General features: G+C 41.2%; 2 protein-coding genes across 6 annotated transcripts in view; both read right to left on the bottom strand.

The window, feature by feature from the left end:
• Positions 1-5,886: 5,886 nt before the first annotated feature.
• Positions 5,887-43,711, bottom strand: CCAR1 (cell division cycle and apoptosis regulator 1). Of its 5 annotated transcripts, none has more exons than XM_015413972.1 (25): positions 43,658-43,711; positions 42,191-42,308; positions 34,469-34,641; positions 33,155-33,199; positions 32,109-32,141; positions 30,103-30,296; positions 29,674-29,788; positions 29,393-29,585; positions 27,342-27,471; positions 26,947-27,108; positions 25,728-25,953; positions 24,480-24,593; positions 23,404-23,570; positions 22,506-22,716; positions 21,587-21,670; positions 18,023-18,208; positions 15,202-15,393; positions 14,258-14,491; positions 13,664-13,775; positions 13,197-13,279; positions 11,147-11,293; positions 9,880-10,000; positions 9,285-9,470; positions 7,213-7,418; positions 5,887-6,207 (listed from the first exon to the last, which is right to left on the bottom strand). In XM_015413972.1, the coding sequence occupies exons 2-25, from the start codon at positions 42,261-42,263 to the stop codon at positions 6,145-6,147; spliced, it is 3,450 nt and encodes a 1,149-aa protein (XP_015269458.1). In that variant the 5' UTR covers positions 42,264-42,308; positions 43,658-43,711; the 3' UTR covers positions 5,887-6,144. The 5 variants fall into 5 exon arrangements, with proteins under 5 accessions (XP_015269458.1, XP_015269473.1, XP_015269490.1 ...); XM_015413987.1 differs by having other exon boundaries at positions 5,887-6,204; XM_015414004.1 differs by having other exon boundaries at positions 32,109-32,135.
• Positions 43,712-55,896: 12,185 nt separating this feature from the next.
• The window catches only part of TET1 (tet methylcytosine dioxygenase 1), a 78,583-nt gene continuing 74,028 nt past the window's right edge, over positions 55,897-60,451 (bottom strand). The window contains exons 10-11 of the mRNA XM_015413884.1: positions 58,610-58,949; positions 55,897-57,026 (exon numbers count right to left, since the gene is read on the bottom strand). Of these exons, the coding sequence (XP_015269370.1) occupies positions 55,897-57,026; positions 58,610-58,949 (1,470 nt within the window). The remainder of the gene's footprint in view (positions 57,027-58,609; positions 58,950-60,451) is intronic.

Here is a 60,451-nt window from a genome sequence, read left to right as displayed (position 1 = left end):
CTGGGGAGGACAGGGACCCCTCAGTGGGGTACAGTGTCTATCCTCTGAAGCATCCATTTTCTCCAGGGGAACTGATCCCTGTAGTCTGGAGATGATGTTATTCCAGGGGATCCCCAGGTCCCACCTGGAGGCTGGCATCCCTAGTTGGGTGCCAGGACAGGACTGGAAGTGGTGCTTTTTCCAAAACGGGCAGGGCCTGAGAATTGCCTGCAAAGGTGCATGGGCATTTTTGAACCACCTCTGAATGTCTCTTGCCTTGAAAACCCTACGGGGGTCACCATAAATCACCTGTGACTTGACAGCAAAAAGAAGGAATAGAGTTTGACAAACGCATGCCCTCTGAGTCTAACTCTGTTCCCCAGATACCTTTTAGACTGTGAGGGGGACCATTGCTACAGGAGTTTCTGAACTAATCTCCTCTCTCCCAAGAATAAACTGTAAGGGGTTGGTGGACAGGTAACAGGGTAAGCTGGAAAACCAGTTGTGCATCCATTCGCTCAATGAAGGTCACATGATCCACATATGTGCTCCACCTCTGTAATTTCTGAACTAATCTCCTCTCTCCCAAGAATAAACTGTAAGGGGTTGGTGGACAGGTAACAGGGTAAGCTGGAAAACCAGTTGTGCATCCATTCGCTCAATGAAGGTCACATGATCCACATATGTGCTCCACCTCTGTAATCCCCCCTCCTATCTACTGTAGTTTTAAACCTGGAGATTACAGTGAAACTGGGTTTTCTAGCAGCCAAGTACTGAAGATTCATGTCTCTAATTCCATGGTGGCTCTACCACACAGACTCAAAAAATCTGCAAGGAGGGGCAACCCATGGTTGTGGTGTTTTTGCAAATCTGGGATCAACCTTCAGGTTTACAGAAAAATATAAACTGCTATGTATAAATAGGGGGCTTACCCCCCCAGTGACTTTGGATGTAAAAGACCCTCATCCCTATATTCACAAGAGAAAAAGTAGGGAATCAGGTAAAGGGGAAGGAAGGTATACGGAAGGGAGGACTAGGGGAGTTCACTTTATAATGCCTGTGTCAAAACGTTAAGACAAAAGTAAAATATTGCTTATTGGAGAATATAGTTTCATAAACATGTCACTGTCCTGTGGAAAATATGAACCTCAGGCTTAAATGTATCAGACCTTATCTTAGCAGAATAGAAACACTGGCTCATTGTTTAAATTTTTAGTCAAGGCATGTAAGTAAATGACCCCTTTATCTTCTTCCTCCTACAAAGGACACTTAACACTTCAAGCCCCGTTATCAAAAGAAAGCAAAATTCTACAAATACCTCATCCGATTTCTGAGAACATAGGTTTTCTTTTTGCATTTAGGGCCGCATATCAAAGCTCCCGAGAGAGATAAAGGGAAAGGCTGGGAAGAGGAGAGTCATTTCAAAATATTCCGTTCTCCCACCTAGACTTTGTTTATTTGGGCAATATGGGGGTGTAAGGTAGGGAAACCATTTGGAAACCCCACCCTTCAGATGCTGTGGTTGTTTTCCCTGGAGCCTTGGGCAGATGGATCCCCCCCACCCCCGTGCGAATTTGCTTCGCTTATTCAGACAAGATACTGGGAGTTCTGTGGTAAAAGTGTACAGCTTCTAAAAGAACATAATCTCCACTATCTCATCAGGCCTGGCCAGAACAGCAGGTCTCAATGTTCTGTGCCAACTGGTGGTCCCTTTGTGTGGCTCTCCTTATCCATACGGGAGTCAGCCGGTTTATTATCAGGCATAGTGATGGCTCAAAGGCCTTAAAACAAGGTAGGGGTGGAGAAAACAGTGTTTTCTATAATGATTTGACTTGAATTCCTTTCAGTATATGTAGACTTTTGGCAATGCTAAAATAATTTATGACTTCAAGGTGCGTTTTTAAAAATTGGCCTACCACTTGCCCATTTTTCAACAGGGACACAAACTAATCTTAGTTTAATCTTGAAAAGAAACCTAGACAACTTTATGACTTAAATCATCCCTTTGTGAGATGGCAGTTATTACACAGTGTAGAGCTGATGTTGCTTCCTCAATCCTGCGAGAGAGAGAGAGAATCAGCAGGAGACTTTAAGTCACTCTAGCTTTCCTCCTGCAAACTTTGCAATATCATACAGACAGCAAATATATTTATTCATTTTATTTATTTATTTGATTTATACCCTGCCCTCCCTGCCAAAGGCAGGCTCGGCCCGTTCAGATGCATATGACACCAGTTACTTGTACCAAAGCACTTGAGAACTACTGCTTTGTATAAACACAATCTATCTGCGGTGTCAGACTCGAGAGTGAATGTATGCACATAAGGGAATGATTTTAGCAACCTCTTTTTCTATTTTGTTGATTTAAAAATACAATACCCATTTCACATACATTCTCTCATATAAACCAGCTGGAGCACCAGAGAAAGGGAAGAACAAAAAGTCTAAAAGGTGCAGCAATCTGAAGGCAGCTACATAAACAGTGCCCTGACCAGGACAGCCCTGACTCACCTGATCTGATCAGATCTTGGAAGCTAAGCAGGGTCGGCCCTGGTCAGTACTTGGATGGGAGACCCCCAAGGAAATCGAGGGTCACAAGGCAGAGGCAGGCAACGGCCAAGCCCACCCTCTGGAACATTTCTTGTCTTGAAAACCTCACAGGGTTGCCATACGTCATCTCTGACTGGACAGCAAAAACGAGAGAGACCCTACTCAAGAGGGCAGCTGCCACATTACTACAGGGCCAAGCATGGATTTATAGTTTCGTGAAGTATGCTACAGTGTAAAGGCCCAGTGCAGCATTGTTCACATGCCTCTGCAAGGTAGAACATTTTCCCTTAGAGGTGAACTTGTGCACTGCCCCTGCTGAAAAGCAGGCTTTGGTTGGGATACTTAGGATGTCCATTGTACATACACCTCAATTTCACGGACTAATGGACACGCTTACGTGAATCTGCACTCAGACTTTTGTGAAATGTTTCCCACCCCGGTGTGATCCTCTAAAATATGCAAGACTACCTGTAAAAGGGACCTTGGCCACTTCTGGAGTAGTTTAAACAATTATTGTGCTGTAAGTAAAAAATAAATTTCTTTCATCCTGTTAACCCAGTTTTCTGGGAAAGCAGTTTACACTGCCAGCCCTTAGCAAAAGAAGGAGGAGATTGGATTTATACCCCACCCTTCACTTGGAGTCTCAGAGCGGCTTACAAACTCCTTTCCCTTCCCCTCCCCACAACAGACACCCTGTGAGGTAGGCGGTCTGAGAGAGCTCTTTCCACAGCTGTCCTTGGGATAACAGCTCTGACAGAACTATGGCTTGCCCAAGGTCATCCAGCAGCTGCAAGTGGAGGAGTGGGGAATCAAACCTAGTTCTCCCAGATTAGAGTCCACACACTTAACCACTACACCAAACTGGCTCTCAAAACTTAATCTAGCTGTGTTTCACATATGAAGAGCTATGGTGTGGCAATGTTGTAGAATGAATACAAGATAACGAAACATGAGTAATTCAATTGTACGCTGCACTTCAAAAGCAAAATCCTGCCAAAAGGACCTCCATAGCTATCTTATGTAGAGTCAGCCCGATTCATCAGAGAACCTGCAATCATTTGTAGAGCTCCTGTACATCCTAACAAGCCTCAGAGGGGACAAATACAATTGATGCAGCATTTTGCATAGTTTTTCTCTAAACGAGAGGTTAGGAATAACCAGTTGATCATAAAGACCAGCTGTTAGAATTGATTTCATAACCTAGGAGCATCAACACTGGTTTATGAGATAATTCTAATAAGCCATCAAAGTTTGTGTGAGAGCTTTTTTCTTTCAGCACACAGGTCAGACTTACCCATCTCTTTTAAAAACTGTCCATTACATTTCCATTGTGTGAGAAAACTTTTTTAACTCTAGATGATAAATGAGATGCCACCATCACTACATATTGACCCCATTTCATATGAAATTACTTCCGTCTCTTGAATTAGTTCATGGTAGTTGCTCAACCAGGCGTTCTCCCATTGTCTGCACTCTACCCTAGACCAACCACCTACACGACTGATGAGTTGCTTGAACATAAACTTTCTTTGTTTACTTTAGGAATGACCAAATGTTTAAAGGGACTTTCGCTGGAGACAGACAGTACAGCAACAGGCTAATAGTCAACATTTAACTATCCTGATAACCAGATTAATCAAGCTATCTGGAATGTACAATGTCAGAGTTAGGACATACAGCTACAGGCCACCGTAGCTTTGATTTTCCTTGAACTGAACTATTTGTCCTTGGTGTTTTCTTTTCCTGAGACAAGACTCTGATTCTGCACTGATTCTGACAGTTTCAGCATCATCCACACATTTAAGTTCACCTCTTACTTCAGCAATTACAGGGTCACAGTTAAGTTCACACAGACTACCTAAACCCCGAAACAGCTCTGCACAGCTTTCCCCATCGCCCGTTAAACTGCATGCAATGGAAGCTAACCAGCAGGAGAAACGTAAGACTCTGTCTCGGGGAGTTTCAGAAGGGAAGCAAAGCAATTAAGAGGACCTGCAGCTGGTATGCATTCCGGTGTTTGGCACAAACATTATCAGGCTTTTATTGAGGTCAGCCACAAAGGCTTCAGCTATAGTTCTGCAGAAGAAAGTGAGGCAATGAATACAGTAATTCTGTACAGCTGAAGGGATGACAGACAAAGAGCAGTCAGGAATCCCATTCAGATCCCTTTCCCTGCTGTCTGCTAATAGCTTATGCTGAAGAACACTCACAGCAGATCATGAAACTCCAAGGATCAAACTGCTGTAAGATCTCTTCATCATCTCTTGTACTACTATTTTCCATTTTGTGAATATTTTAGTCTGTGTGTTTGTGCAGTAAGCCCTGGCCACTCAATGCAGATGTCAGCTTTTTCAGGGACCTAATCACAATTCTGTTCAGTTCACATTGTTTTCACCTTCCAATAGTTTAAAGGGAGAAGGAAGAGCCCAAGAGATTCCATTTTCAGTGTGCAGCTGAAGTCCTGACATGCTGCTGAGGAAAAGAACTCTGGGAAGCAACAAACATAAAATATTAGAATTTGGATGATGCAAAGGACTAGTGGATGAGTTCTAGCTGAATGTCCATCTCCTGACCTCATTGAAAAACATTGTTTAAGAGGACAGAAGATAAGATTTCCATTTCTGGTGTCTGATAGCTCATTTCCGCATGCAATTCATCACCTGATCATCAAGTGATAATACACCTGTGTGAAACCAGCCAGATGTGGACGATGCTCACAAACCTACACCTACTGCCAAAGGCAGGTATGTCCTTTTTAAAAAAATCCATACATTTTAATAATGGGTAGAATCTCTCATTTTGTGGCCCTTGATAAAGCTGACAATTTAATGAAAGCCAATATAAAACGAACAGCAATTTCTCCAAATAAAGCATTATACTGACATCTACTGGGCTGGCATGTAAAATACATTGCAATACACCACTTTTAAAGAAAAAAACACAAGTGAATAGATTAATGAAGGGACAGAACATTTCAAGGAGTACAAAATACTAAAAGTCTTGTTTTTCATATAAATCTCCACCTACCAGTATTTAAGTTCCGTAATTTTTTTTTCTCTTAAAAACTGAATTACTGTGCATCAAAACAGTAATAAGAGCAGCTTGGGACAGAAAAAAATTTAAGAGGGAAAAATGGGGACAAGATATTTGAGGTTTTCTTTAGAAATCTTTACTTGCAAAATTAAGCCGCATGCAATGATTTATATCCAAATTTAAAAAGACTACTTAGACTGAAATAAAAACCTAAGAATGACATTTCTATAAATAATGAAAAATTGGTTCTACTAATTTGAAAGGAAAAAATTGGTAATTAAATACTTGCTACTTCCTGTTAAGTTGATGAACTTTATTAGCGTTCAAACTATAACAAAGTTTACCCTAAAACATTTTGCAATGCAAAATTAATTTTCACTCAAGGAGTGTCTAACAAACCGATAGCTATGAATTACAAGCAATCCTTGGAAGCAGGCTCGCACATTTATAAAACTTTATACATCCTTGCTTGGACTAAGGTATTTATACTACTAAAATTAAACATGCATCACTTTCATATACTCCAGTTTCATGATTTATATTACATTATGTAACACCCATATTTTTACTAGAGCAAGTTCGTCATACACTTGCTCCATTCTCTTTGGATTTCTGATCTTTATCTTCACTCTTCACAATATCCTGCTGGAAAGAGGAACAAGACAACAAGGTAAAGGTTGCAACAGCTGCTGATCTGTAGGAGTCTCAAAATTGGGACTGCTGATCTGGGGAAGCCCCCCCCCCCATCATGCTGCTTTATTCATGTGGGGACAGCAGGGACTCTTTTTTCCACCTGATTGTGTGGGACACCAGTGACTGGTTTTCCAGGACCTTCGCCTCTCCCCCAGTAGTGGCTGCTACACTGTGACACCAGAAGATTACTATATTTTGGGTACCACTAAAGCTGAACATGTGAATTCACACATGAACCTATTTTCAACAGTCATCCTGTTTCCAGCTTGCTAAATCAAACAGCAGTTATTCCATTAGAGGTCATGGACTCGGAGCCAAACTCACTTGACCTATATATACCCTGGATGTATACTGACACTTTAACTGGGGCTGGTGAGTTAACAGAAGAGCCCTACGTTTAGAGTATTCAATGATTGGGCAGAATAAACTATACTGCCCCCTTTTGTCTCAACTTGAGCACTTCTGAGCAAACTATCTTTGTTCTGCTTTATTTGTACATCACAATTCTGTTTTGACTTCCCCACCCATCATACACACACACACTCAGGGTGGCTCATCAGTACAAAGTCCAAGAACCCTTGCTCTGATGTTCTAATAACTTGACTATTCAAGAATCCCAGTCAGACAAGTACCCTACTTGCTTATAGTAATAAAAAAACACAAGCACAAATACATTCCTAAGGATATTTGGTAAAGCTTTTAGTGAACCCTGTGTGAAAGAAAGGCCTGAAGTTAAGCTCAGTCATAGCAGTTTCCCCTGATCAGTTAGTTTTTATATCATCTAATTTGTTTCAGGGGCAAAGGGAGCTCACCCTGTCCTTATGTCAACGGCAAGGGTTTTACCACATCTTCATGATTAAAGATTGCAGCTTTAAGTGTGAAGTACCCTCCTCCCTTTATCATCCAACAATTTCTTTTAGAACTGGTTTCACAGGTCAAGAGTTACATCTTTCTAACCTTTTTAAGAACGGTGTGTATTTCATCCATAACTGTAGCCAAATTTTTGATTGTCTTATTCAGTTGCCCCTCAAACTGCAAATTCATATCTTCCGATGCCTTCAGATTCTGTTGTAGCTGGCCAATGTCCTTTTTGACTTCTTTAAGTTCTGAAGACAAGCCTTTATTCACACTCTCCAAATTCAATATAGTCTTTTCGTCGTCATCTAAAAACCCCCAACAAATTTAAAGTCACTACATATCTTTCACTTTGGATCTTTCTATACTCTTTCTCAAGTATCAGAACACACACACTGTTGAAAGGGTGGGCATCTTTGGTGCTGCATCCACAGCTGACTCATGAGTTACAGAACAGAGCTAGTACCCTTTTCATTAAGTTCTGCAATGCAAGACTAGAAATTTCAGCAAGTTCAGACAGGTTTCAAAAGGTGATGTGTGTGTATACAGGTCTGCTTTAAGAACATAAGAACATAAGAGACGCCAATGTTGGATCAGGCCAAAGGCCCATCCAGTCCAACACTCTGTGTCACACAGTGGCCAGAAATACCAGGTGCCATCAGGAGGTCCACCAGTGGGGCCAGGACATTAGAAGCCCTCCCACTGTTGACCCCCCCCCCAACACCAAGAAGACAGAGCATCACTTGCCCCAGAGCCCCTATCTATACCTTGTGGCTAATAGCCACTGATGGACCTCTGCTCCATATGCTTATCTAATTCCCTTTTGAATATATTTAATGCTTTGTGGCATTAAATATATGGGGGTCCCTTGGGGTCTGTTCTGCCTTCCATGCCATCTAGCATGTACATGAAACTGCTGGGTGAGACCATCAGGAAATCTGGAGTAAGGTGAAACCAATATGCAGATAATACCCAGTGCTATTTCTCCTTTTTGTCTGGATCAGGCAACATAGTGGACCTCCTTAACAGGTACATGGAATGCACATGCACTTGGATGAGCACTGCTAAACTGAAGGTTTTGCAAGAGAAGGCTGAGATGTTGGGTTAAGTGACTGATCAGCCCAAAGCTGTTGCATTTCCCCCTTCCAGATGAGACTGCACTCCCAATTACCTTGATGCTGCTGTGGCAGCTTTTTGTTTTAAATACATTCCAAGTGAGAAATCACAGGGTTCCCCTCCCTTCCTCCTTTCACCTCTTCATTATTGCAATGCTCATTCGTCCTATGTTGTAAGCAAGCTATGCATTGCTATGGCTACCCAAAATCTTTAAAAGATGACATTGAGCTGCTGGTTGTCATTTTGGGTTACCGTAGTAGCACAAGTAGATGTCACGGTGTTTGCGTCTCTTCTTTCTGCACTGAGCATGCCCACAAAGAACAATGCCCTTGGGCAGTCATTAGGTGTCCACCTGATGCCTAATCTTTGGCAAAGGGCCTCCGTTGTGAGGCCGTATGGCACAATGGGAGAAAGGAGGATAAAGCAACCCAAAATGGCATCCGAAGTACTGCAGTTCTGCTGCTTCAACCCAAAATGGCATCCGAAGTACTGCAGGAGTTCTGCTGCTATTCTGGTGGCCTTTCCAATGTATCCCATGAATATCCCCCAAAGCCCCTTTTAAGCTGGAATCAATTTATGGTGGGAATCAATACACTGCTTTCTCAATTTATCAATGCCAATTTTTAAAAGCTGCTTTCCAGGACATTTTGCACTTTACTTAAAGTTAACTCGCACTTATTTTGCAAGAATGAAACTGTGTGCAAATGGCTCTGCCCCCAAGGACCCTTCAGATATTGCCCTGAGGCAATATGGATGCTGTCATGCGTAGCTGCTGTTTGTGTTTTTGGGGTTGTGTTTTTGGGGAGAGATGCTGAAGCATTTCCTTTTTGCTTCATTCCAGCGGTAGGAAGAGTAGATGCAGAGACACTCATACATCCACCATTGCTGTCCAAAGACTCCCCAAAAGATCACCCCCAGTAGATACCAGAACTATTGGGCACCTGAAATGCAGGATCTCATTGTCTGATAAACTAGAACGATTGTTCTTAAAACTCACAGGGAAACAGAAGCCCATAACCACAGAGGTTATACTCCCAATCTGTATCAAACCATCCCACCTGTCTTTTCTTCTAGTGACTGAAGTTTCTGTTCCATCTCAGCCCGTGCTTTTTCACTCTTCTCCAGTTTCTGTAAGAGACTTCCTACATCCACCATAGCTCCATTGTACACAATGAGCCCGATGTTTTCTTCTGGTCCTTTGGATTCTTGTTTTATAGCAGGGGATGGTAGCAGCAGACGGTTTCCTACAGTAGGATAAACAGCACAGAATAAGAGAACCCTGCCAGAACACACTACCCCTCTGTAGAGGAAGCATCTGATCCTTCCACATTTTTCTCAAGAATTCCACTGATTTTTCATATTCAAATATGTCCAGTCTCCACCAACATATAAGGAAAGTATGTTGTGTAACATCCCCAAGGAATTTTATATAGTCTATGGTGTTTACCACTTTAGCAATGCATAAAATATTCCGTTTGTGTTCAGCTGTCTCTGAAGTGCATGATATACCCTGACTGTGAGAAGTGAGGAGTGCTTCCGGAATTAGATGCTGTTCATTGGCAGCAGATGCACATTTTCCCTGCCCCCCACCCTCTTTACAAAGTCCCCGCAATCTTCATCAAGTGCCTTTCGCAACTAACAACATTATGTTACCCAGCATGTCTTCCTGTGGAGTTTCCACCTCTTCTGGATTTTCTTCATCTTTAGAAGTATCTGTTAGTTTTCTATAAAAGCAAGATTCACGGAGGACTACCTTATTTAGCAGCTTCTTCACCTGAAACAATGAAAGAGATCAGGTACCATCAGCACTCTGAGCAACACAAAGGATTCTCTGGTGCTGGTTGCTTTTAAAGGTGACTAGGCTGCATCTTGAGAAGGCCTGCCTGAGACAGCAACCGTTTAATGGAAAACCAGATAATCCATCAGTAATAAAAACAGCAATACATTTTATATTATGAAAATAAAGTGTGTTAAGACACTAAAATGCAGAAAGTATCTTCTGATTGAAAACTTTTTACACAATAACAAAGCACACGGTGCAAAATCTGGCTACATATATTGTAGAAAATATTCAGAATGTGAAACCTACTAGAATACATACAAAAATCCTACAAATCCAAAAATACAATTACATACAAAACTGTTTCCAACAATCAGTGTTATTCCACTATGTAAACAATGAACACATATTCCCATTCAGTACTAATAGACTTGAAACAGTCAAGTGCTATGTGCTAAGTCTTAAACACCACACTCTTTAAAGGGAAATCCCCTTATCAATTCTACTGATAAGCTTAAAGCAAGTAAGTCCAATAACTTGGATCTTTCACATTTCATTCTTTAAAGGGAACTCCCGTTCATGATTCAACAGATAGTTGGTTTTCTTGTCCTTTTTGAATAATACATTTTCAGGAATCACTCATCTCTTCAAGTCATGCAAACTTTTTTCCTAAGCCGTCCCTGATGAGAGCACGATCTTACGGCAGACAAAGATACATCTTGGCAAATCAATGGAATGCAAATCTTCAAAGTGTCATGCAAACATGCATATCTTTCACATAGGGATACAGTGTTCTTTTTACAGCATTAAGTGTGACTGTACTTGGCAATTTTTAAATCTACAAGCACAAAGGGTTTGATAATTTACCTATATTTTTACCACGTCCTATCTTTTTCGCTCTCTTACCTAAACACAAACATATAAATGACTCTAGAAAGTTATCCTCAGCCAGCTAAAGGATATACATAAAAAGCCATAAAATTTCTCATCATCATATCACAGACAGAAGATTAAGGGGTGTTACACTTCAGTTGCATACAGTTAAATCTGGGACTGTACTGTGTCGAACATCCAAGCGTAAACGAAAAAACCAGCCTTCCCCACAAAGCTCACCACTACACAACTGCTTCAGATACACACCTGAGCACGGGAGAGATGCAGTCCAAGTGTGTACAGAATTTCTTCCAAGTCCTTTTCTAGGAGGTACCCACAGTGGCATTGATCAAAATAAACGAAAGCCATCAGAAGATCTCTGTTAACAGTTATCATCTGAGTTTTATCTTTTTCCTACAAGAGAACACATTTCATGCCCAGTTAAGACAGTTTTCAATACTGGCAATCACTATACCAAAGAATGAAATAACTGGCCCTGATGTAGAGCGGCCAACCTCCCCCCCCCCCATAGGGGGATGAGTCTCCTGCTGCCAGGCTCCACCTCTCCACCAGCCAGCTGGCTGGTGGGAGGAAATCACGCCCCCCCCCCCAAAGGAAGGAACGCTCGACATTTCAACAACATGCGTATGTGACCCGGAGGTGACGTAGGCACGTCAGGGATGACATTCTGGTCTTTTGGGCAAAAATTCTATGGTAAAGCTAATTCTACCATAGAGTTTTGCCCAAAAACCAAAGTGCCCCCCCATGTGCCTACATCACTTCCGAAATACGCATGCACACTGCTGAAATGCCAGGCATTCCTCCCTACTCCTGGTAAGCACCCCCCCCCCATCCCCTTGCCGCCTACTTGGAGGGACCTGGCCACCCACAGCCAAGTCTAGGTCTCTACATATCCAGGGGGATCTCCAGATATGCAGAAAAATAGGACTTAGTTCATCTTGAAGAACAAACCCTTAGAACAACCTAAAGGCTGAAAATGCTCCAGAAAGGACATAATGTGGGGAGAGCAACTGAGTATTAAAGGAAAATTATTCAAATATGTGTCCATAGGTCATTACACAAATTAACCAAACACGGGGAAAAAACATAATAAAGGGCTTGAGGACAACTGAAAATGCTCCATGAGGCATGGAAAGTTATAAGCGGCTGAGTATCAGTTAAATGAAAGGAGGATGGATGACCCTGGTTCACGCCCCGGTAGCCTTAGAAAACTTTGAAACAGATTTCCCCTCAACTGATTAAAAGAACTGCACACACGAAACACCTTAACAGAATTAAAGCACTTTCAAGGCAAATCTTTTATCACCACCATCCCCAACTTTGAAGGCAAGGCTTCCTTTTCCCGCTCTGTAACTCAATTCAAGGGAAGAAGTGGTAAGAAAATTTAATCCCTTTGAAGCTAAATGGGCAGGTCCAACAATTCATCAATGGAAGGCTCCTTAATTCCCCTCCCCCAGTAGACCCTGGGCATAAGAATGTAAGAGCAGCCCTGATGGATTAGTCTTGTCGCATACAGTGGCCAGCCAGTTCATCTGAAGGTCCAATAATGGGGCAAAGAGGCTGAGGCCTTCCCCTGATGTTGCCTTCTGGCACTGGTATTCAGAGGTTTACTGCCTCTGAATGTGGAGGTTTCCTTTAGTCACCCTGACTAGTAGCTGCTGACAGACCTAATCCCCTTTTAAAGCCTGTGGCCACCACTACATCCCCTGGCAGCAAATTGCACATTTCACACCACTTGTTGAGTAAAGACGTATTTCCTTTTGTCTGTCCTCAATCTATCGCCCATCAACTTCATCAGATGCCCTCAAGTTCTAATATTTTGGCAGAGGGGCAATTTCCCCCCTTCTCAATTCAGCCCCCTCCACCCACTTGGCTATTGCCCAGTGTAGGCCCTAAAAGCCTGGGGATCAACTTTCCCGGGGCTGAAGAAACTACTGTGGAAAGGGGAAGTGGGGAACTGTCAGTCCTTCAGTGAGCAGATCACTGGATCCAACCCACTGAAATCAAATTGTCATAAGAGCAAGCAAACTCAGTCTGAGGACATCACATCAAAATCTATTCAGCGTTTTCCAGATATGTAAGTGGTGTACCAAGGTCATAGTTTCATTCAAATACTTTATCTTACGACTGCTGTCAGCTTGATAACTCCTTATAGTGTCTTTTAGATACCACCACAGAGAAGATGTTACAGGCACAGAACGCAGGGCTCAAGTTAAGCTTTTCTGTATAGTCTGAAGAAGGCATATTTGGTAGGATGGCCTTCCAGCATCATCACTAACTGATAAGCACTAAGTACCTTATCCTTGGAAGCCCTCTCTTTGCAGTGCCGGTTTCCCTCTCTTCTGTCATCTCGCCGGCTCATTTCCTCATCATCCCTATCTATGGAAACAAAAGTTACTTCCAACATATTCATAGCACATTACAGCTTCATTACAATTTTACCTTTTAATGAAGAAATTCATTCCTCAGTGAGATTTAAGGGCTTCCATTTTTCAACTTAAAAAGAAAAGGCAAAACAAAACTCAAGCAGGTGTGTGGGGGGGATTAGTTCTCTCGTAGACCACTTTGGTACCACAATGTTTAGCAATATTGAAAATATAACAGGTTGGGTTTTCACACTGGATACACAAGGCATATCAAACACTTTTGTGAAACATCTCAATCTAACTGCCATAAAAGCATAACAGGAATTGAATGTCAGCAGTTCTGCAGACAGAACAAAGATTCACATTATTTTAATTAACATAATCATCCCCAGTATACCATCATCTTCATCTTCAGCATCTTCAGCTTCCATTGGATCATATTCATCCTGGTTATTATCATCTTCCAGTTCATCTTCATCTTTGGAATCATCTTTCCTCTTATCTTCTCTCTGTAATTAATTCTCAGACGTTAGCACAATCCAGAGATCAGCAGCATTTATTTAAAAAGACTCAGAAAACCATTATTAAGCTCAAGGTAGTTCTTTGGTAACTGGGTTCTAAAAGGTCTCAGAACAAACCAGGCACCCCAAGCTCAACACTGATTCCTACTTGTAGAAAGTGACAAAAGGGACCAACTTATGTTGCTTAGGTCTCCAAAGGTCAACATACAGGTCCGGCTTCAAACACAGGAATTAGCAGCCAAGAAAAAATACATATTCCAGTTGGGCCAAACAGTACATTTTTGTCAAACTGATTTTAAAGACTTAAAATCTCGAAAAGGGGGAAAAAACCAACTACTCCATACAATTACTATGAAAAGATATGACTACATTAATATAAAAAGAATGAAGTTTAGAAAAAATAGTGCTCCCTGCCCCGTAGCTGCTCTTAATCTAGAGAGATCAAGATTGTTGGTAAATTAGCCACTGACCTTCCTGTCGTCTCGCTCATCCTTTTTATCTTTCTCATCTCCAGATTTTCTTCTTTTAGGCTTTGGCTCATCATTTTCATCCTCTCTCTCTTCCTTTTTCTCTTTCTTCTCATCCTTTTTGTTCTTTTTATCTTTTTTATCTTCTTTATCCGGAAGAGACAATAGTGATTTGTAGATTCGGACACCAAAATCCCTTTGAAGCATTTCATTGAAGAGTTCTGCAAACAATGAAACCTGTGCAAGGAACATCAAGGAAGTCAGTAGCCCTGAGATCTCTAATTTGCAATATATCTTGCAATCTTTGTTCTGCTCAAAAGCACAATTGGGCAGACCACTATTAACCTAATTTTACAGGTAGCAGAATTTGCTCCAGGACATTGAGTGACTCAGTGGCAAAGCTCAATTCTCTTACCATGCAGATCCTATTTGGAAATCACAATCATATGAAAAGACTTGGTGGAAAAGGGAGCAGGTGACAGGCCTAAAGACCCAGGGCACCGTACAGCATAGAACAGAGTCATAATGTTAACTTACTGTAATAAGTAATTGAACTATTGTTGCCTCATCACAAAATGAAGATATGAAATACTTAAAAGAACCAAAAGCAACAATGAGAGCCATCTTACATAAAATAAGTATAAGAAAAATAAAATGTTCCCTTTTTAAAAAGGATTTGCAACCGCTAATATTCATGCAAAAGATAGTTCTGCAAAAAACTAACAAAACCTATTAAGAAACATAACTATTAAGCCAAATTCTTGATTAAGAAGCTCCTACTATCATTATCACTTTCATTTAGCCACCCTTAAAGACAGGTAAGTTTAACAATTCATGACTGAACACCTTTTGCCTTAAGCTTACTAACATCAAGTGAGGCAGAGGAAAACAAATCAGTAAAGTGGACTTCAAAAATGTTCATGGAGGAAGCTATGCCAAGAGATTACCTCGAAGGAGTGCTCTTTGTTATCCTCCAATCTGTAATCCAGAAGAACGCTAAGGGACATAATACTGCAGTCGAACTTTCCACTTTTCGCCGCCCAGTTAGGATGCACAATGATTGCAGGCTCATCAGGCAAGACATATCGTCTCTCTCGCCGCTGGCGTTCCACTTCCTCTAAACGTTTCCTTTCTTCTTCCTAAACAGTCCAGAAGTCAATTTTAAATTTTAAATGGAGTACTGAAGGATGATAGGGAAATGGCTGAGAAGCTAAATGCATTTTTTGCCTCTGTCTTCACTGTGGAAGATGAGAAGTGCTTGCCCACTCCAGAACCGCTGATTTCGGGAGGGGTGTTGAAAGACCTGAGTCAGATTGAGGTGATGAGAGAAGAGGTCCTAAAACTGATAGACAACTTAAAAACTGATAAATCACCAGGCCCAGATGGCATACATTCGAGAGTTCTGAAAGAACTCAAATGTGAACTTGTGGATCTCCTTACAAAAATATGTAATCCTTCCTTAAAATCTGCCTCCATTCCTGAGGATTGGAAGGTAGCTAATGTCACTCCCATCTTTAAAAAGGGTTCCAGAGGAGATCCGGGAAATTACAGGCCAGTCAGTCTGACGTCGATACCGGGTAAATTGGTGGAAACCATTATTAAGGAAAGAATTAGTAGGCACATAGATGAACAAAACCTATTGAGGCAGACTCAACATGGGTTCTGTAAGGGAAGATCTTGTCTCACTAACCTGTTAATGTTCTTTGAGGGGGTGAACAAACATGTGGACAAGGGGGATCCAATAGATATTATTTACCTTGACTTCCAGAAAGCTTTTGATAAAGTTCCTCATCAAAGGCTCCTAAGCAAGCTCAAAAATCATGGGATAAAAGGACAAGTCCTTTTATGGATCAAAAACTGGCTAATTCATAGAAAACAGAGAGTGAGTATAAATGGGCAGTTCTCTCAGTGGAGGGGGGTAAGCAGTGGGGTACCACAGGGATCAGTACTTGGTCCACTGCTTTTTAACTTGTTCATTAATGATTTGGAGTTGGGAGTAAGCAGTGAAGTGGCTAAATTTGCGGATGATACAAAGTTGTTCAGGGTGGTGAAAACCAGTGAGGATTGTGAAAACTTTGTTGGTCTTAAAGGTGCCACTGGATTCATACTTTGTTTTGTTAACCACAGTTAGTCTTAAATACGGTTCTGCATTCTGTACAAACATGGACATCGTAGCTTACTCCTGGCTAGGGACATATGAACACCTGCCAGTTTGGCTCATGCTCTGTTCACTGATCACAAGCAGGGACGATTTTTCGAGGACTGGTTCAGTAAGTCATCAATCTGTTTGCCGGTATTCAACATGTTGCTTCACTGTATTTATTCCTAGCCATGCATTGCGACTGAGGGGTGACATGATTGAGGTTTATAAGATTATGCATGGGAAAGAGCAGGTAGAGAAAGAGGTACTTTTCTCCCTTTCTCACAATACAAGAACTCGTGGGCACTCCATGAAATTGCTGAGCGGTCGGGTTAGAACAGATAAAAGGAAGTACTTCTTCACCCAAAGAGTGATTAACACTTGGAATTCACTGCCACAGGAAGTGGTGGCGGCTATAAGCATGGACAGCTTCAAAAGGGAATTAGATAGGCATATGGAGCAGAGGTCCATCAGTGGCTATTAGCCACAAGGTATAGATAGGGACTCTGGGGCAAGTGATGCTCTGTCTTCTTGGTGCTTGGGGGGGGGGGGTCAACAGTGGGAGGGCTTCTAATGTCCTGGCCCCACTGGTGGACCTCCTGATGGCACCTGGTATTTTTGGCCACTGTGTGAGAGAGTGTTGGGCTGGATGGGCCTTTGGCCTGATCCAACATTGGCATCTCTTATGTTCTTATTAAAGCAAGAACTTCAAATCCTTGCTGCTTGAAAATGCACAGGAAGATGATGCTCAGGTCCCAGCCCAGGTGTTTACCCTTCACTGCCCATGCTCCCTTACCTTATGCAGATGATATCATGTATGCAATGCAGCGTAGGACTTGTGCCCTGGTTCAGATCTCCACTCAGCCATAAAGCTTGCTGGCAAGAGGCTGTGGGCAAGTCACTCTCCCTTAGCTTAACCTACTCTGTTTACCAGGTCAATACAAATTGAGGTTGGGTGGGATTTGTGCTACTCTGAGCTTTTGGGAGAAGGGATGACAAAACATCATAAGGTAAAATTATGCACATTGTTTATCATATGTGTGTTGCAGGGGAAGGCAGCACTGCTCCTTCATGATGTGTAGACCTGGTAAATGTCTGAATCGAGGGCAAGTTAAACGGCTGATAAATCTGTTTAAACACAAGTGCTCCCTCCATAATTAAGCAGTGGCAATGCTCTCTACCAGAGGAGAGGAGCACAAAAGCAGCACTGCACATACTACAAGCTTGTCTTTTAGGTAAATACATCAAAGGGTGCTGATGTTGCCAGAACTGAAGTCCCAGAAGCAGTACAGAAACTCGTGTGGTTAGGACAACTGGTTCCATCACCCTTGCGGAGGACCAGGCAAGACGTGAGTGAAAAGGAAACACTGCAGTTAACCCACCCTGATGTTACTTTCATCCAGTGGAGTGAAACAGTGGAGTGAAAGCACACCTAATACCACTGTGAATATGTGTGAGTTGATAGCGTATGACCATTTTTAAAACTAAATTTAGATAAAGGCTTAATCAAAGTTCACACCCCTCAGATAATGAACATTTCCTCTCCTGCACCTCTGTGAAGTTCAGCTTAACTACAGATTGATATTTATACAATGTTTCGTAGCCAAATAAATTTGCTAGACGCCCACCTCTTTATCGTCTTCAGATTTCCTCTCTTCTTCCTCTTCCTCCTCTTTTTCAGACTTCTCCAGCTCTTTCTGTTCTTCTTTTTGCTCCTCCACTTTCAGCTGCTTTGTTAGCCGGGCTATCAGCTGGGATTTAAGACCCTTCGAACTAAGATTTCGACTTTCTAATTCCTTGCGTAGGTCATTAACCTAGTCGATAAAAGTAGTATACAGTGGCTATCCAATGAATTATTTTTTATATATAACTCAACAAAATTCTGAACTATATTGTTCACACACACCCTTGTCCACTACTGAATCAAGGGTAGACAAAGTCTTTAAAAGTGCACAATACATTTTCACCCAATAGTCGAATTTAAATCACGGACTGTCAAGCAAGTTGGATAAAAATCGATGATTGGAAAAAACAGTCCTGTTGAAGGTCCTATTGAATGCTTAGGGCTGCAAGGGAAGGAGGGCACCACAGAAGAGTTTTTGCTTATATTGCTTCCCGCTATTTAGTGTTAAATAAATTTTTTTAAAAAATGTTAATGTTTATAAGAGGCCAATATTTAAGATACATTACAGTCCAAAGGTTATTACATCATGACATATGGATTAGTTTTTAATTATGTAGCATGAGGCTGTATATTCATGAAATGTTTAAATTTTTTGGTAAATGAATTCCATTAATCCATTCACAATGTCATGCTCTCCCAGAGTTTCCATAAGATTATTTGGCACAATTTTTCTATCTACAAAATATCACAAATGCTTGGTTTTGCAGTTCTCAAAACTGTGAATTTGTGTCTGCCGAGATAACATGCCTCTCCTTCATGGCAAAAATACTTTAAAATAAAAATACAGAGTTGAGGAAAAGGCCTTAATCCCATTGTTCCTCTGCAAATTTTAGTTCAATAAAACTATTTACATTGTTAGTATTAAGTTAATGTTTAGTTTTCTCCTTCCAATAAAGTACAGCAGAAAGGTTGTCCTAAATATGAATGATTAACCTATTAAACTGGAGACAGTTTACCCTGCAATAATTTCATAATTACCTATCTATGTATTTCTAATGGTACACAATAGACCCAATATAACATGGAATCATAGAGTTGGAAGAGACCTCCAGGGTCATGTAGTTGGAAGAGTTGGAAGAGACCTCCAGGGTCATTTCCTACACACTGCAGGAAAATCACAAATACCTCCCCCTACACACACCCAGTGACCCCTGTTCCATGCCCAGAAGACGACAACCCCCCCCTCCCCAAGATCCCTGGCCAAACTGGCCTGGAGAAAAATTGCTTCCTCTCCCCAAAGTGGCGATCGGCATTTTCCTGGGTGTGTAAGAAAGGGCCACGAGAACTAAGAACTGATGCAACCCTTCCTGCCCTCCCTCTCATGATCTGCCAAAGTTCACAGAATCAGCATTGCTGTCAGATGGCCATCTAGCCTCTCTTTGAAATCCTCCCAAGAAGGAGAGCCCACCACCTCCTGAGGAAGCCTGTTCCACTGAGGAACCACTCTAACTTCAGGAAGTTCTTCCTAATGTTTAGCCAAAAACTCTTCTGATTCAATTTCAGCCTGTTGGTTCTGGTCCGACCTCCTGGGGCAACAGAAAACAACTCCATACCATCTTCTATATGACAACCCTTCAAGTACTAGAAGATGGTTATCATATCACCTCTCAGTCATCTCCTCTCCAGGCTAAACATACCCAGCTCCTTCAACCTTTCCTCATACGAGTTGGTCTCCACAGACCCCTCACTATGTTTGTTGGCCTTCTCTGGACACATTCCAGCTTGTCTATATCCTTCTTGAATTGTGGTGCCCAAAACTGAACACGATACTCTAGGTGAGGTCTAACCAGAGCAGAGTAAAGCCCCACCATCACTTTCGTGTGATCTGGACAGTATACTTCTGTTGATGCAGTCCAAAATCGCATTTGCCTTTTTAGCTACCGCGTACCCCTAGATCCTTTTCGCACATACTACTGCCAAGACAAGTCTCCCCCACCCTTTGATTTTTTCCCCTACCTAAATGTAGAACTTTACATTTATTCCCATTGAAATTCATTTTATTTGTTTCATCCCAGTTTCCCAGCCTGTCAAGATCATCCTGTATCCTGAAGTTGGGGTCCACAGTTGAGTTCTACCTGAGTCTGTGTTATATTGAGATCAATATCAGCTAAGCAGTCTTCTTTGTATCGACAGACAAGGGCCAGGGGTGTGCTAGGCTGAAAGTGCCCTGCCCTATCCAGTTGCTGAAGGTGCTCGCCTGGAGCCCCTTCCTGTCCCCGCTTGGTGTGCTTTGGAGCCGAGTCTGGCTTGGGAAGTGTTGGGCTGGAGTCTGTCAGGCGTGGGGCTGAGTCCAGCCCAGCCCAGCCTCCGAAGCTGGTCAGATGCACTCGCAATAGCAGTAAGGAAAAAGGGCCCAGCGGGCAGCAGCTGCGCCTCTGTGGAGCCCTGGCAGCTGCCGCAGGTAGGAATTGCTGCTGTCGGCTGGAGAGTGAAGGGGGAAGTGAGCAAGGGGAAGATCGAGCGACAATGAGCTCTCCACCGGGTTCGACTGAAGTGATCGCTGCTGGTCAGGAGGAAGCTGCTTCCAGTTCCCGGATTCCCCACCTCGGTCTCCTCTCTGCACAGGAATGCTGGGAGAGTTCTGCGGCTGAGCCATGGGGGAGCAGACTGCAGAAGAAAGCAGTTTGCTCACGGGTCTGGGTGTGCAAGAAATGTTTTTTTTGGTATTTTTCAGTTTCGGGCATAACAGATCCGGAAAGTATCAGTAAATATCGAATTTCTCCAGTCCAATACTGATATAGTATTGGGACTGGGGGAATATTCAATATTCCTGAACATATTCAGGTATACTATACCCGCCGGGGAGGGAAGGGAGGCATGTTAAAATGTCTTCCTTCCCTCCCCAAGCGCCCCCCCCCCGCTACTTCCACTGGCCGGTTTCACTCCCCGCCAGGCTTAGGCCATTTAAACCTAACAGCTGACAGGCGGATAGGAGTGAAACTGACCAGTGGAAGCCTCCTCTCCTCCCTCGGCCTTCCCTTCCCCAAGGCAGGGCAGATGGGGAAGGGAAGGCAGAGAGCCAGGGCATTTTTAAATGCATTTCTTTCCCTTGGGTACTTTTTGGGTATTCATTCAGCTTAGTTACTGTCGAATGCACACCCCTACTCACGACTGCTCAGCTGGATATAATGTGGCTCAGCAGGATCGTTTACAATGGGGTCCGAGCTCTGACCGTGTTATAAACGATCCCACATTATATTGAGCTGCATTGTATTGGATCTATAGTGAACAACCAAATCAGTAACTTTTTGATATAACTGTAAAACTAATCTGAAAAATTACTGTAAGAATGAAACCTTCATCTGGTTGTAAATATTAAAATTATACCAGCAAGATGTAAAAAAAAAATGATTTAAATCCACCCTGCTGCCACTGATTTCTCTTATGAAAACACAGTGCAATACTATGTGGTTTAAAATTAAATAGTATGACAAAAATTAGCATCGCCTTATTTGATTACATCCTTAAGGCTGTTATATAAACTTAACACTCTTTAAATAGTGGTTACCTTCATCGCTTTTGGATCAAGTTTAGACCAGTGAGTAGGAGTAGAAATTTCTTTTGCTTCCCCATCATCTTTTTCTTCTTCATCCTGAAGAATGAAATAAAGACACTGTCCTTTAGAAACCTTAAAAAGTAGAATTTTTTCTCTCTCTTAAATTCTGCTGCTGATCTGGGCAAGGTCACAACTGTTTCATCAGACAGTCTTCTCCTAAAGTTGCCATTTCAATAAAGCCACAAGCATACATTCTACTGCTTTATAATGGATCACAGTGCCTCTCTCATCAGCCAATAATAGTCATTTCTGTGAAACACAAAAGGGTGATAAACAACAACACAAAGGACATCAGGGACACACAGACACTGCTGGTCACCTCTAACCAGGCAGTGTGTGATCTTCCCCAATTTTTCAAACCACCCAACACACTCCTCATTTTGTTAAGACCTTTTACATGTATCAAGATGCCAATCAGCCACATAACCTAAAAAAACTAGGTTATTTTAATGGCTTCTCTATTTCCAAATCACCATTAAAAAAGAAAAGGCTAACACATACGGGAGAACACTTACAAAGTTTTGTCAAACGGCAAAAATGCTGAAGACAACCTTTCAAACTGAATCTCACTCAACAGCTGGTCCCAGATTCCAGCAACTAGTTCTAAAATAAGATGCACGATGAAGGGTGCATCGAGTGCACAGTTTAATTCCGCTTGTAGCATCAGCACACACTTTTACGTTAGTACACTAGCTGCAACCAGATAATAATAAAAAGGAGTCTACACTGCTGAGAGCTGGTTTACCAGGCATTGTTACCAGTTATGTTCCTCCTTATGTATGTTTGTTGTGTAGCGTGTGGTGTGCGTTTTGTGCCTGTGTTCCTGCGCCTGTGAGAAGCAGAAATAGAAAAAGGGATTAGCGTTCAGTGCCTGTTCTCCATCAGCCTCCTTGCGTTCACCCTGAAGCTTCTCGACCAGCTGCTGCTTGTATCCTCGGGAGAGGGTTTCCCACTCTGAGCGGGTGGGAAGGCAATGCCAAACATCCGGGAAAAATAAAACCACTGTCTCCACATGAGCTGGAACCGTACGCCCCTTGTGGGTCTCCTCAGGGCGATGGTAGCGAATCTCTGCAAAACGGTACCTGTTGCAAGGGAAGAAGCATGTTGGAAAAAAAATTCTACAATACATTTTTTTTATAGAGCCTAGATCACTGTAGCACATCAAGTAAAGAAACTTTGCTGCGACAACCTGAATTTCTTCTAAAGAAAAAAATGAAAGCCATATGTTCTCTTTCAGAAACTTATGCCACTTATTACAAGATCAGTAAGGAACGAACAAAATGCTAACTGCGGAAGGCAGTGCATCATGCCCTTTGCTGACTGCTTTGGGGGAAAAAGGGGGAAATCTTAATTTTTAGAATTTACTGCATAGCAGTGCTTCATTTTGCAAACTGTCATTAAATATATTAAATATTAAATCCACCAAGAGAAAATATGGCTGTCCAAAACATCTATTTATAAAACAAGAATAATGAAATGAAGTTCTCTTGACGATCTTCTCCAGCTATGCGTGAAATGAAAAATATTTTAACATACAAGCATTGCAAAACGTACATAAAAGCATGGTTTTAAAGTCCGTTGTTCTTCAAACCTTTGGCACCAAATCACATTTGCGTTGCCCACTAGGGTTATCACTCTGAGAAGTTTAACTCTATGACTACTGACGGGCTGATAAAGAAAGGAAGAGGTTGGTTTGCCGGACGGCACTTTGAATGAGGGTTTTAAACATGCTTCAGTTTCTTCAGAATATTTTTGAGAATGATACTTACCACTGTGTGCAAACACTCAAGTCAATCCCTGTAAGGGCTCTGCAACAACGGATAGCCGTTTTAATCAGCACGGATGGGTCCTTCTCCGGGTCAGGTCCATCCAGGGAGGGAGACCAGTGTCCTCCTATAGCCATGGCTTCGTCTTTACCTTTCATACCCACTAAAAACTAGACAAGAAAAGGCCGCTTAACATTTCCCTGCTGGGGGAAAAGGTTATCTGAATTGCAGAAACATTGCCCAGAGCATTGAAATCATACACACCACACTCCCCACCCCCACCCCATTTACAAGGAGATAAACCATGACAAGCAGTTAGCCTGAAATCTGTTAAGTGAAAGTCTTGCTCAAGAAAGAGTTCAGCTTGATTTGTCCACAGCACATTCAGTAATGGAATAGGTTTAAACATCATCACTCATTCTATTTTTGCAAGACTTCCATTAAAGCTTTGTAACTATAATACGGTAGTATATATAACAGAAATGTAGAAACTGTTAGCAAATGATGAAATTACCCCATATGGTAGAAATATTAAATTATTTTCAAGGTTCCATGTAAATTTAAACACACCTAGAGATACCATGGTAGTTTATCTAATAACATACTTCCAATTTCAACTGACTTAATTCTATTAGTTTGTGAAACAATGGATGCACTCACTTCACTGTTTTCTCAATGTGATGCTTTTTGCTCCCAGGCCATAGAAAATGCCTATAAGCTGGAAACCTAGAACTTGCTACTTCTCTCTCTTTAAATGAGTGCAAGTCGCTTCTGAAGATCTGTGCAGCTAACTGCCCTGCCACAACTGCTTTGGGGGACATTTGCTGAGTGGAAAGGAAGAACTGATGATAGACTCGTGCGTGCACGCGCACACACACATTGCATCTGCTCATGCAGTGGCATCTTCTTGGAAACACCAGATGTTGCAGGAAATGCTGGAACTAATCAGGTGTGGCTCAGTAATCTGGATGGAAGACCACTGATAGCTCAAAACTCTGATAAAAATGCTAATACAGGGATCCTACGCTAGACTTTATAGCAAGGTGTTTTTGATTTTAGCTAGAATCATTTATTTTTACCTTTATAAGTCTAGCGGGATGTTGAAACCCATCCCGAACCTCTTGAGGATCTTCGGCAAGGGCACATGATTTGTGATATAGATCTTCCATACTAGGACTCGCCATGAGCATCACCTATTAATGTAGCAAGAAACAACTGTAAAGTTAATTCCAGGTGGGTAGCCAAGTCTGCCGCAGCAAAATAAAAGATGATTCCAATGGCACCTTAAAGTCTAACACAATTTATTCCAGCATAAGAATCTGAATCAGAGTATTTGATGAACTGAGCTCTGACCAACAAAAATGCTGGAATAAATGTTGTTAGTCTGTAAGGTGCTGCTGGACTCCCATTTATTGCATTGTGATGTGGATAAACCAATTATACGAGGTTGACCTCTCTCAGACACTGAGTTGGGTCCAAAGAACCACAAACAGAACTCTACTGGTACAAAAGGCTTTTCTCTCCTTCCAGGCTGCCCCCCCTCCCCCAATGCTGCTGAGGACCAGGGGACTCTCAAGAACAGCATGGGATGCTGCAGCTCAATTGGGAAATCATCAGCCCCACCTTTGCATTACTGAAAGTGCCTTTTACTCTGACAAGGGCTCCTCTGGATGCAACACACTATGAACTTAGTTTGTACTCCTGAGTTCAGCTGGACCATTCCAGTGTATAAAGCTGACTATTCCTGTCTACAAAGGGATACAGATCTTTTGAAGGGTTGCATCTCAATACCTCTCTTCTTGGCTAACTGCTAATAGCCTCTTGCATATCCAAAGCACAAAATAAACTTTATGTCCAAGTAGAAAGATCAGTTACAGTGCTATTCAGCCTGCATATGGATGCTGAACAGCCTTACAACAATGTCGGACACATGTTATGTGAAGAATAACCACCAAGAGTCCCACAGAGCAGTGTTTGCAGTCCCTGGGAATTATGTTAGATAGCGGAGTACATTCAAAGGCAAAATTACAGTTTCTTACCATTTGAAAACAAATTGTTAGTATCCCAGGTGTCCATGACTACACTCGTGACTTCATCCAAACTCTATTTCCTACCACTCACTTTTAAACTTCAGTTGTTGCTATTTAAGCTGTACCCATCTAGAAAGTGATCTGAATTTGGATCTGGCTTAATTCCTTGAGCACACATAAAGATCCTGGTCAAGGTGTGGGCAGAAAGTAGATGTAATCAAAAGAACACTTCTGGGATATTACTCTTGTCTTTCAAGGCTTCTACGCAAGAGATGGTATGGAGGGTATCTTACATACCTTGGCACTGTAAAGATGATCAGCATCTGGGGGATCCAGAACAGCAGAGTTTTTATCCAAAGGATCTACCTCTCTATGCATTACATAGAAATTGCAGTAGTTGCCCAGCTGAAATGGCCTCGACATTGGAAAAGCATCCACCCATGTAAACTGAGCATCAAAGAAGTCACTGGGAATGTACAAGTTCTGATAACGCCGTCTCAGTTCCATCATATCACAACTAAGGCTTTAAACAATAAGAACATATATTTTATAAAGGTAAAGAGAGCTGGGAGTTAAAAAGTTTGGCCTTAGCAGTATTTTACAAATATTTTTGTGTCACGATGAACAGAAAACAGAAGAACTGAATTTGTATCACATATAAATATGTATGAGCACCAGAAGTCTCTAAAGCTGCCAATTTGTCATCATGCAACTATTCTGTAGAAATGCCAAACAACAACAAACCAGTCATTGTTTCAATTAGACACACACCCCTGAGTTATTTCAGGATCAGTTATTTCTCCAAAAGTTCTTGCAGTTAGCAATTACCACAGTGAACGTCAATCATGAGCGATGAATATGACCGGCAAAAGTTGCCACCCCTCCTTTCCCAACAACATTCAAACCACAATATTATGGGCTTCTGATACCTCAAGCATATCTTGTGTTAAAGGAGTCAGAACCAAACTTTATAACCTATATAAAAGAAGGCTTCCTTTTCACAGGAATCTGTATTCTCTACACACTTACGGGCATAAGGGCTCTCCAAACATACTTAAAAAATGAAAGTCAAGATTTTCAAGTTGCTGACTTCTGCTCCCAAACTTCACACTTGTCATAAAATAGCAGCATATATATGGGTTTGCCAGTGCTCTATTGTCACAGAGCCCCCTCAATATTTTGCCTTACAAGGCTTATCCTATCCAAATATACCTGCATAACATTTATGAATACAAAGGTGATAGGGATTCTACAGCCATAATTTAACACACACATGTGAATCACCTCCTTAATATGTGTAGCTACACAACATGGATTGCATTGTTAAAAGAATTTATAGGGAAGGAAAGCCAATTTCCACTCAGACAGTGTGTTCATAATATGCATCAAAAAAGGCAAGTGACTCAGTATAAAGTTTTGCTTTCGACTGGATTTGTCCCATATGCACTTATTTTATGGCTGTAAATTTCCTTCCATGAATTAATACAAAAACTTATTTGACACTCAAGTAACATACCAGTCTAATGAAAACTTGGAAAACTGGACCGTGTAACGGGGAACAACACGCCGTGGTCTTCGAGGGGATCTTTCCCTCTCTCGTCGAGGTGATCTCTCTCTAGAGCGTTTTCGCTGGGGTGATCTTTCTCGTGACCTACGTCTTTCACGCTCTCTTTCACGACTTAACCGTATATGAAATATAAATGTCTCATTATAGCCTCTGCAGCGTTATGAACATAGAGCTGACAAGCCTATTACTCTAGAACCAACAGCAGTATGTGCCCATTAATATAGAATTACCATTTTGTTACAGTGCTTTAAAAATGGACAGTATTTAAATTCAAACTTCAAATGTTTAACTTGCATTCTTTCTAGTATGCACAGAAAAAATGGAGTGGAATTATTATATCACACCTTCTGTCATCTTTTCTGTTAGCCATGGGATCTCCCCTCTCATTTCGCCCAGAAAATCTGGGTGGTGGATCTAGTCTTCGTGCCGGTGGAGGCTGTGAAACTATTCGGACAGGGGGCTGTAGTAAACCAGCTAGAAAAAGAAATCCCACATACTTTAAAGCTTTTTCCACAGCATTAATCCAACAATAAAATAACATTACTATATAATCAAGGTTTTTTAAAAAATGTTTTCAACAACGCAACATGTTCCCAAAACAATTTCTCAATATTTATGTAATAATGATTGTGGCAACAGTCTGATGACCAACCGACAACAGTGGGCATAAGCAACAGAGTATCAAACCCAGTTACATACACTAATTTCTCTCTTCAGGTTGTATAGGTAAACATTTGAGTTCTAGTAACATTTAACTTCAAGTCTCATCACAGTGACATCATATTATTGCAACTGTTAAGAGATATGGTCATTTTTAAAAACTTTAATAGCCACAAATAGCTTCTGTGTTCAAACTACACCTCTTAAAGCTATATTCATCAGGAAATTTCTACTAGGAAGTTTTTCTTCTTTCATTAAATCTCCAGCAATATACCAGCTGTCATTTTGTCAAAATACTGCTGTTTACCTTACAGCCAATCATAAAGCAAGGAAGTTACTCCTTGCCCACCATATATCTTACTGTTTGATAGGAAACAGTGGGGCTGGTCATGAAATAATCCAGCCTGTTACATCTACTGCTGCCAATACACAAATTTTCTCCTCATGTTCCATCACATTCATATGATTAAAAGTCTTTTACACCACCTTTCTCTTGAAGCAGAACTCAAGGCAATCTCTCAAAGTCACAGCCAATCATAAAGCAAGGAAGTTACTCTTTGACCACAAGCACACAAACACACACATGTACTATTAAGACCCTCTGAATCCATTTGTAGTTCTTGTGGAGCAAAGGGAAAGAAACCTCTGTCAGTATCAAGCATCAGAAACAAAACCTGGGCAACAGTACTGGGAGAGATCTGCCAGACCAAATAAGAAACCCTGTAAAGGAGAGCAACAGCAGAAGCAGCTGCTGAGGGAAGACCCTGCAGGCAACGTGACTAATATTGTCTTTAAAAGACTGCTTCCTTAATTCAGAGTGTTAGAATGAGATCCAGTTTGAGGTCAATTTCATGGCAGCCAAAATGACATTACTGCATAGAACACGGAAAAGAATTCAAGGACCCCATGTTGTTGAAACTGTTTTCACACCACTCCAGACACTGTAGCTGTTCAATTTGCCAGTGAACAGCCTCAAAGGAGTTACTGAGATTGGTACCTTCCTAAAAGCTACAACCAGGGTTTTCCAAGTAATGTCTTTTCCAAATGAAGCAGTCCTCTTTGGGAGCAATCCCTCCCACAAGAGCAGGGGAGGGGCTATCCCTCAGTGTGCAGAAGGTCCCTACTTAAATCCCTGGCATTTCCAGTTGAAAGGACCAGGCAGGAGGTGACATGAAAGACCTCTACTTGAGACCCTGGAGAGTGGCTGCCAGTCTGAGTAGACAGTACTGACTCGGATGGGCCAACAGTCTCATTCACTATAAGGCAGCTTCATGTGTGTGTGCGCTCACGGCATGGAAATTGCCTACAAGTATGAGACTATGACTTCAAATGAAAACTAAGTAAAAAGAAAGAGCCCAACAGTCTACCACTAAGAAACCATGGAAACCACGCAACACTAGGTACTGCCAAAATATCTATATCTAGTCTGAAAACATACTATCAGTGACAGTAAACCAAATCCAGATGTTATGTCATTTAATTTTTTAGGAAGGCCATATCTGCAAACAGTTCTCAGAAGAAAACAGTGGTCCATGAGAGAAACTTCTTTCCTAAACCCCTTTTTAGTAGTCCCAGAGTGTAGTTCTGTATTCTCTCTCTCTTTATAGTGACAATCCAAAGTAGAGGCAACGCAGCCTTCAGCCACTTCATGCATTTTATGCAAGTTTGGATACTTCAACAAGACTTAAGACGTTAACAGAAGACAACACAGGTTATGGTTTGAGGGAATGAATACCTTTCTGCTGTGGCTGTTGCAACAAAGGCTGCGGCTGTGTCTGAAGCAAAGGCGTTATAGAAGCCGCAGATATTTGTGCCTGCAGCAGCGACTGAGGCTGCGGCTGTGCCTGAACGCTGAATGCTGTCTGCTGCGCAATGGGCTGAAGCACAGGCGGAGGGGTCTTGAGTAAAGGCTGGGTTTGAGTCTGGTTCTAGTGAGGAAACAAGGGAATATTGCCTTGTGAATGAGCTTTATGCTAAAAGGCGCCAACGAGAGGCAGAGAAAACAGTTGCATGTACCTGATTTGGCAGCGTCTGAATCCTCTGTGCATTCCATTTGAAAGGCATATTGGGATTATATGTGGCTTCTACCAACACTCTGTCTCCCGCCTGAGGAGTCTTCCCTTTAACAGCGCTGCAAAAAATTTTTGAATGGTCACACTATTAGAAGATGTTGTGCTACTGGGCCCATCAGCTTCGTAAAATGGGAACAGGACTACTTTCCAGTTTTTGACAAACAACTCCCTCCCCCACAATTACCACCTAGTCTACAATAGAGGGGTATTACTGGCTTACCTTACAAACTTCTTGTAAGGATCAAGAACATGAAGCACTTTAAAAAAAAGGACTATGGAATTATCATTTTGGGTTCTGTCAAGGATGAAATGGCCCCCAGCGCGTGCGTGCAGCACTATTCCAAATCATCTACAGGCAGCCGAATCGACTTACCTGAGTTGAAAGAAAACATCTTCATCCACGAAGCCGAATGTGTCGTGCAGCTTGGTAACCACCCCCGTAAAGACACGCTGCTTCTGGGGCTGGGTCTGCTGCTGACTTGACCGTGGTGCCGGGTAAGAGACTGTTATCTGTGCTGCTGGCTGAGGGGTAGACAGGCTAAGGCTTGTTGGCAGTGCCACAGCTGGCTGCACGCAAAACGGGGAAAAACAGGACACTGCGTGAGAACTTCGCATTGCTCTTAAAAAGTATGAGGAGAAAAGAAAAGTTTTGAGCAAAAGAGCCACACACAAAAATGACAAGTAATTTTAGGATAGGCGGGAGGGACGGACTCAAACTTAGATTTTCATAGTAAGCCATAATTGCATGAACGGCTTCATCAATCCACTTGAAATTCCATCTGCATGTAAGCAGCAGGCATTTCTTCCAAATCCTCTCAGAACTGCTGGTTTGTTTATATTTTTATAAACAAATATGGAAGAGCTGTACACGAGTGTATTTTTTAAAGATATCTATACCCCACCTTTCTCCATAGAGTGGCTTATAACGCTGCCTCCATTTTACCTTCACAAGAATCATCCTGTGAGGTAAGTTAAGCTGAGAGAGTATAACTGGGCCAAAGTCAGCCAGGGCGTTTCCATGGCACCAGTGGGGATTCAAACCCGGATCTCTCAGATCCTAGTCCAGCACCCTAACCACTATAAACCACACTGGCTCTCAGTAACAGTTGCAGGCACACATCACAGCGCAGAGAGTTTAGGACCAGCACACATTCTAAAATGGCAGCTAAAGGGATTTTTTGAAGTTCTTTAAGTCAAAACATTTTCAGTTTTCATATGTTTCTTGTCTTTAGTATGCTGGATGTTAGTGTGAATTACATTCATGGTCTACTTTGCCCATATTTTTTAATTACCTGGATTCCCCCCCCTCACTAGAAGCACTGCATATGGAGTTATGTAAAAAATTGGATTGAATCTTGCAAAATGCTTGTGGAATGCACAGAGGTGAATATTTCCCTGCCTATTCCCAGCAGCCCCCAAACAGCTAATACTGAGATCAAGGGAGAATCATGGTCACGTTGGGACTACAGCAAGGAGGGAGAATTTGACTAGTTCCCCCACTTCCTTCTTGGCCAAATTAGATGTTTGCTTCACAGTACATCCTTTGTCAGCAGAAAAGAGAGGTGGGACAACTTTGCTTTATTCCTGTTTACTGAAGACCCTTATGCCCAAAAGCATATTGACCACAAAATACTCTCAGCTCCCAGAATGTTCACAGTACTTCGTCCACCTCCAGTATATTCATTGGATCCAACCCAACATTTCCTTTCAGAAAGACTAAAGTCAAAAACACACCTTGGAGTTTTCAAACTTAAAAAGCAGGTTGCTTGGGGGAAAGTATCTTTTGTTAATTATTGTTCTTATAAACACAAAGGAATTACTTTTTGTACTATGAAAAAACATAGTCTATCAATCCCGGAATCCCAAGCATATATACTTAGAAATAAGTTCCACTGATTTCAGTAGCATTTGTTTTCAAGTAGACATGCTTAGAATTGGCCTATAAATAAACTAAGAAATATTATGTAATAGAAACATTCTTTCTGAAGCTCAGTTGGAAGGAATGATGATTCTTTAGGAGAAAACTTTTCCTTCTGGAGAAAAATAGCTATGGGTTTATGTGAAAGCAACATTAACAACAAATGTACATAGATTCAGGTGGGTAGCCATGTTGGTCTGAAGCAGCAGAACAAAGTTTGAGTCCAGCGGCACCTTTAAGACAAACACAGTTTTATTCAAGGTACACACAAAAACTTATAATACCTTGAATAAAACTCTGTAAATCTTAAAGGTGCCACTGGACTCAGACTTTGTTCAACAAATGTACATTATACAGGCAACTAAACAGAAAAGTTATTACGTTTTAAGAGTTTTAAATAAAGGCAAAACTGCAAAAATGAGAGCTACAGACTGACAGAGTTCACTTATAGACCAACTAACCTGGGTTAAAAGGGTTTGCTGAGGTTGCTGCAACTTAAAGAAAAAAAGATCATGAATTAGTTGTTTATACACTGTACAATCCTGTTCTCTTCAACTGCAATTCAGCATTTATACATGTGAGAGAACGTATGGCAAAATGTACTCATAATTGTTTATGTTTGTATTCTAGAATTCTGCAGGTCCACACCAATGCCTGCTTCTGCAAATCATCTAAAGATTGTCATTTTATTTATCTGGGCTATGACATCCACTGTAAGTAAAGGGACTTTAAATGCCAAAAACTGTTCACAGCACCAATTCTATCTTAAAAAAATAATCCCCAAATTCCAAATGCAGAAAGACTCAGATCTAGCATGAAAATCTGGAGAAGCAGACTCTAACCTATTTAAAAAACAAAACAAAACCAGAAATGTTACTCTTCTCTGTACCTCTTCTCTCCTGTGTGGATCTTCACCCCAGAAAAAATTGTAACATAGGAGTTTTTGAATTAAAAATCATTTGCCGGGGACAAGAAAAGATCAGTCACAATGTGCCAGGAACAACAACTCTCAAGGGTCAGGGAAGGAATCACAGATTAAGAGTCCATTCCAATATGTTCATTCAGTCTGATGAAACTGATACATGCTTTGATAAACACATAATATTGTTGCAGTATAATGGTGGCACTGGATTTCACAGTGGGCTAACAAAATGGCTACAAAGCCAGTTCAAAATCTGTAGACATATGGAGACTATAACAGGGAAAGACATTCTTCAGTTTCCACATTCAGAGAGTTCACCAAAAACTAAAAAACTAAATTAATTTCAAAACAAAAGCTGCTATATGTCTAAAATAAATGACTTGGTTTGGATGAGAAACCTGGATAGTCAAGAGAATTACTGATTAGGATAGTGACGAGTTAAAAAGTTCAAACAAACCTGCTAAATTAATTTCAAAACAAAAGCTGCTATATGGCTAAAATAAATGACTTGGTTTGGATGAGAAACCTGGATAGTCAAGAGAATTACTGATTAGGATAGTGACGAGTTAAAAAGTTCAAACAAACCTGCTGTTGTACACTATAGAGGGTCTGCTGAGGTTGTGAATACTGCTGAAAAACATACAAAAGCAGGAAGAAATTATTACTCAAAAAGAAATAAATTCCTAATTTTTCCACATAAATAAAATACAACTGAATGATTCCAGTATTTTAGACAAACCCTAGTTATATATCTAATTCTGAACTTGTCTTAAGTGCAGATGGGGAAAAAAATCAATACTGCAGGGCCAGATAATGAAAGACGTTTCTACATACTTGGGGAAACTTCAGTTTTGTAGACAAATCCCAAAAGATAAAGAGAGGGACTGCCCCCTCCAAAATGGAACACCTATGTGCTTACTTGAGTACATATCACAACTTCAAAGTACGTACTATCCAAGATCTGTCAAGATCATAGTTGGCATTGTGGAAAGTCCTAGCAGTGCCAAACACATAGGCATTTTTTAAAAATTAGAAAGTAGTAGCCCAGGAGAGGATTGTATTTCTTGTTCCCCATAAGTCCCTCTCTTACATATACATACTTCCCAATATTTTACCATTGGAACAAAATACTACTGAGCTCATTCAAAATATTCTGCAATACTCACAAGAAGTATTTCTACTTACAAAAAGAATCATCAGCCTGAGCCCCAACTATATGAACCCAGGTCACACATACTAGGAATACTCTGTAAACCCTATTGAACTAAACAGAAGCTATACAACAGCACCGACTCCCGGGGAACTATGCCATGACGTACAACAGCACAATAGCTAACAGTACAATAGCTAACAGCAGTTGTACAGAACACATGTATGGCAACACCACATTGAATACTATAATTCATTACTGCAGCCTGGTATGACCACATTTATATAATCACTGTTTTAAAGGAAACCCTATTTTGAAAGCCCTCTCTTCTAAAAAACACTAGTGTGTGAAATATAGCACAGCTTTTGTTTTAACTGGATTTTATCACATTAAGATCTATTTCATTGCTTTTCAATCACTTTGTGTTGCTCTGGGTTCTCATGATAAAAAATGTAGCTGACAAAGATGATAAATAAATAGAATTTGTTTCCAATAAAAAAATATAAATACCCCTGTAAAGGTATATTACAAAACTAAGAAAGCAGGATAATTAGCCAAATAACATCAGGATTTCCAGGAAAAAAGAAACGCTAGGTGAGAGGGGCTGTACAGAAACTACAATGCATTTCTTATGGATGCAATAGTGAAGATTACTTGATCAAGATAAAACCTGTTAGCAGCTTAATTTATCTGATCCTGAGCGTGCCTTGCAATGTCATCAGTGACTACATGCAGTTAGTTCCCTTTACCTGCTGTAATGCAGCTGCTGCAGCTGCAGCTTGCTGTTGCAAAGCAGCTGTCTGAGTGAGCTGGTAATTCGTCGGAGTCTGAGTAGTGAGGCCTGCCGCTGCCAATGCTGTTTGCTGGGTATATATAGTAGGAGATGCCCCAAGTAAGGACGGTTGCTGAACACCAAGAGCAGCTGAAATTATAAGAGCCGAACATTAGGACCTCTTAAACTGAGGCCAGTTCGTAACAGAACATTGATCTCAACAGCCAGTTCAAGTTGATGGAAACAAGAACACTTTCTTAAACCAACATGTAACATAGGTAGCTTCCTGCAGTCTAAGAGCTGCTGTTAGAATATGGATGGTTTCATGTTTATGCAAGCAATACTTTGGTTCTCATTTAGCACAAGGGGCTGAATGCACACAGCTGAAAAAATAGGTCTGATGAGGGGAGGGTTGAAGCTCCGTAGCAGAGCACATGCTCTGCATGCAGAAGGTCCTGGATTCAACATCTAGAGACCAGTTAAAGGATCTCAGGAAGAAAATGTTGGCGAAGACCTTTTCCTCTTTGGGACTCTGCCACTCATAGCAGGCAAAACTATGTCCATGAACCACCTTTCTGGGGTTTGGTTCAATTCGTGGCTGAACCACAAACCCATATGAACTGGGAGGTTGGTTTGAGAACTGACATGGTTCATATCGATTTGTGAGCCACTTAAAGTTTAACCCCCTGCTTTCTACTCTCCATAGCTTTTCACGGGGAGCAGAAAGCAGGGGTTTCCAAACAGCTGAGCCAGGGATGGACACGAACCACATCAGCTTAAGAATGGGCACAAACTGCTCAGCTGTTTTCTGTGAAGAGCCATGAACTGCACCAAAATTCGTGAAAGTTCACTGCGGTTCTTCAGTTCACAAACATCGCTTTGTGAACCATGAAACAGCCAAAATTTATGACAAGCTTTTGTTCATCAGCCGGTTTATAGCCATCCCTAGTCAAAACTGAGCTAAATGAACCAATGGTCTGACTTATAAGGAAGCTTCATATACTCACAAAAGTAAGAAATATTTGTAAAAGTTGAATTTTATTTATTATGATGTAACCCACCCTACATTTATTATGATGTAACCCACTTATAAGGAAGCTTCACATACTCGCAAAAGTAACAAATATTTGTAAAAGTTGAATTGTAACTATTTATTATGATGTAACCTGCACCCTGATGTGCAGGGAGGGGCAGGACAGAAATCGAAAGCATGCATAAATAAATACATAAATAAATTGTTATGCAAATCACTAAGCACACAAATCACTAAGCACACTAAGCAAATCACAGCACACTTCTTCACAAAGTATTTTGTTTCCTGTCTCTCCTTCACAGGATTTTAGGCCCTTTCTAGAAAACGTGAACCATGAGTTTGGTCTACAAACCAGTTTGGTGTAATGGTTAAGTGTGCGGACTCTAAACTGGGAGAACCGGGTTTGATTCCCCACTCCTCCACTTGCACCTGGCTGGATGACCTTGGGCAAGCCGTAGTTCTGATAAGAGCTGTCTTGAAAAAGAGCAGTTTCTGTCAAGAGCTCTCTCAGCCCCACCTACCTCACAGGGTGTCTGTTGTGGGGAGGGGAAGGGAAAGGAGTTTGTAAGCCGCTCTGAGACACCTTTGGGTAGTGAAGGGTGGGGTATAAATCCAATGTCTTCTTCTTCTTCTTCTTCTTCTACACACACACAGACTAATTTCAATATCTCACGTGCTTGTTTGTGGTATATCACTGGTTAAAGCCCAATATGCCTGGCCTCTTTAGCTTAAGAAAAAGCATAAGACCCTTTGAGAATTTTTGGTAGCATCCCAAACTGTTCTGAGATTGGTTTTACTGAGTTTCCAATCCATGCTCTAATCCTTTTATAATTTTATTGTTACTGCTGCTTAATTTGTCCTAATTACCACTGAGCTGCATGCACTGACGTTTCCAGTTTAACTCAACTCTCCTTGTCTAAGGGGAGCTCCACCAGCTTGGAATGGGAAATTCATACCTAAATGGCCCAAAGTATCTCAGGCATTGTTTTCAATAGGGAGCACAGAAACCCAAACTTGAAAATCCCCATTCTTTTCACACAATCTGTAGCCAGACGTCTTGTGCAGAGAGAACCTAAAGGTTCTGGGATGGGGAATATACAGAACAGGCAGACCCTAAATACAGATTACACCATTCCATTGTATTAGATATCCAAGCGCTTAGCGCTAAGTATGAGACATGTCTTTGCCAACACTAACCAGAACGTCACAAAGTAGGAGATGGCTCAGTGAACAGTTAGGTAGAATACTGCTTGTATACGTTATACATTCCATTTTACATGATGCAGCTGAAGATTCAGGGAAAGGGCCTACCACTCTCTGGCTATAGTCCCAATTCCATATAGTAATTTACTAATACCAATAAATAGCCACATTACTTCAGCAGAGCAGGGACTGCTCTTAAGGACCAGACTGCAGTAGCAGTGATCACTTATTAGAAGAAAAAGTATCTCAGCCATAACTGTTACAGTTTTCATGAACATGTACTTTCGAGGAGACTGGAAACCACAATTTTGGAGAGAGACTGAAAGTGCTCCCCTCCTGGCTGACATCATTCCTGAGCTCTCTCTTTCATCGCCAGTTTTAACAGGCAGCAAAAGCTTGCATTGAAGAATCAGGTCTTAAAAGGTGAGAAAATTTTAATCTCAAGGTGGGTGGAATAGGGAGACTATGAAGGAACACCACTACCTCCCTCACATCCACAGAGACCCCAGAAATGCGTGGAGGTGGACTGGAGGGGAGCATAAGGTGGGAAAGATCATGAAGGAAGAAGAGACCACTAAATGTGAGTGAAGGAGAGCTGACGGAAGTGTATAAAGTAAACACATTTGGATGTTCTTGCTAGTCTCCCATATTGCATCCTGGGACGCGAGGGCAGGAAATCTGATTATAGCAAGCTGCCTTCATCAGCTGCCTCTGAACTGCAGGAATGTGGAGAACACAGAGGGTAGACTGAAGCTCCTTCTCTTAGTCCTGGGGCTGCGGCTCAGTGGCAGCGCATCTGGTTGGAATGCAGAAGGTCCCAGGTTCAAGCCCTGTCCCCTCAAGCTAACAGGTGATGTCAGACCCTTCTGCCTGAGACCCTGGAGCACCGTTGCCAGACAGAATTGATCATAGTGGCCCTGGTGGATCAATGGCCTGAATCAGTGTAAGGCAGCTTCATGTGTTCACACAGACTCAATGTGATACTTGAATTTAGGTAATTAGGGACTTTATTTCTAAAACAAAGGATGCTTCTGCCCAGGAGTCCTCTCTTCAGTCTTCAACAGGTTAGCCAGTCTCACTCTTCACAGATTTTTATCCTATCCTTCCTCCAAGGAGTTCAGGATGGCATACATAGTTCCCTGCTTCCCAGCACATATCCCTCTCCACAACTGAATGGTGGCAGGAGCTTAGAAACCAGGACTTCATTGGTTAACTATTAGGGGCAGTATCAGGAAATGGCTCCTAAGCTACAGTGGGTTTGATGTACTTGGCCACGGCCAGTATTAACAAACTGGCAAAAATTCTCCTGTGGCATTTAAAAATACACAAGAAAAATAAACTGAACATGAAGCCTGATCATTTCCTTGCTATACTGCCTTGCCATGTTACGTAGGGATGAGCTTTCTGGTACTTTTGGCCTATCTCAGCCCTACAAGTTGTGTGTCACCGATCCACTGGACTAGGGAAGAGACACTCTGGCTCCACTTCTCTCTTGTGGCTTGAAGTCTCCTCTCAAGCCCTCCAACGAGCACACAGAGGAGCGTATTTCCTCCCAGATGGGCAACACTGTTTGCTTGCACCACTCACATCTGCTCCCATGGAAGGCTGACCAGGCCTCTCCCATTATAACCCTCCACACTCTTTTTGGTCATCCTCTAGGGACCTTTTGCAGGTGCCCGGCCCCAGGATGGCTCAGTTAGCTGTCACCAGGGGAAGGGCCTCCTCAGTTGTGGCCCCTACCCTGTGGAATGCATTCTCAGATGACACCCATGCCCTGCCAGACTTGTTTAGTTTCTGCAGGGCATACAAGGCCTAATTATTTAGGTTGGCAGTAATCACATGTTTGGGAAGTTTTTGATAGTTCAATATTTTAATGTTAATATTTTATATTTTTATATTGTTGGTTTTAATGTTTTAAGTCTCTGAAAGACCCTTTGGGTGAGCAGTGACTTAAAAAAAAACACTAATAAATAAATGAATAGTTCTTCCTGGAGATCAAGTTGTGGCTCTTCAACTACCCAGTCCTGGACTCTGACAATGAGTGCAGTGAGAGCATGCTTATGCCTATATCCTCTCAGTCAGTGTTGCAGAGTTGGAGAAAAATGCTCCTCTCATAACATAAAACTCAGAAGTACAAAGAAACAGCAGGGAAGTTACATAAAATCCACATTCAAAATTGTGTTCTAAAAAACTTTTTAAAAAACCCTCTACTGAGACCTAGTTGCCGTGTGGCACGGGGGGTGAGATGTTGGTGACGCTCAGCACCTCTTGGCACAGTTCTATGCAGAAAATAAATATGGTACTAAAAATGTTGCTCTTGCCACTCTCACAGATAGCCCCCTCCAAATATTAATTGAACAAGACATGTTACGCAAGGCAATGAGTATCACAATTGAAACAAGCGGAGCCCATAGAAGTACCTAAAATGAAGCTCATGCATGGTGTATTGGTGTTGTGTTTTCCTTTTTACAGGAGTGGGTGGGAACAGGAGTGCCAGTGATGAAAGGTGGAGACTCCTCCTGTCAGCTGTAGAATGAGAAACCCCCTTCCCTCTTGCTTTCTGAGGCCTTCCTTGAGGACGTGATGTTAGTGTGTGTGTCTGTGTGTTAGTGTCTTGCCAGGTTTGGCTCACTGCCTTGCTACTGGCTTGCCAGGTTTGTTTGGGTTCTCTGGTTTGACATTGGTTGCACTTACAATGGTGTCCCTTTCTTAAACTAGTTTGGCTTGGATTCTCTAGTATGACATTGATTGTGTTCAACCTGCCATATTGACCCATGGTTCTGCTGTTGTTTTCTGACATAATGTTGGTCCTATTGGGCTTGTTGGTTTTAATTCCATTTGGAGGCTTTTGGCAAGTGGTTTTTCTTGTGTTTGGCTACTGGCTTCTTTGCCCTGAAGAAAGCATTTTTTCCCCTCACAGTAAACAATGGAGACAAGTATGATGGTTGGCGACACCTTGTTCAGGAGCATGTAGCACTGGATCCTTTGATCCAATTCACTTTTATTTAATTCACTTGAAACTGGGGGGGGGGTGTCTTTAGTGGATAGAAAGGACTAGGTTCCCTACAATTTTGATGTCATTTTCTTGAAAAACAGCCATTCCAGCACCCTGGAAATACTCCCCCCATAGGGAACCATGAATCTGAAATTTTTTCAAATTCTGAACAAAATTCCAAAAGAGTACTAGCAGGGACCAAAAGAATCCAAAATGCTGTTATGGAAACTGAAACTCAAAAATACCACTTTTAAAAAGAGTACATCCTATTATTATGACCATTTTCCAATTTAGATAATGTGCCCTTTCTCCTTTCAGCACTCAAGTTTTTATGTAGCCAGGATAAAAAAAGTTAATAAAACAGACAAACAATTATCCTACACATATACTTAACATGGCTATTTTACATCAAAATGACAAAATATTAGCCAGGCCCAATCTAATGTTTCATTAACACTAATAGCCACAAAAAGCACATTCTCTGTCATCTGGAAAAATCCCTTAGAAGTCTTCATTTTAGAAGAAATGATCCAGCAGGAAACAACAAAGACATTTTGCAGAACAATGCAGAACTGGTTACTTTCATGTTTAAAAAGAGGAGCTGGCATTAAAAACTAACTCAAAACAACATTGAAAAGCTGGTTTCAAAGCCAAACAGGAATGTGCAGATATAATATGTCATATGGTATAGTGAACTCCTTGATGCTAAAACTTCTCACTGGAATGCCAGATTTCTATAATCATATTACAGGGAAGCATAATTATCTGCTGCAAGAAATGTCAGATTTTTGTCTGGGGAGAGGGGGTGGTGGTTTGCATTGCAGTCCAAAGCAGAGCTATGTCCTTCCATCTTCACTGACGTCAATTGGCTCAGAACGGTGGAGGGATGTAAAATTTCTGGAAATTTTCAAGCCAATTAAACAATCTTTTTCTCCCCAGAAAAGCTAAATATATAAAGTTCTTTTACTGATTTATCAAAATAAAATGTAACATATATAACTTAGTATAGAAAATTGCACACTTTGGCATATTTATGGAATTAAAAATTACAAGTGTCTTTGTTTTCTCAAAAAAAATGGGGGGGGGGAAGTATACCAAATACTTGAGAAAACTGCAAACTGCTGCAGCTGCATCCTATGAAGCATAGCACATGTACCTTAATTTTTCCCATCTGGGAGGTAGGAAAAAATTAAAACAGAAGACAGAAAACAAATTCTGCAGTTAATCAAAGTAAGTGTATTATTTGGACAGAAACAACTCATAAGTAGAACTACCAGTATTATCTGGGTATTACATTAAACATCCTAACCAATGTTCCCTCTAAGCTGTGGAGTCTTGTGAGCTAACATTCTAGTCTGTGAGCTACTAGCATTAAAGTTGTGAGCGAGCGATTTGGCTGCTGCATAAATTAGTTTGCTCTGGAGCCATCCTTCTTGAGCAAAGACAAAAATGTGTGAGCCAGAGGCTAAAAAACTGTGAGCTAGCTGACACTAACTCAGCTTAGAGGGAACAGTGATCCTAACCTGGAAAACACTGACCTCTTTAAAAATGTATTATCATTAAACACAGTATAGCATATAATTGTTGCCAAAACTATTTACATTTAAGCAAAAAACCTTTAAAAACACTGTACATGTCTACAGTGTACTTACGAATTGCCTAATGCTGTAGATTGTATTATATAATTTTTATACATTTTATGTTTTGAATAAAGCCATGTCTTTTGTTTCACTCTTTTCAAAAGGAATAAAAAAATCATAGGAGTTTTTCACTGTTTGCAAAAATTACCCTGAATTTTTCCAGGTTTTGCCCAAACCTTCACATCTCTAGAAGGGTGTAACTCTGCATAGGACTACATAGTTATTTGAATGATTATTAAAAATATACCTAGTGTTAGTAATACAGCTGAAAGCAAATACTCCTTAAAGCTCATCTTGTTGTCAACTGAAACCCACCCACCCCACTGAATTGTAGTAAATATGGTAAAGAAACAATGAACTTTTTTTTTTAGGTTTAGAAACAGCATGGAGGCCTCAACATCATCACCTTAAAGGAGCACAAGAAGTTCATGTTTCTACACAAAAACATACACAAAAAATAATGAAATTAAGAATTACACCCCTGTGAAACTGAACTAACAGTGCACACCAGGCTAAATCCATATACAACCTGTGCCAGTATGTCAATGCACTGTGTTATCAAAAACATGTTTCTGGTCTCTTTGAGCATAGAAATGCAAAGCTACACAGCACATTAATTGTGCTTTAATTTTATTCCATTAAGTGTTTTAAAGAATTTTAACACTGCGTTCTTGTTTTTGCTGTAGCCATCTGTCCCTTTTGTGTATCTTAATTGTAATGGCCTTTGGCCTTATGCAATAAACACCATGCTTTGCTTATGACAATCATATGAAACCTTACAGTACAACAGTAAATATGGACTGGTTAAGAAGAAATGGAAAAGCTGACCTGGCTGAGATACCGCAGTGGCTGTAAACTGGGTAGCCCAAGGGGGATTCTTCTGCCCTCCGAACTGAGCCATGGTAAGTGAGAATCTTTTGGCTCTTTATTCTTCTAAAATTGCGATCTATTAAAATAGACAGTTTCATGAATATGCAGTCCTTTCTGGGAGTATTAATCCAGTTAGATAGACTAGTTTTCCCACATACAACATGTGTAACTAATGGAACTCACTGCTATAAATCCTGTATTCCAACCAGGAAAGCTTAAAGTGTTTGAGAGATACATAATTCTAATCTTCAATTAGATCTCAAAGAAGGCAGCACAGGCACATAAGACAGCTGGGCAAAGTAGTCAGAACTCTTGCCTGTGACAACACTGTAACACACTTCTGGCCAACACTCCTATTCTAGCACACCATCTTCATAAAGTTTCCACTTGTGAACTCTTTTCAAAGTGAGGATATACCTTATCCAGTCCCTTTATCTATAGTGAGACCAGTGTTTCCTTCATATAAGTGAAACTGTTTTTACTAAGTTTAGAATGGTGCAGAAATTAAATATAGGTATACTAATTGTGAGAAGCATGGAACCTTCTGCCAAGCAATTGTGCCATAAAAAGAATGTCGAATGTCGAATCCAGCAGAAAGGGCACACCCTGAATAAACTATAAGCCTCAGATATACAGTAACAAAATACGTTGTGCATTCAGATGCAACAAACTAGCACATGAGGATTCCGCCCGCATCTTTTAAAAGATTGCAGAAAGGTAAAAGACTGAAGAAAGGAGATGTTAAAAAAAAAAATCCCTTTAAAGGGAAGGTTCCAAGAAGCCAGGATTTAGAGCGTCAAATGATCCTGCAATCCTATAGACAAGCGCCACTGAATGCAGCCCAACTTCTTCCCGAGGGAACATGCACACATGCTGCAAAACAACAGAGGCGAAGAAAATTCCACGCACTTTGTTTGTAGAATAGAAGCTCGACAAGGAAACACAGGCCTCAGAAGAAGGCGCAAGAGAGCTGGGGGTAGGGGGAATACACAGAGCGAAGCAAGCAGGGGAATCATCTCTCTCCCCTCCCCGCCCCCTTAGACACAGGAGGCGCGGAGGAAAAGACGAGGGGGAAAGAGGCTAAGGGCCAAATCTAGGCCTCCTTTGGGGCTAAGCTACCAGCAGCCTTGTACTTTTGCCCTTTTGGGCCATGTGGGGCCCGGCCTGGCTCCAGGCAATGAGCAGCGCGGCCTTTTCTCCTCCCCCCCCCCCCCCCCCCCCATATGCGGGGCCGAGGCCTGCCTCCCGCCCAGGAGAGCCCGTCCCTCTTCGCCTACCCAAGGGGGCGCTAAGGAACTCTCAAGCGTCTCTCTTCCCTAACTGCCAACCCGGACTGGTACCGGTACACGCGCGTGTCTCGCCTCGCTTTCCCTCCCGCCCCGTCCGTTGACCCTTCACCTGAACCGAGCCGAATAAGGGACTCACAGGGGCCATTTCAAACTCCTCCAGGCAGCACCCCCCCCCCAACATCACGAACTCACACCCCGAGCCACAGCGCATGCGCCAAAAGAACCCCCCCTGCGCAAACCGGAGCTAGAATAGGTTCGCAGCAGACCTCGCGCATATTGATGACGTTTAGACACGCGGTTATTTCCCCCACTTCCCCGTCTCCTCCTTGCGCCTAGCACACGTGCTCCGGGAGGATGGGATCACAGTCTCCAAAACAATGGAGGCGGTGGTAGTGCGCGTGCGCTGAGGAAGCGTTGCGCTTTCTCAAAGCTCGGGAAGACAGTGAAGAATAGAGAAGCCAGAAAAGGGGGCGGGGAAAAGGAAAATGTTGTTAGATTCGTGGGACGACGTGCGTGTTGCCGCCATCTTGCTCGGAGGCTGATGAGGCTAGTGCCATTTTACTTTAGGGCACCAGTGATTGCACGCAGGGCAGGTGTCCGACTAGAAGGCCATGAAGCTGAAGCTGCCAAAGCTCGCCAAGAAGGGTCTCCCTTAGAGAAACAGTGACGAGTTGGCTGCGGACACCGCAACACTCATTTTTAGAGACTCATCAAGATGGGTAGCCCTCTGTAGCTGTAGAAAAGAGTCCAGTAGCACCTTAAAGACTAACAAATTTGTGGTAGGGTGTGTAATGTACTGTTTTTACTCTGGCTGTCTTTTAAATTAGGTATTTTTTAATATTTTTATTACGTTTTATTTTATAAGCAATGCCTTGAGCCGGTTCTCTGGCAAGGTGGCATTGGCATTTCCTAAATAGATAATAAAGCCAGCGTTAGAACAGAGTCATGCAATTTTAGTAAATCCTGTGCTTTTACTTACATGTAATGGGCTCCTCTATTGACACTTTGAATTAAACAAATCAGAATGAACGAGGACATAGCAATAACAAGCACCAGCATAGCCAAAATATCTCCTGTCTTGACTCCTGAATGGCTTGATGGTGGATCTAACATTTGGTTAAATGAGTCTGGGCTATTAAGCATTTAAGAAAGACATGTTCAACCAAGAATTTTGTCTTATGTCCAGTGGCACCTTTAAGACCAACGAAGTTTAATTCAAGGTATGAGCTTTCATGTGCAAGCACTCTTCTTCAGATATTTTGTGTCACCCTCTTTGGAGTATTTTTGTAGTTTCCTTACTTGTCACGATTAGAAAACATCCTGGGTGAACTTTGCTTTTATGTTATAATATTTTATGCATATTATATCAATTTAATTAGATCTCTCTTAGTTCCAAGAATACCCAACCTGCAGTCACTCCTATTAGATATGAAACGTCATGTTGTTATACTTGGACTTCTAACATTTTAATCATGATCCTACCAGACATGGATGTCACAGCTCATTGGTTCAGCCTAGTGAGGACATATTAAGCAAATTATGGAGAATTTACTGGATACTATAGCATCTGCAGAAGGAAAGCTGCTTTCCGTTAAGGTCTTTAGATTCTTGGACTAATCTAAGGTTGGCAACCTTCAAGTGGGGCCTGGAGACATCCTGAAACTGCATTTGGTCTTAAATGTGCCCCCCTGAATCAGTTTTAAATGGAGGGCTATTTGGCTGGCAGAATTTGCTATTTTCTCAAATGTGAGATCTATAAATTAAGTCAAAAGGGGTGGAGGTCGGTTGGCAGTTGGCAGAGCACAAGTTGGTGGTAGAATCTGCCATCAAGTCACACCTGACTTACAGCAACTCCGTACGGTTTTCAAGGCAAGAGATACTCACGAGGTTGGTTGCTATTGCTTGCCTCCACATCATGATCCTGGTGTTCATTGGTGGTCTCCAATCCAAATACTAGACAGGGCCAAACCTGCTTAGCTTCCAAGATCTCATGAGATAGGGTGGCCTAGGCATCAGCCACACAATAAATTAGGGAACCACTCTACTGGCCTTCAGTACAAAGGCAGACAAGTGTCTACCATTATGGGACACAGAAGAAAACCAGTCTATTAGGTAACCCAATCACAATATACCCAAGTGGGTATTGGGGAAATGGTCAGGACAGATCTCATCCCCATAACATTTGCATCCTTGAAGCAATTGAGGCTATATTATAATGCAGTGGTTCAAGAAGGTGTTTTAATAAAGGGAATGGGATTGTGTGCTGTATAATCTGGCTGCCAAAGGTATTATTTTGCTCTCACTAAATTGTTTTCTACTTGCATAATTCCACTTTTTGTCTTTGTTTTCAAATTTCTGTAATCCTAGTCCAGTTACTTCCCTTATCAAGTCTTATTCTGTTGATTACACAAACTAAGTCAGTGCAATCTGCCTGAACTAAATAAATGTAAAATAGCGTGATAAACTTTAGTCTGTACCTAGTATCACCATTTAACTAGAAAAAGACATCGAGTCCTGCTCCATGTTGTTTACAGAAATCAACAAGAAGCGTTTCTCATGGCATGGAAACGACATTCTTACCTACTAATGGCTGCAGATCCAGTAGGAGTAAGTGGCAGCAAAAAAAAGTTAGCAGCCCACTATCAGCTGTTATCAAAATACACTTTTATTACGTTTGCAGGAATGAGACACGTGTTTATGTGGATAAAGGTTCTGTTGTACAAAAGCAGATCTACTACAGAGAAAAGCTTAAGAAATACAGGAAAGAAAAATTAAGACAACCGAGTGCAAAATAGAAGTATAAAATTTATTTAAAACCATCCACAATGTTCTGTGTTATCAGGAACGATACACTTTGTAATAATATATTTTGAAAAAAAATCATGACAAATTTAAAATATATTTTCAATGACAGTAATCCATTTTGTCTTAATCAGTTATGACATTTTTAAAGGAACATTTACGGTCTAAACATATGACACATACAAGAAAAATAAAAAAACAGAACAGACCATCTCCACAACAACAATCTTTACACGTATGTTTCAATACAATTTCAATGCATCTTGCTACATAAACATGAAATCATGTACAATAACTGCTGTGCACCAAAAAGAGTAGCTTAGTAAGATCTTTCAAGTAACATGCAGTCAGAACTCACAATTCTTCAAGTACTGCTGGTAAGCTTTCCCTTGTCTGCAGAGTATATTCAAATGCATTTCTCCCCAAAGAAATAAAGTTGCTTTCATTTCTTTTTCCTGTAAGTATTGTGAAATAGTGAAGTGCCTTTTCTCCCATCTGTTAGAATCTTTTTTAATGTGTTAAATGGTTAAAAATGTATTTGTCTTTAGTTTTTTCCATCATCTGATACAGTAGATTGTTAAAGGAAAAAATCTACCAAAATAAAACATAAATGTTGAAAAATAAATATTGTACACATCCCAGTTATTTTTTAAGGAAGAAAGGTACAGAAAATTAGTCAAACAATACATCAAGTTTCTTCTGTTTTAGCATAATGCATTTTCCTGTTATTCTGAGGCTATTAAAAAACCATATTAACTGATCACACTACTGCTTACAGAGTGCAATCCACTGGTGGCTGGTCATAACTAAATCCCATTGAAATCAATCCTATGCATTTTTACTCAGATGTCAGTCAGACCGTTTAACAGAGCTTACTAGGAAGCAAGCTCCAGTGAATATAATGCAACTTCTGAATAAGCATGCTTAGAAGCACATTGATTTCAACAGCACTAAGGTCATATTACTAAGCGCAATTACCTGGGATTTATTCCAAGTAAACATGCACAGGCCAGCAGTTCATTGCATTTAAGTTTCACTGGATGGCACTCTTGATTTCTGGTAATAAAGGCCAAAATCCAGGAAGTCCCTTTATGGACTGGGCAGCATCATTTTTCTACTCAGCAGTCCTTTCCATCTTTCTGCCCTGGCAGGAAGGTGGGGTACAGAGCTCTGCCCCCCACCTCTGAATCACAGCTGTCCCAATTCTGAAATATTTTGCCATGTTATTTAAAAAACAGCTCTTTAAAAAAACCTGAATGCTATAAGACTTTAAAATGTCTAATAATATGTTTGTGTGTTGATGAAACTATAAACGGAATATTTGTAATATTTTACAAAGAATTACTAGCATTTTCTCTCTTTGAAGCTTTTAAAATCTTGGGCAATAGCTACATTTAGCATTGGACACAAGAAATAGAATCTCAAAGCTGCCATGTGTTGCTAGAACTATAGAATGGCATTCACAAAAGCAAAAACTACATGTTATGCATTAAATATGGTTATAATACATACACAACAGAAACCCAACTGTCTGATTAGATTGAGTGTAACTGCGTATCACTGTATTCCTACCCAAAACCCCTTAAAAGTGAATTTTGTTTCGCCCAAAATTTCAGATGCCCCCTCCCCAAATCTATGTTACTAAATGAGTTTGCACTTGCAGTTGACACACACAACAGGATTTTTTTTAGCAATATGATGTCTGAGCAGATGAATGTCTCATTGCCAACAATGAGAGTTTTGCTTTATTTCATAATTGCATTTTGTAGTCCTGGAATGCTGCTTATCACCTGCATACACACAGAAATAGTTGTGTGACAGGCTAGTATGTAAATTTCATGAAGCCTACTCCACTGTAGGAGGTCATAGGGAATTGCTACTGGAGTCATTCTTCAGTTCCAAAGTTCATTGTCAGAAACAGAGGTCACGTCAGAGGCATTAAGATATCAATCCTGTAAAGATATGTGTGCATTTTTAACCCTACTTACTAGGCTTGACTGAAATCAGTTTGGACTTAGTACAAATAAATTACTATAAACATATTTTAGACTTTATTGCAACAAGAAATTAACTTGGGGGAAATTCTCTTAATCCTAGTTTTAAAACTCAAGAAACACAAACCATTATTTTAATTAAACACTGCACCAATGGGGAAATTATTCACATTACATACCGTATTCTGCCAGCACCATGGTTTAGGAAACTGTTTCATGGCACAAATTGATTACCACAATCCTTTTGTCAGCAAAAACAGGGCAAGATCAGTCTACAGCTAAAAACCTAAATTCTGAGTCAGAGGCTGAATTTTAATCTCTGTCAACCCTAAAAAAAAATCATACTCTGAATTTAGCATGTGGGGAACAGAGAAGAACTTACAACAAAAATCTTTGATTGCACAATTGACTTTTTGGTTTCATTTTATAATAAGGTGGAATTCCTATTCATATCTACAATACTTTCATGTTCTTTTTACCCTGCAAGATTGACATAAAGGACTGAAACTTCAGAAATTAAAATTTCATTAAACTGTTACTTGAAAAGAGGTTCGTGTTTGTGACTCATGGCATTTGAGAACCCTTTCATGTTGTGAACCAACCAGTTGAGATAGTTAAAAAGCAATAAGTAAATCTTTTACCCCACCACTTTCTAGTATGATGAATTTTATGCATTTGTGCCACTGGCGTACATCACATGGGATCTCAGTTGCATTCGCACACTTCATCACTTTGTGTACCATTCCCAAGTTACACTTGAAAATGGGTAAGAGAGCAAGCTTAATAGCATGGCCACATCTGAAGGGCCAAGCCTCCAGTTCTAGGAAAATACTTCTTTATTTATGGGATGAATCTTGCAGCCACTTCAAACATGCTAATGAGGTGAAGGAACAGACAATAATTGTGGCATATTAGAAACTACATGGTTTATTGTGGCATAAACTTTGTATAAGAACAATGAATAGGAAAGACAAGCAGCATCAGATAGAGAATTGAGTAGGTATTCCTCAGATGCTTTTGCAAGGTACAAGTCAGAGCAACTTCCTTTAGGTGTAACGCTCTTTGCATAGCAAAATATGAGGCCATTTCACTATTCACACCTCGAGGGAAAACAATGTGGGGAGTCATAAATGACCAGCACTGCTATCCTGAGCAGTTACAGACTTCTAAGTACATTGACTACAATGGACTTAGAAGAATGTAACTCTGCACAGGATAGCACTGTTGGTAACCTAACACATAGTGCATGTGGTTAAATATACAGGTGTAGAAGCAGGTACATCTTACGTCTGTGTGTACCCATTTCTTCCATAATGTGCAGAACAGCCTTTGAACTGGTATTCCCATTATAACTGCAACTCCCTGTCTGGCTCAGCAAAGTTCTTTCAGTTCACACCCTTTTGCACTCACTCAAGAGCAGGATGGGGCAATACCCAAGTTATGATATCCCTCTTATTGTGAGACAGCATTAGAAGTCTATTGGTCCCAATCCAAAAATTGCTAATTCTGTTTAAATCCTACTGAAATCAGTGAATCCCTACTCTGCCATGGAAGCTTGCTGGGTGACCTTGGGCCAGTCACATAATTTCAGTCTAACCTACCTAACAGGGTTGTTGTGAGGAGGATAAAATGGAGGTGAGGAGAATACTGTAAAATCCACGTTGAGTCCCCACTGGCGAGAAAGAAGGGATATACATGAAATTTTTTTAAAAACTCCTTTCTTCCTAGCAAGGATATTTCCAAATGGGCAGTTAAAGGATCATGGTGGCCGGAGGCAGTTCTAGCAAGAAGTAAAAGCAAAATGCGATGTCAGATCAACACACACAAGTAAGAAACTGAGAATATAAAATGTGTTTTCTGTACAAACATCCTAGCCTGAAGTAGTGAAGAATGTAGACTTAGCCTGATGCATACAACAAGCCCCTGTTCAAATGAACACAATTACCTACAGCCCACATGCTTTGCTTTACGATTAACAACATTTTAATAGAACCCAGTTGGTTGAGCTATATACTTGAATAAAGCAAGAAACTATCAGCTGCAGGACCCAAATTAAGCCTTCTCTCAAGCACCCTTGCAGGGCTGAAGCCCAATATCAAAAATGAATGTTACAAACCAAGGAAGGCTTAAGGGTTTGTTTGTTTTTTTAAAAAAGAGCCTTGTTGTTTCCTAGGCCATAAACCAGAGAATCTGGTAGGACCATGTTGAAAGCAACGGGAAACTGAAGACCAAAATGCTTCATCCCCGAAAGTGCGTTGCCTGCACAAGCACCATTGATGTGAAAGGGACAGATTGCTGCAGCAGTTGGAGGATTTTGCTGCTTGTCACCCCCCCCCCCGAGTCACAATTATAAGACAACAATATTATTACAATCCTTTGTAGCTATAACCTCATTCACAAAATTACATTGATTTCTATGTAAAAATGATAAATATTCTGAAATGCTACAATAAATAGCACACAGCTGTATCTACAGTAAGTCACTGTCAGTTCTTACACTACAAGCATGCTTGTGAAACAGCAACTACATTGAGTAAGAAGATTTAGCTATGCTTTCTAGATGCAAGAATGATTTCATAAACAGCATCACATCCACATTTCAACTTATTTAAAGGGAACTGGAAACCACAATAAAATTCTAACAAAAATTCTCTAGCATGTTTTAAGCATTTTGATAGCCTGATGAATTTGAGAAAGTTGAATTAGCTGCTAAAAGGGACCATTCACTTACAGTTTAAATACGTGTTGCTTTCTGTCAATTATTGTCATTTTAGGCCTGGATTCTCTGTCTGCTGAAATAGTCGTTTTTATTAGTAGTTGAAAATTCCGCACTGCACAAGAGCGGTATTTAGAGATGTGTCTATCTCAATTTTCAGCCTTTTTAAAAAGTGACCCTTCCAGGTTCTGCATTTTCTAGCGTCACATGAGCCTAGCATAAGATATGGTATGTATAGAGAAGAAGTCCATTCAACTTTTGCATTAGAGTTCCACAAGTCTTACAGGGTACATTTACAAGGAACCAGGGCTTTTTTTCTGGGGGAACGTGCCGGAATGGAGTTCCAGAACCTCTTAACAAAATTCTTCTAAAAATGTTTAAAAGTTCATGAGTTTTCAGTATACAGATTGAAAACTTCATTTCCCTCTTGAGAGTTCCAACACCTCTTTTAAAAAAGAAAAGCCTTGCAAGGAATAGTGATACTTTCAGCATGGGTATTAAATGCCCCGGGGAGGGGGGGGGGTATCGTTTTCGACAGCACACAACACTGCTAGCAAAGCTAAAAACGCTCTTCGTAAGCTGCAAATGATCCCTTCAGCAAGGTCCTGTTCCTACAGAATGATTTGGCATAAAGCTTGACTAAACCACAGTACACACACAGAGAAACAAAAACCCCAAACCCCTGCAAAGACAAGCAGTGGAAGAATTCACAATCCTGCTTACTGTACAGACAGCTGTTATTTTTGTAATAACCTTTAGGTTCACAAAAAATATACAAATTTTAAAATGTAAATCTAAGGCACACAAAAATACCATAATGATTTAATGTATATAGATATCCAGGAAGCAGAAAACTGCTGGTACAAAATGATGATATAGTATTGACTTCTAAATTATTTACAATCCCTTCATATCCTCTATTTCAGCTAATCATAAGCTCTGAACTAAAAAATTGCAGCATATATATTTTTTTTTACAAAGTTTGTTTTTTTGTACAGACAGAAAGACTGGATGGACATCCTCCTCTCCTTAACGTGTGTGATTCAAACTCCAGGTGATACAACGGGCTGTGGCATGAGAACTGCAGAACTGGTCTGAACAGCGCTGCATTGTGATTAGTAGCAAAGTGTGGGGGCGCAAATCCACAATGCAATTGCACAGCCTCATTTTCTTAAGACTCTGCAAATGACTGCAGGATTGTGGGTCACAAGCACAATCCAGGAACAGAAAAAAAGACCAGGTCTCCCACAGAAATTGACACAATTTGCTATATGCTTCTATTTCACTGAATATCATTGTTTTGATGAAAGCCTGATGGCTTGAGCGTGTAGACAACAGCTATTTACAAGCAGAAGTATCCGTCATACTGGGAGTGCAAATGCTGACGATGGAGAGGGGGAGGGACAGTAAACCCTGCCTATAGCACCAGACTTCACACATAGTGCCACAGCATCAGAGGATCAGAGCTGTTGCCTCTCACAGCAGCAGTCACCTGTTTGGCAGGGAGAAAAGAAAGCAGAGACCAGTGGCAGTAGCAGGAAAGGCAAAGGAGCTCCTATGGTGCAGCAGAAGGAGCACAGTCTCCTGCAGTGCTCCATTCCTTAATCCACATCTAATTATTATGCAAAGCAGATGCAGTGAGATAAATGGGGGTTAGCCCCACATTTCAGTTCTGCAGGACCAGAGTTTGAGGTGACTTAAGGGTAAATTATAGCATTCACACGTATATATTTATTTAAAAAACCAAAACATTTCAGATCAAAACCACATCCATGGTAGACATTTTCAAAGAAATAAAGCACCATGTCTAGTTGATTTTTTTTTTTGCAAGAAAGCAGATCTAGACATTTCAGTTACACTTTGTTACAGCACCACTGCTATCATCAAGTATGTTATCAAAAATTCAGACTGGAAAAAAAAATCCAACTCTGGTTACGCCTGCTGGATTTATATACACTGCAGAGACACACGGGAATAACAGCATTGACCCTTCAAGACTGAAACCAGACTATGCCAATGCAGAGCGCACTGATTTTAGCTGGAGTGGTTAATACCAACACATTTTCCATCTCTTGAATATAGCTGAGCCAAGGCACAACCCTGAGCAGGGTTGACATTTGTTTGTGATCAAATTAACCAAGAATAAAACTGTACAACAAGATGAAAGAGAGAGAAGCAGAAATGGGATGCTACAGTATTCCAAATAGGAGTGTCGACTTCTCCTAATATTTAATTATTTAATTAGGATGTCACCATCGCGACTAGTTAAAATCAGTTAATCACCATTTGAAACTAAGGTCTGATTCACACAATCTGTTTTACCTGTGGCATCTACTTAAAAAAAATTGATTATATCCCGCTGTGATGCAGGGCTGCTGGACCTGTGACTGTTTAGCACAAACTGCTCCAACACAAATCAGTGGGCATCCTAGTCAAGCGCTTGATCTACTCTCTCCTCTTCCCAGAGGTGAAAGTTAGCTGTACAGTACTATCTCTCATGGGGGACCTTGAGGCAGAAGATGAAAGGTGACACTTTCTTACTGTGTATCTACCCATACTTTCATCCCTGCCTCTTCCTGGAAATTAAAATAATCACAGCGGGGGGGGGGCACCCTGGCACCTAGCAGTCATTACAACCTGAATTTGATGAGGTCACCGAGATTCTGAGACTTCTTAAGAGCAGCTTGGAGATGGCTCAGGGATGGAATTGTGTAGGGATCAATTTCAAACAGTCAGATCTTGGGCCAGGACTGTTTCTGTTCTTAGAGCATATGGCACTGCCTTAAGCTGAACTGGACCATCTTTCTAGGCCAGTGCTGTCTAATCCGACTGGCAATGGCTCTCCAAGGTCTTTGTCTGGAGTTCTTTCCAGCCCTACTTACCTGAGATTTTGAACTGGAGTTGCAAGAGGCCAAAAAGGACCTTCTGCATTGAAAGCTTACACCTGACCACTAAAGCTCAGCCCCGTTCCATACGTGGATCATTATCTTTTTCTATGGCTATGCCTTGTGGCCTTCCTTTAAGGCTTTTGATCAAGAAACTGAATTGATCAATCCCATGATCATGCGTTAAGGAGCAAATCAGTAAGCACCTTGAAAAATGGCAAGTCCAGTCCCCCTGTAGGATCAAGATCCCTACAGCAATATTAAGACATCTCATGTTGCCATGTGCAGCTGAGCTTGTACCTGACCCCCCCACACACACACACAAAAAAGTCGTGAGGATCAGAGCACATAGCACATGGGAAAGTATGTTGTTTGAATTCAAAACAGACAAAATTCATATGGGGGGAAATGTGTGTAGAAATGCAGCTGTCAATGAGATCAAAAGTTATGATGCAATTTGGTTCCAGAAGGAGATATATGAACCTGCCTTACTATTGGTCCATGTAGTCCAATATACGGTGTGCAGACTGGTGGTGCTTTCCCAAGGTCTCAGGCAAAGGACTTTATCAGGCCTGCTGTGGGAGATACTTTTTAAAATCTGACTGAAGTTGCCAGGGGCCCTCTGCATACAAAACATGTGCTCCGTCCACTGAGTTAAGCCTTCTACATGAAACATTTTGTGGGAATCAGCCTTAGATGCCACTGTTTGTTTTTCATATAGGGGAAGCGGCAGACAAGATTTTACAAAATAGATTATTTAACTGACAGCAGTTGATGAACATTTGGGAAGCTTAATAAAACTAAAATTTATTCCAAAGCAGCTCATACTGCAAATGTCTCTCTTCTAGAAAGGTTCCAATTCCTACTTTGCAAAATATTAATAAGGCAACTCGAGGGGGCAGTTTCTGATCCCATACCAACTCTACCCCTGAGGCATTAGGAACATTTGGTTGTCTCATATAACTTGCAGTGAGTGCTGCATATAAGAAAAGACTTATGCACTTATTGCTAAAATAAACCATGGTCAATACATGCTTGAAACCAAAAAACCATAGCAATACAGATACGGACAAAATGTCTTAATATTTGCAATTACTGAACTTTCTGCATTTTATTTACCTTTTCCTTAGAAACAGAAATGTTCATTGGGATAAGGGAAGGGAGAAGAGATTAAAAAGCAAATATATATGCACAGTTATAGCTGTATGGAACTTTACCGAGTGAGAAAAAAAATAAATTCCTTGGTAGAGAATGCAGACTTTAAACAATTGTGATCCTTATACTATTTCAAGTTAACTTTAAAAATAGAAAGTGCTTTTAAATATATATATTTACAGCTTACAACCCCAACCATCACTAGTGATAGTGTATGAGAAAAAGTGTGTGTACGTGCGTATACACAACACATACATACAGCTATACATATGTGAATGATCTGTACATAGTTAAAATCATCATTGGTTCTTTATCCTAAAATTGGGCTTCATAGCAATGATTGGAAGCTGTCAGAACAATGGCACCATGAAGAAATAAATCAGCTTATCCTTAACTGTTTTGTGTGATTAAGCACCAAGAGCTGTGTATAGCTAATACTGTTTAACTTGATTTTACATCATAAAAGGTGAAATTTGTTAAAATCTTTATAAAAAGCCCATTTGTAGTAAACAGACGATTCAAAGCACCAAAGTATAAATTCCAAAAATGTAATAAACTGAATAAATTCAATCAGGGTTAAATAACCTAGCCAAAATCATTTAACCATACAATTTTTTTTGCTTAAAATGTGCTTGAGCATCATCAGATGTTAAAATATATAAAGTCACAGTTTAAGAAAAAAAATGATCATTTTTTTAACCTCAGCCTTCAAACGGTTGAGATGAACAGAGTAAACCACACAAGACTTTGTTCTTTAACAGCACCTTTAGAAATTATTGTATAACACTGCTCCAAGGCAAGGTTGTACAGTTGCTATGAAAATTTATGCCCAATGGTTATATGGCCCAGCAACCCGTGTGAGGGCATAAGTAGACACCGTTATGATGTTATCATGAGTTACTGTTAACGCTCGCCGGGAGGGAATTTGGTTGAATTCATTGTCTTCATAGAAAATCTCTCTGGTGGCATTAGCCGGCTGTGCACTCTTGTCATTGGGTTGCTGATTATTGTTTTCTGCTTCTAATCTTTCTGCTTCTTTCTCCTTTGCTCTCTCAGCCATCTTTGCTTCCCACAGGGCAATCCCATGTTTTGGCTCATTTAAGTTTTTGTGTTGGTAGAAGACTAAAGAGATCCGTGTGGGATGATTCCGGTTGGGCTTTTTAATAGGCGTTGTAGCATGTAGTTCACGGCGTGCACATTCAATTAAAATGGAGCCATGAGATGGTGCCACAGCTACCCCACCGATGTCATTATCCAAAAAATTATGCTCGCTATCCGACCACATTTCCTCTGCTTTTTCTTCTGAATCTGCGCGTTTTAGGAGCTCATTGCTTGGCTTGTTGTCCACAGTGGTGGAATTGCAATCTGAGTTTTGTTTGAAAGCACCTGTTTGCATTGGACTCTCCTGGGAAGAACACATTTCATTTCTGACCACCTCTCCTGGAGCATTCAACAGCACTGATGGATCAGGGTTAATCAACTGTGAGGCAGAAGAGTTTTCCAACTTAATTTCACAATTTTGCTTGTTGACTACTTCTTGTTCAAGTGTACAGGGCAGAGATTCTCTGTAAGATGCGGGCTTTGAAATAGTAAGGTCTTGAAGGAATGGGGGCATGCCATTCTTCTTCTCGTCCAGCAAAATTCCAGTATGATCACTGGCCGACACATCAAAGTTCTTACCTTTGGGTGTCACATGAGGTTTGTTACTACTGCACTGAAAATACCCGTAGGGAGTTGAAAAATCTTGTTGACTCTTAATCACTGGCGTTAAACCACCAGGTTTGTGAGTTAATGGGGAACAAGAATGTAAGCCATCCAGCTTTAAAGGGGAGGAAGAAGCACACTGTTTTAATACAGAGCAATTTTTAGTAGTGTCTGAATTATGTGTTATGGTAGAAAGGTGATCACCAGTCTCGATTTTTGTTCCAGGTTGCAATGTATTAGTTTTGCTCCCTAAGGGGGAAACACAAAAACGTTTCAAATGTTTAATTTTCCCATTAATTGTTAATAAAAATTGCATTATGAGAATGACAATTTTAACTTCTCCTGAATGTTGCTTTCCTCCCCAACCCTGTGACATTTTTGCTATTAAAACCATCTCTTTTACTATGCAAGCCAAAAGTACGTTTCTCAGAATTCTGTCAAGATCTTGTAGGTTGTACGGAAGTATCTCAAGGTCCACATGCACACACTCATGAGGTCATCACTATCCATTCCTAGCCAAGACCTATTCTGTGTTTAATGAACAAGTAATAAAAGCACTGTCCTAAATTCAGGTTCATGATCAGGCACATGCAGAATGAGAGAGCACTTTGCCAAATTCTGTACCAAATAAATAAAAGTACAACAATAAAAAGTTCAATTAATATCCACTACTATGACTACTACTACTACTTTTGATATATCTCTAATAACATTGTCCCCCCCTCAAGTTCTGGTGTTGCTTTTTTATATTGAATTATTTTAGAATTTTAAATGGTTGTTTTCAATTGTTCAAATGTTTTTGTGTGTGCCACCTTGGGGACCCTGGAGGAAAGGCAACATAAAAATGTAATTATTGCCCCTGCCTAGGTGACAAACACTGTATTTAATACGGAAGACTGAACTGGAAAGGGAGAGATCAGGGAATGAAAAATGTGGGATCCTGGGGGAGGTGACACTCTGTTGGACAGATATGGGCTGTAAAGGAGGAGTGTTAAGTGCAGCAAAGCAGCCGCTCATGCAAGTTTGCACCCAACAGCAGTTTGCCTCTCCATGTACAGGAAAAGAGGCTTCTGCCTGGAAACAGGTGACCTCTGTTAAAGAAGAGTGTAAATGTGAAGTTGCCATAGTCAAAGGCCTTGAGATGTAAGTTAGAACTGGAACATTCGAATTATTATGAAGAGCATGACAAGAAGGAAAGCAGTAGCAGGAGAGAAAGATGAGATGAGATGAGGTAAATGAACTGGAGACAGTAGACAGATCAGGAAGGCAACAAAGAAGAGGTACAGAAAAGAGGCGAATGGGTCGTGGAAAAGGCATCAGCAGTCCAAAATACAATAGAGTAGGGGGTGTATTTTGGGAGGGGTAAGTTTACAAAGGAAGTGGAGAACAAAGACACCACAGACTGTCAACAGTTATCATTTGCTAATCGGGTTTGAGAACAGAGTAATTGAAATCATTATGTGGGAACTATTTCTGAGCACTTTGAAAACTGTATCAGACATCTCACATGCACAAGTCCACATCCTTACAACACAAATGGAAGTTCACCATTCCTGCCCACTTCTGCTCCCCTAACAGTACTCGGTCCCAGATTTTTAAAAATTGGCAGAAATCAATAGGACTGCTATTCCGTTGTATGCCTGCACAAAAAGGCAATTTACGGATCTTTACAGTCAAGGCACATTCTGCTCCACTTTGTACTGAACATTAAATATACTGATGCCAACTCCTACAAGGAACATGATTGTCAGTTCCAAATTCTAGAGCCCTCACTAACCGGCAGATTTCCATTAAAAACAGGAAACTTTTGAAACGCAGTATGTTTTACATACCTAAACTCTGTGAAGTTTTAGTCATATTTTCTGGCACTCCACTTTTCCCCTTTACAGGTGTGGAATGCTTCTTTTCTGCTGAAGTCTGCTTTTCAACAGGCACCTTCTTTACTTCAGATTTCTTCTTCTTTGTTGCTCTGCGTGGCTCAGCTAACATTCTAACTTCTCGAGGAAAAGCAGTGAGCACCTGTATGGCCCCAGCTTTTATTTTGGCTTCCAGTCCCTCCTCTCTGCCAAATTCATCTGTTTGTGAAATTTTGTAAAGAGGTAACACGTGCAGCTGTTCATCATTTGGTATCGCTCCCACTGTACGGTTATCTTCTTTTGTTAAAGTACAAACCTAACAAAAAAACCAAACAGGGTACAATCAACTCTGAGTTAAGTTTTACAGAAGCAAATGAAGTAAAAACAGGTGAATACGACAAGTGGGGAAGGACTTGTGGTGAGGATCTTATTCCCCCCCCCTCTCTTTGCCTCTCCGTGGCACGGCTTACGGCTTCTGCCCTTCACTTCTCTCTCACTCTCCTTTCTATATTTGTATGTTTCTCTTCCTCTCTTCTTCTGTCTCCCCTCCCCCATCTCTACAGTTCCATTTTTTACATTGTTTGCACCTCCCATCCCCTTTACCTTCTATCCAGCCCCATAGCCAGGATTTGGGGGGGGGGGGCCCACTGGGCAGGACTCCTAATTAAAATTTATTTTTTAAAAATATGTCTTACCTTTTACTTTATTTAAATAAAAAGCCACTGGTAGCTTTCTCCCCGCCCTGCTGCTTTTTGGGCGTGAGAGTGATGGGGTCTGGGAAGGGGGCGGGCAGACCAAACCCTATGCTGCCCAATCGAAGCCAGCCACTGATGAGCCATTTCAAACTGGTGTTGGAGAGCTTACAATCCGCTCTTTACTTTTCTGAGCTGAGCGGGTGTATCTCCAAGCCGAATGAGTGTCTCTAGCTCCGCCTGGGCCAACGAACCGCCTTCACTGGCCAGCACAGGTGGGCAGCATACCAGCCAGCCAGCGAGTGGCCTCCCTCCGCCCCAGAGCAGCAGCAGCATGGACTACAACTCCTAGGGATACTTGAGTCCCCGTCCCCATCGCCCCCAGGGAGCCAGGCACAGCTGGCCTCAACCCGGGGTCATGAAGCTGCCTGCCACTGGGCCGCTTGCTCGGCATGGCCCATGCTGTGCTGCTCCTGCCCTGGCATCACTGGTGATGCAAGTAGGAAAGTTTGGGGAGATTGGGGTGGGGGCATTAAAAATATGACGGGGGGTGAGCCCTAACCCTGCTCCTATCGTTTATCTCGTCTAGATTTTTTTCTCCCCCTCCCTCACATTGACATTAACTGATACTTGAAATCTTCAGCAGTTGGTTGTGGGTTGCCTAGCAACTCCCAAAATGGCCATCAAGATCTCACAACATGGTTTCATGATATCTCAGTAGCATGTTTTTCTTAACGAAGGAGACATTGCTTCTATGATTTTGGGGTTCTTTAAACCCCCAAATGTATTTTTCCTACATTTCATACTTTTCTGCAAACCTGGGGCTTCCCACAGGCTTGTAGAAAAATCCTCTGTCTGTTTGTCCCTGGCCCTATTATGCAGAATTTTTTGATCCATACTCTATGGCACAGTTCAGAACTAGAAATAACAAGAAGAGGGACCCGCAATACTCACATGGGGGTATTCCCCACAGCTCCCGGCCTGCAGAAGCAGGAGGAGCTCCGCAGGAGGAGGAAGCGGCAACAGGTGAGCCCAGCAGGCAGACCCATCAGCCTTCTCCCTCCTCCCTCCCCCACAGTGGTGGCGAGGCCTGGGCCCGCCAATCCTTCTCCCCCCACCCCCGGCA

The sequence above is a fragment of the Gekko japonicus genome, unplaced genomic scaffold (genome assembly GCF_001447785.1).
Source record: "Gekko japonicus isolate JY-2015 unplaced genomic scaffold, Gekko_japonicus_V1.1 scaffold1178, whole genome shotgun sequence".
Classification (NCBI taxonomy): domain Eukaryota; kingdom Metazoa; phylum Chordata; class Lepidosauria; order Squamata; family Gekkonidae; genus Gekko; species Gekko japonicus.
Note: the sequence above shows the minus strand (reverse complement) of the source record. Positions and strands in the feature narration are given on the sequence as shown.

Excerpts from the sequence above, each read along its gene's own strand:
- CCAR1 (XM_015413972.1), bottom strand. The coding sequence starts at position 42,263 with ATGGCTCAGTTCGGAGGGCAGAAGAATCCCCCTTGGGCTACCCAGTTT. Across the intron at positions 29,789-30,102 it reads GATGTTTTCTTTCAACTCAG|CGCTGTTAAAGGGAAGACTC; the intron begins GTAAGTCGATTC and ends AATTTTTTGCAG. Across the intron at positions 14,492-15,201 it reads ACAAAGAGCACTCCTTCGAG|GTTTCATTGTTTGCAGAACT; the intron begins GTAATCTCTTGG and ends TTCCTTGCACAG.